This window comes from Manis pentadactyla (assembly GCF_030020395.1).
Source record: "Manis pentadactyla isolate mManPen7 chromosome 15 unlocalized genomic scaffold, mManPen7.hap1 SUPER_15_unloc_1, whole genome shotgun sequence".
Lineage (NCBI taxonomy): Eukaryota > Metazoa > Chordata > Mammalia > Pholidota > Manidae > Manis > Manis pentadactyla.
The window spans coordinates 892,327-964,415 of record NW_026644588.1 but is presented as its reverse complement, the minus strand read 5'-3'; the positions used below and the strand labels follow the sequence as shown (position 1 = coordinate 964,415).

General features: G+C 44.0%; 1 protein-coding gene and 2 long non-coding RNA genes across 4 annotated transcripts; 2 read left to right on the top strand and 1 right to left on the bottom strand.

The window, feature by feature from the left end:
• Nucleotides 1-40,224: 40,224 nt before the first annotated feature.
• On the bottom strand, nt 40,225-50,189 carry LOC130682262 (uncharacterized). Its single transcript, XR_008995496.1, has 3 exons — nt 49,965-50,189; nt 48,744-48,849; nt 40,225-41,173 (listed from the first exon to the last, which is right to left on the bottom strand). It is a non-coding gene; the product is annotated as an uncharacterized LOC130682262 (long non-coding RNA).
• Nucleotides 50,190-50,243: 54 nt separating this feature from the next.
• Nucleotides 50,244-71,379, top strand: LOC118920162 (zinc finger protein 530-like). 2 transcript variants are annotated; one of them, XM_057496492.1, is made up of 3 exons: nt 50,244-50,576; nt 52,595-52,721; nt 70,986-71,379. In XM_057496492.1, exons 1-3 carry the CDS (start codon nt 50,244-50,246, stop codon nt 70,997-70,999), a joined length of 474 nt encoding a protein of 157 aa, XP_057352475.1. In that variant the 3' UTR covers nt 71,000-71,379. The 2 variants fall into 2 exon arrangements, with proteins under 2 accessions (XP_057352475.1, XP_036756494.2); XM_036900599.2 differs by lacking the exon at nt 70,986-71,379 and adding an exon at nt 54,146-56,083.
• LOC130682269 (uncharacterized) lies at nt 64,125-69,986 on the top strand. Its single transcript, XR_008995506.1, has 2 exons — nt 64,125-64,611; nt 68,826-69,986. It is a non-coding gene; the product is annotated as an uncharacterized LOC130682269 (long non-coding RNA).
• Nucleotides 71,380-72,089: the final 710 nt, after the last annotated feature.

The window sequence follows — 72,089 nt, the reverse complement described above, 5'->3', positions numbered from 1 at the left end:
AGAGGGGAGGCTGTAAAGGTCGGCGTATTTAGTGAAAGAAAGTGAGAGAAGTTTTAGAGAGAATACAACCAAAAGGAGAAAGAGATGTGACATAGCTACAAAGCAGGTGGACAAGACTGGCCGAATGCCTCTGCCTCCCTCCTTTCCAAATTGTATGTATTTGTGCTTATTTATCTGTGTACCTGTGCTCTATCTATCAAAACGTTTGCATAAACCAGAGATTCTGACAATCTTGACATTACTGAAGTTATTGATCATTCCAGGCTGTAGAGCTGCAGTGATGCCCAGGCAATAATGCCTGAAGAACAAAAAGGAGCGGGGGGAGGGGGAGGCTCCCACCCTGAGGAAATGAAAAGGATCTTAGATTTAATGTAAGACTTAAAAATATAAGACATTCGATGAAAAAAAAATAGGAGAAGTCTCTTTCTGTATCAGGGTTAGGTAATTATTTTCCAGATAGATAAAATCCCCCACTCTAGAGAAAAATATATACATTAGATTTTATCAAAAATTTAAACTGTTCTCCTCCAAAGACACTCAACACAACAGAAAATTAAGCCACAGCCTGGCAGAAAATATTTTCAAATCTTAATTTTGTTAGTGTTAGGCTGGAGAAAGGAAAAACAAGGACATGCAAACAGAACAGAGAGATGCCGTAGGGGGAGAACAGACCAGACCCCAAAGTCCGTGCCGTATACGGAGAGGGGACAGCTCTCCCTGAATTCCATCCTGATGTGCCAACTGGGACCCGAATGTCAGCCTCCTCCCTCTTGGAAGGAAAAAAGTTTCTAGTTGTCTATTATGTCACCTTTAGTCAATCGTACCTCTCAACACCCCTTAGGATAGTTTGCCCACCCCTCCCCCTCCTAATCCCTTATAAGCGCCCCACCTCCCTAACCGGGCGTGACTTCTCTGGCCTCCGGCAAGAAGGCCATAGAACCTCACCCGAGGGTATTTAAATAAATTACCTGGCCCTTTGTTGCCTCTCTTTGCCTGCTTATTCTGGCTAGAATTTATCTTACAGTTAGTTCAGTTGTATTAAGAATATATGAAGAATGCAAAACATGCACAACGCAATAAATAATGTAGGAGATATAAAGACACTTCATGACAGAACATATTCAAATGGACCATAAGCTCAACATCATTATTCATTATGAAAGTGCATATTAAAGTCACTAGGTGATATTGACATCCCCAGTAGAAGGTATAAAATTAAAAAGAAAACCGACAGTAGCAAAGCTGAGAATGTGGAGAAAGTAGAACAGGCAGACATTGCCGGTGGGAGTGAAAATTGGTATATGCAATTTGCAAAAGTGGTTGGACTTTCTTCTATAGTTAACATGTACCTACCATGTGATTCAGCGATCCCACTGCTAGATAGTGACTGAGATCAAAGGCTAAGCCCTTGAGAGAGGTTTACAGAATCGTTGCTGAGCTATTAAGCCAGGAAAAGGCATGGAGAAACCTTAAGTGTGTATTAATAAGCGAAAGAACAAAACTGTCAACTATACGACAGTCTGAAAATGCATTAACTATGGACAGAGTAAAGCTTCAATGGCTGCTAGGAGTTGGGAGGGAAGGAGGGATGCAGATGCGGGACAAAGGATGTGTAGGGCAGTGAGCCTGTGGTGTCATCATGCCACAATGGGGGACACATGTCATCATATATTTGTCAAACTTACAATATATACAAGACCAAGAGTGAGCCCTAGTGTGAACTACGAATTTTGGTGGTGGATTTTGTTCATCTACTGTAATGAAAGTAGCACTCTGGTGTCAGGCCTCCACTTGCTGGATGGCCGTGTACTGGAAATGTCTGTACCTTCCTCTCAATTTTACATAAACCTAAAACTGCTCTAAAAAAGAGGCCCTAATAAAAAGAACTACACAGCATTCTTTAAATCTTTCATGGATGAGAACATCAAATAAGTGGAAAGGAAGGGGTGACATCAGCAATACAGCAGAATGACCGTATATGCCCCTCAACAACAATCTGGCAACCAGCCATGGACAAAAGTGCCTCTGTGGGTACTGCGGGATCCAGGCAGGAGACTGTGAGATCAGAGCAGCCCGTGAATGAGGACATCTATTCCGGGGAGACGGGCCTGCACCTGGGCAGCTGACCCACTAGCCATGGTCCTGGACACAGACTCACATGCAGCTCGACACCCCTGGAGACTCGACAGCTCCCTGGTTTGGCTCTGATTCTATCACCGGCACCCTATGCCAAGGGAACAAGAGTCTGGGCCACCAGTAACTTGGGGAAGAGGCTTGCAGAACTCAGTCTCACTGTGTCCCCTGAACCGGTCCAGCTCACTCAATTCTGGTCTGGGAGCCCCCTGGAAAATACTGAGGAGTGTCTTTGTGGAAGGCCAGGAGTCCAGTGGACTGCTGGAGAGAAACATCTGAGATTGGACTCAATGGGGACAGTAAGAGGAACAGTTTGACTTTACTTGTGTCACCCCTCCCCAAAGGTGGCACAGTTCAGCACCACGAGGTGGACAGCGAGCGCATGTGCATGAGCACCTGGCTCCCCAGCAGTGCGGGTCTTGGCCTGCACACAGAGGCCCATTTCTCTCAGCCCAACCAGAGCACCAAGCCGTGGGCCGCACAGGCTCAGAGGAGAACATATCCGAGACATGTGGGTCCTACTGCATCTGGACTCCATCATTAGGGCCACTTAGGAGTTGCTGGGGTGATTGCCCATGGAACCCCTCACCTGGCCTGTGGGCACATTCAGCAATCCATGTGCCCCACCCATACACACCCTCATGCGCGGCCAGGCCGTTGTGCACGCTGTGCGCTGTGCTCGCGATCGCTGAAAGAGTGAGCTTCTGCAGGTGCTAGTGGGTGCAGCAGAGAGCTGGCCAGGACTGTGGGCCTGGAGACTGCAAATGAGTGTTTAGCACCACACTTAGGAAAGCAGAGGTGAGGCCACTGGCACCTTGGCCCGGCTGTGAAGGCTGGAAAGAAGGCATCCGAACATAGGAATTCTGCCTCAAGAGAGAGCAAAAGCGTGGAGCAGGCATGTCCACAGGAGGTCTGAGGAAGCCTTAGAACGACTATTAGGGCTGACAGAAGGTATTCCCTCCCAAAGCCAGTCAGTCAGGACCAGAAGAGGTAGCCTCTCCTACAAAGAGACGGAAACAACGCAAGACCCCAAGGAACGTGAAAGATCGAGGAAACATGACACCACAAAGGAACACAGTAATTTTCTAGTAAGTGACCCCAAAGATACAGAGATGTGTGATTTGCCCAGTAAAAAATTACAAATAGCTATTTTAAAGAATCTCAACGAGCTATAAGAATACACAGAAAGACAATTCAATGAAATCAGGAAAAGAATATAGGAACAAAATGAAAATTTTAGCAAAGACATGGAAATTGTGGGGAAAAGAAGCAAACAAGTAGAAAACAGAAACCCCACAGCTGAAGAATACAATGAATGAAACGAAAAATGTAATAGAGGTCGTAACACCAGAAGGTACAAAGCAGAATAAAGAAAAAGAGAACCTTTATGAACTGTTGGCGTGAATGGAAATGGGTGCAGCCACTGTGGGAAACACTCTGCAGGTTCCTCAAAAAATTTGAAATAGAGGTGCCATGCGATCCGGCAATCCCACCTCTGGGCCTACAGGTCCAAGGAAGTGAAATGAGGGTCCTGAAGAGATGTCTGTACTGTCTTGTTCATGGCAGCTTTATTTGCAGGAGCCAAGAACCAAAGTGTCCCTCTGTGGAAGAGCAGATAAGAAGATGTGAGGAAACGTTTCAGCCACGAGAAAGAAGGAAATCCCTCCATTTGCAACACCATGGATGGACCTTGAGGGCATAATGCAAAGTTAAATCCGGCAGATGCAGAAGGGCAAACACTGTATAATAATCTCACTTAAATGTGGAATCTAAAAGAGCTGAACTCATAGAAAGAGAATTCTAATAGCCATGGATTGAGGGATGAGGAATGGGGAGATGATGGCCAAAGGGCACAAATTTCCAGTTTTAAGGTGAAAAGATCTGGGGATCTAATGTACAGCACGGGGACTAGTGAAAAATGTTGTATTATATATGTAAATGTTACTAAGACAGTAGATCTCAATTGTCTTCACCACACACACACACACACACACACACACACACAGGTAATTATGTGGGGAGATGGAGGTGTTGACTAGCCCTACTTTATTCATTTCACAATATATGCATGCATCAAACCATCTATTGTACACCTTAGACTTACACAATGCTGTATGTCAATTACATCTCTATAAAGCTGGAAGAGAATTAAGGGAAGGAAAAGAGGAGGGTAGAGTAGGAGTAGGTGGGTGTAAACCTGGTTAAAGAGCATAGCAACTTTCTCTTTCCATTACTTGCATCTTTTCTGTAAATTTAAAATTGCATTAAAATAAACGATTAGAAATACCAATCCATGTATCTACCTTATCTAAAAGAGAAATAGCACATACAATATTTAACAGGTTTAAACATAATCTAATATAATTTGACCTCATCATGAAGAAAACAGCTAGAAAAAGATTGTCCAAAAATTAGAGTGTCAAGGGCAGATCCAACATGGCGGTGTGAGTAGGACAGTGGGAATCTCCTCCCAAAAACATATATATTTTTGAAAATACAACAAATACAACTAATCCTAAAAGAGAGACCAGAAGACACAGGAAAACAGCCAGACTACATCCACACGTGCGAGAGCCCAGAGCCTGGTGAAAGGAGTAAAATACAATCCCCGGCCCGGCGGGTCCCGAGCACGCCTCCCCCCAGCTCCCAGCAGGAGGGAGAGGGAGCCCAGGACTGCTAAACACCCAGCCCCAGCCACCCGCACCAGAGCGCAGACACAGTGCATGCATGGAGGGCTGGAAATTAGGGAATCAGGGCAGCAAGACCTCTGAGTGGGTTCTGAAGCTGATGCCCCTGTGACAAAGAAAAGCGAGTGCTTTTTGAAAGTCTTAAAGGGACAGGGACGTAACAGCTAGATGTAAACAACACAGGTCACAGCCTAGTGGCTGGAAACTACAGGGAAAACCAGGAGCACTAAACCCCTGGGCAACAGCTCTGAGACCCCTCACGGAGGTAAACAGCCAAACAGCACCTCCGTCCATCACCCCTCTGGGCGCTGCGAAACCAGAGAAGCAGCCAAAGGCAGACAATGCCCTTAGAAAGGGAGATTCCTCCATATCGGCTGGGCAAGACACAAAGACCCAGTCTACACGCAATTACTCAACACAAGCCACTAGGGGTCCCAGTTGTTCCAGTAAAGAAAGTCCAGTGGCAAGTGAAAAGTTTGGCCCTCCCAGCTGACAGTCAATAGCACCTGTCAACACGAAAAGGCAAAAAAATATGATCCAGACAAGACTAACCCAGACAGCTTCGGCATCTCCTACATCTTCCCCTGAGAAGGAACCTGGAGAGATAGATTTAACCAGTCTTCCTGAAAAAGAATTCAAAACAAGTCATAACCATGCTGATGGACTTGCAGAGAAATATGGAAGAACTAAGGAAGGAGAATACAGAAATAAAACAAGCTCTGGAGGACTTCAAAACAGAATGGACGAGATGCAAGAGACCATTAATGGACCAGAAAACAGAGAACAGGAAAGCAGAGAAGCTGATTCAGAGAGAGATAAAAGGATCCCCAGGAATGAAAGAATTCTAAGAGAGTTGAGTGACCAACGAAAAGGAACAATATCCGCATTATAGGGGTACCAGAAGAAGAAGAAGAGAGAAAAAGGGATAGAAAGTGTCTTTGAAGAAATAATTGCCAAAAACGTCCACAAACTAGGGGAAGAAATGGCCTCTCAGACCACAGACGTACACAGAACTCCCATGACAAGGGATCCAAGGAGGGCAACACCAAGACACATAATAATTAAAAAGGCAAAGATCAAAAACAAGGACAAACTATTAAAGGCAGACACAGAGAAAAAAAAGGTTACCTACAAAGAAAACCCATCAGGCTATCAACAGACTTCTCAACCAAAACCCTACAGGCCAGAAGAGAATGGCATGATATACTTAATGCAATGAAACAGAAGGGCCTCGAACCAAGACTACTGTATCCAGCATGAATAACATTCAAATATGAAGGAGGGATTAAACAATTCCCAGACAAGCAAAAGTTGAGGGAATTTGCCTCCCAAAAAACCACCTCTACAGAGCATCCTACAGGGAGTGCTCTAGATGGGAGCACTCCTAAAAAGAGCACAGAACATCCAACATATGAAGAAGGGAGGAGGAGGAATAAGAAGGGAGAGAAATAAAGAATCATCAGACCGCGTTTATAATAGCTCAACAAGCGAGATAAGTTAGACAGTAAGATAGCAAAGAAGCTAACCCTGAACCTTTGGTAACCACAAACTTAAAGCCTGCAATGGGAATAAGTACATACCTTTCAATAATCACACTAAATGTAAATGGACAGAATGCACCAATCAAAAGACACAGAGTAATAGAATGGATAAAAAAGCAAGATCCATCCATGTGCTGCTTACAAGAGATTCACCTCAAACACAAAGACATGCACAGACTTAAAGTCAAGGGATGGAAAAAGATATTTCATGCAAACAACAGGGACAAAAAATCAGGTGTTGCAATTCTGGTATCAGACAAAACAGACTTCAAAATAAAGAAAGTAACAAAAGACAAAGAAGGACATTACATAATGATAAAGGGCTCAGTCCAACAAGAGGATATAACCATTCTAAATATATATGCAACCAATACAGGAGCACCAACATACCTGAAACAAATACTAACAGAACTAAAGGAGGAAATAGAATGCAATGAATTCACTCTATGAGACTTCAACACACCACTCAGTCCAAAGTACAGATCCACCAGACAGAAAATAAGTAAGTACACAGAGGCACTGAACAGCACACTAGAACAGATGAACTAATAGACATCTACAGAACTCTACACCCAAAAGCAACAGGATACACATTCTTCTCAAGTGCACATGGAACATTCTCCAGAATAGACCACATACTAGGCCACAAAAAGAGCCTCAGTAAATTCCAAAAGATTGAAATCCTACCAACCAACTTTTCACACCAGAAAGGCATTAAACTAGAAATAAACTGTACAAAGAAAGCAAAAAGGCTCACAAACACATGGAGGCTTAACAACACGCTCCTAAATAATCAATGGATCAATGACCAGATCAAAATGGAGATCCAGCAATATATGGAAACAAACGACAACAACACAAAGCCCCAACTACTGTGGAACACAGCAAAAGCAGTCTTAAGAGGAAAGTATATAGCAATCAAGGCATATGTTAAAAAGGACTAACAATCCCAAATGAATGGTCTAATGTCACAATTATCAAAATTGGAAAAAGAAGAACAAATGAGGTCTAAGGTCAGCAGAAGAAGGGACATAATAAAGATCAGAGAAGAAATAAATAAAATTGAGAAGAATAAAACAATAGCAAAAATCAATGAAACCAAGAGTTGTTTCTTCAAGAAAATAAACAAAATAGATAAGCCTCTAGCCAGACTTATTAAGAGGAAAAGAGAGTCAACACAAACCAACAGTATCAGAAACAAGAAAGGAAAAATCACGACGGACACCACAGAAATACAAAAATTATTAGAGAGTACTATGAAAACCTATATGCTAACAAGCTGGGAAATCTAGGAGAAATGGACAACTTCCTAGAAAAATACAGCCTTCCAAAACTGACCCAGAAAGAAACAGAAAATCTAAGACCAATTACCAGCAACGAAATTGAAGCAGTAATCAAAAAACAACCAAAGAACAAAACCCCCGGGCCAGATGGATTCACCTCAGAATTTTATCAGACATACAGGGAAGACATAATACCCATTCTCCTTAAAGTTTTCCAAAAAATAAGAGAGGAGGGGATACTCCCAAACTCATTCTATGAAGCTAACATCACCCTAATACCAAAACCAGGCAAACACCCAACCAAAAAAGAAAACTACAGACCAATATCCCTGATGAACGTAGATGCAAAAATACTCAACAAAATATTAGCAAACCGAATTCAAAACTACATAAAAAGGATCGTACACCATGTCCAAGTGACATTCATCCAAGGGATGCAAGGATGGTACAACATTCGAAAGTCCATCAACATCATCCACCACATCAACAAAAAGACAGACAAAAACCACATGATCATCTCCATAGATGCTGAAAAAGCATTTGACAAAGTTCAACATCCATTCATGATAAAAACTCTTAGGAAAATGGGAATAGAGGGCAAGTACCTCAACATAATAAAGGCCATTTATGATAAACCCACAAGCAACATTATATTGAACAGCGAGAAGCTGAAAGCTTTTCCTCTGAGATCGGGAACTAGACAGGGATGCCCACTCTCCCCACTGTTATTTAACATTGTACTGGAGGTCCTAGCCATGGCAATCAGACAAAACAAAAAAATACAAGGAATCCAGATTGGTAAAGAAGAACTTAAACTGTCACTATTTGCAGATGACATGATACTGTACATAAAAAACCCTAAAGACTCCACCCCAAAACTACTAGAACTGATATCGGAATACAGCAAAGTTGCTGGATACAAAATCAACACACAGAAATCTGTGGCTTTCCTATACACTAACAATGAACCAACAGAAAGAGAAGTCAGGAAAACAACTCCATTCACAATTGCATCAAAAAAAATAAAATACCTAGGAATAAACCTAACCAAAGAAGTGAAAGACTTATACTCTGAAAACTACAAGTCACTCTTAAGAGAAATTAAAGGGGAAAATAACATATGGAAACTCATCCCAAGCTCGTGGCTAGGAAGAATTAATATCATCAAAATGGCCATCCTGCCCAAAGCAATATACAGATTTGATGCAATCTCTATGAAACTACCAGCAACATTCTTCAATGAACTGGAACAAATAATTCAAAAACTCATATGGAAACACCAAAGACCCCGAATAGACAAAGCAATCCTGAGAAAGAAGAATAAAGTAGGGGGGATCTCACTCCCCAACTTCAAGCTCTACTATAAAGCCATAGTAATCAAGACAATTTGGTACTGGCACAAGAACAGAGCCACAGACCAATGGAACAGACTAGAGAATCCAGACATTAACCCAGACATATATGGTCAATTAATATTTGATAAAGGAGCCATGGACATACAATGGCGAAATGACAGTCTCTTCAACAGATGGTGCTGGCAAAACTGGACAGCTACGTGTAGGAGAATGAAACTGGACCATTGTCTAACCCCATATACAAAAGTAAACTCAAAATGGATGAAAGACCTGAATGTAAGTCATGAAACCATTAAACTCTTGGAAGAAAACATAGGCAAAAACCTTTTAGACATAAACATGAGTGACCTCTTCTTCAACATATCTCCCCGGGCAAGGAAAACAACAGCAAAAATGAATAAGTGGGACTATATTAAGCTGAAAAGCTTCTGTACAGCAAAAGACACCATCAATAGAACAAAAAGGAACCCTACAGTATGGGAGAATATATTTGAAAATGACACATCCGATAAAGGCTTGACGTCCAGAATATATAAAGAGCTCACACGCCTCCACAAACAAAAAACAAATAACCAAATTAAAAAATGGGCAGAGGAACTGAACAGACAGTTCTCCAAAAAAGAAATACAGATGGCCAACAGACACATGAAAAGATGCTCCACATCACTAATTATGAGAAATGCAAATTAAAACTACAATGAGGTATCACTTCACACCAGTAAGGATGGCTGCCATCCAAAAGACAAACAACAACAAATGTTGGCAAGGCTGTGGAGAAAGGGGAACCCTCCTACACTGCTGGTGGGAATATAAACTAGTTCAACCATTGTGGAAAGCAGTATGGAGGTTCATCAAAATGCTCAAAACAGACTTACCATTTGACCCAGGAATTCCACTCCTAGGAATTTACCCTAAGAACGCAGCAATCAAGTTTGAGAAAGACAGATGCACCCCTATGTTTATTGCAGCACTATTTACAATAGCCAAGAATTGGAAGCAACCTAAATGTCCATCGATAGATGAATGGATAAAGAAGATGTGGTACATATACAGAATGGAATACTACTCAGCCATAAGAAAAGGGAAAATCCTACCATTTGCAGCAACATGGATGGAGCTGGAGGGTATTATGCTCAGTGAAATAAGCCAAGCAGAGAAAGAGAAATACCAAATGATTTCACTCATCTGTGGAGTATAAGAACAAAGGAAGAACTGAAGGAACAAAACAGCAGCAGAATCACAGAACTCAAGAATGGACTAACAGGTACCAAAGGGAATGGGACTGGGGAGGATGTGTAGGTAGGGAGGGATAAGGGGGGGAAGAAGAAGGGGTGTATTAAGATTAGCATGCATGCGGGGTGGGAGAAAGGGGAGGACTGTACAACAAAGAGAATACAAGTAGTGATTCTACATTTTGCTATGCTGATGTACAGAGACGGTAAACGGGTTTATAGGGGGGACCTGGCATAGGGGAGAGCCTAGTAAACATAATATTCATCATATAAGTGTAGATTAATGATAACAAAAAAAAATAAAAGCAGTTCCTGTGTGGTGACCTCCAATGAGATCTACACAATGGTAAAAAGGGCATATAAAAGTGTAGGCAAATGGTCTGTTTGTGTTTATACAGAGGATTAAGGCCTAATTTGGCTACCCAGAAAATGAACTAAGATACGATATGAAAAAGAACTTCCAACATCAACACTCTATGGAAGACTCATACCAGAAGATGATCATCAAAAAACCCCAACAAAGATCCATGCACTGCTACAGCTGTAGATGCACTCATCCCACCGGTTCCTGGACTTGCCAAGGGAATGAAGAAGGAGATATCTAAACTGGCCTGTGCATACAGTAAAACAACAAATTTGACTGGATCTATACTGTTGGAACTCAACCAAGAATTAGGAGAAGTGCAAATTGTAGCGCTCCAAAATCTTACAACTAGACTATTTACTGTTAAAAGAACATTTGGGATGTAAACAGTCCCCAGGAATGGGCTGTTTTAATTTGTCTGATTTCTCTCAGACAGTTCAAGTTCAGTTGGACAATATCCACCATATCATAGATAAGTTTTCACAAATGCCTAAGGTGCCTAACTGGTTTTCTTGGTTTCACTGGAGATGGCCGGTAATTATAGGTCTGCTTTGGTTATGTAACTGTACTCCTATTATGTTAATGTGTGTGCGCAATTTAATTAGTAGTTTAAAACCTATACATGCTGAAGTTACTCTACAAGAAGATATGTCAAAGAAATAATCAATCTTCCCATGTTTTCTTCCGTCTGCTACTTCTATAGCTTTTCTTCTTCCTTCCTAATTACAACCCTTAAATAGAATTCGTGCCTCATATCAATTTTACCGAGTATCATAATTCTTCCAAGTGGTAAAGATACCTCAAGACAAATGCTGGGCATAGAAGCCACAGGGCATAAATATGCAAAGAAGTAAAAAGCTAACCTTTTCAAACAATAAGGCTTCTCTCTCACTTACCAACTTCACATTTCCCTGTATGGCCCCGGAAGATGACTGGTTAGCCAGAGACGGGTAAGATTCCTCAAGGGAGGAACAACCTAAGACAGGCACAGTCGCAGGGGGGCCATCAGGTGAGAAATTGGGGATCAACAGAGGTGAGGCTTAGAACCTCACCACCACCCCTGTTCTGAGAGAAATCTTCTGCATCCTTGAATGTTTTATTGCCCTTTTCTAGCTTGGATTAACAGATAGTCTACAGGCACACACCTGATCATCTACATTTGCTCTCTTACAACACTAAACTATGTTTTCTACCTTTATCTTGCATCTACCTACCACTTCAGCATTTTATTAAAAATAATAATAATAAAGAGAGAAATGTGGTATCCACATATAAATCAAGTATGAAAATCAAACGAATATTCATATTTGAACTGATGGTTTATAGTTCATAATACATGAGCAAAACCAAAAGTTTCTGTGATGACTGCCCTTGTACTGTTCACCATGTAACTTATTCACTATGTAAGAATTTGTTCTCCATGTAAGAACTTGTTCACTATGCTTTAGAAGATTGGAGACTGATGAAAATTAGGCTTGGGGTGGATTAATGATTGTGCATTGAGCATTGACTCCCCTATACAGAATTTTATTGTCGTTAACACCCATTTGATCAATAAATATGACAGATGCCCTGTCAAAAAAAAAAAAAAGTACAGACTTCCAATTGTAAAATACATAAGTAACCGGGATGTAATGTATAGCATAAGGAATATAGTCAAAATATTGTAACAACTTTGTATGGAGATAGCTGGTAGCTAGAATTATCATGTATATAAATGTTGAAACACTGTGTTGTACACCTGAAACTAATGTAATACTGTGTGTCAACTACCCTTCAATAAAAATAATAATAAATTAAAAAATAAAAGTAGAGTGTCTACAAAAACCTATACCACTGTCACACCCACTGCTCCAATATTGAAATATTTTCCTTTTGTGGAGCAACAACAGACAGGTTCTCAGCCTCCCACTGACTCCTCATTAGTATCCTCTAGTGTCGGTCCGATCTATCACACAGACGCAATAAGGCAGGAGAAAACAGGACCATTTAGAGATTTCATAGGGAGAATTGAACCTGCCCCTACTGCTTTAAAATATTTTTAAGTATCACCTTCCCTCTGAGTCTAACACAGAATAACCTATTTAATGTCCCAACCCTTCCTTGCCCACTAAACTTTTCATCATCTAGGTTCTGCTTTCTTCTCCATTTTCCGTAGAACATAACACACACAAATAAACTAAACAATTACATAACTTCGTTTTATTTAATGCTCCATTTTTCTCTCCAGCACATGCTAGTGCCATGTTTTGCACAATAATGATCCAGTAGAGCACATGATAGCCTGCACCATTATCAGCCTCACTCACCAGATGGCACACTTTTTACAAGGAGGAACCTGCCTTGATCCATCACAGTAACCCAAGTCCACAGTCAGGGTTCTCTCTTCATGCTGCCAACCCTGCGGGTGGACAGACAGGTAATGGGTCATGTGCATCAGTCACTGTGATGTTATGCAGCATATAGCATATTCATTTTCCCTGCCCCAGAGCTTCTCTTTGCTGTGCCTATTCGTTCCCTCCCCAGACTCCACAGTCCTTGCAGTCACCGATCTTATTATTGTCTCCACAGTTTTGCCTTTTCCTGAATGCCATGTGGTTGGACTCGGGCAGCATGCAGTCTTTGCTGATTGGCTTCTTTCACTCGGGAACTTGCATTTAAGTTTCCTCCGTGTCTTTGTTCGTGGCTTGACAGCTCAGTTCAGTTTAGCCCTGGATCACATGCCATCGCCTGGATGTACCTCAGTTTATCACGTTTCCTTTTGTTTGCTGAGCTGCCCTACCTCTGGCTCCAACGTTTAGAACCGGCGTGACGGCTCCTGCCAAGTGGGAAACGGGGCTTATCTTCCTCACTCAGCTGGGGGTGGGCATCCTTGGGAACTCCTTCCTCCTTTGCCTTTATAAACACGCACTTCTTGCTGGATGCAAGCTGAGGCCCCAGACAGGATTCTCAGCCAACTGGTCTTAGCCAGCTGCTTGGTGCTTCTCTCCAGAGGGATTCCTGAGACCACGGCAGCCGTCACATCAAGACACTTCAGGATTGAGGCCCCACGTAAACCCCTCTTGTCCTCCCCAGGCACCAGCTCCATCCTCGGTGTCCCCCAGTCCGTGGAGCTCCGCCCCGGTGCCTCCCGGTGGACGGAGCGCAGAGTCGGTCCCCAAAGAGCATCGGTTTCCGCTGTTTCCTTGGCTGGGTCCTGCAGCTCGTGGCAAGTTTCTTTGTTCCCGGCAAAACGGTCAGTCCACTGAACAGCGAGAACTTGAGCGTGAGGACGAATCACGGCTGCTGCCCCTCACCCGGCCCGGACGGACTTACCAGGCCTGTGGTCGGCGGCGGCGTCCCAGCTGATGTCCGTGTTCGGGCCTCACGGCCGTCCCGGCGACGCCGCAGTCCTCTTCCCGCACAGGCCCAGCGGCGAGTCCGGCAGTCGCCGCGCCCGCCGACCCCATGCGCCAGAGCCACAGGCGCCACCGCGGCCCTGCGAGCACCCCCCCCTCCTCCCCCTCACTGTCCTTGTCGTCCGAGCGGATGGCCCGCTCTGCTGCTCCAGGCCGGGGGCTGGCGCGCACCTCGAAGCCTTTGCCTTCGTGCTTCCCAGCGTTCAGCCCCTTTGTGCTCATTTGCAGGGATGCTCGTGTCTCTCGCCTTTGTTTACTTGCCAGACGAGGAAAATATTTTTCCTAACTTGATTGTGACCATAAGACTGTTCTCCCCAGGAAGTTTAATCATTTCTCTCATCTGTTAATATTTAACAGACTAATAATTTTCAGTCTTGATATAAGTTTATTACTCTATGTAAAATTGAGTAGTTAGGTCCTGGAAATCACAATCCTAGTAGGAATGTGTTAAATATGTACGTGTTTATGGAAAGAATACATTGTTTTAGCTACATCAGTGGAAAAGTTCACGACATTTTGAAATAGCTTTGAGTTTCGGAATCTGGGGAAAACTGTCAGTTTGGGTATTTTTGGTGTGACTCTGTGTGTATATATATATGTATATGAGTAAAATTTTATGTAATATTGTATTTGTCATTTTTATAATTTTCAATTGTTCAATTCAGTAGCATTAGGTAAATCTGCAATGTTGCACATCTACCCCCACTATCTATTTGCAAAACTAATTAGGAACGCAAACATAAACTGTGTAATCATTAGTCAGTAACTCCCCATGTGCCCCTCACTCCAGCCCCTAGCAGCTTCTGACCTACTGCCTGTCTTTATGCGTTTGCTGATTCTAGCTATTTCTTACAAGTGGGACCCTACCGCATCTATTCTTCTGGGTCCGGCTTGCACCTCTTAGCACAGTGTTTCAAGGTCCGTCCATCTGTGATACACGTGAGAGCTTATTGCTTCTTATGGCTGAATAACAGTCCGGTGGTTCGGCATGCCACATACTGCTTTCCTATTTATCTGTTGACAGACACTTGGCTATTTCCACTTTTTGGCCGTTCTGGTTAATGCTGCTTTGAACATGTACAAGCGTGCATTTGAGTCCGATTTCAATTTTAGGGGGTTTACGCCCAGGAATGGAGTTGCTTCTTCAGATGACATATCCGTGGTAAATGTTTTCAGGATCTGCTATACCGTTCCATGCTGCTCCACTGCCTTTCACACTGGGGCGTTTGACATTCACAAAAAAAACATACGAGGGTTCCACCTTCTCCAAATCCTCAGCAATACTTGTCGTTTTCCCCTTTGAAAACGTCATCCTGGTAGATGTGGGTTGGTATCTCACTGTGGTTTTGAGTTGAATTTCACTGATGACTAGTGATGCTGACATCTCGAGTCACTCCCGGCTGCTGTTTCCCATGACCCCCTTGCTGTCTTCCCTGACCTTGCATCAGCGGACAAACAGGGACGGGCACCTGCTACACCGAAGGGAGCTCTCTGCGTCCACCACCTCTGTGAAGCTCCCTGGGTCTCCGGAAGCTCCCTGGCCCCTCTTCCCCACTGCACATCCCACTCAGGCTTGCAGCCCACATCTTCCCGCCTCGCTCTCTTCCACCCCCCAGATGAGGTCAGGGAACCCGGCTTTCTTCCAGTGACTGACTGCACATAGCAAAATTGATCTCCAGCAGGAAGCAGACACGTGCTATTTGAAACAGAGGGACCGGGTAGTATGACCAGAGTCTATCATTTGGGGGTCTCCCTCCCCTCTTATTCACCTGACACGATAATTTCCCGAACTCAAGAAATTCTCCTCCTGGAAGGGTCTCCCCGGCTTTAAACGCTTTTCTTTCTACCTTAAATCAGGTTAGAGGGTTCAGCTGTACTCTGCACTTCCACTTACCCAGAGCCCGGGGCTGAACCTGAGGCTGGAATCCCTGCGTGGGCCCCAAAGGTCGTGGGATATGGGCACGGAAGCAGCCTCCGAAGTCTGCACGGGGACACCAGGGTGTCGGCTGAGAGCAGCTGTGCGAGGGCGGGGCGGGGCGCGCCCAGGGACGAGAGCGCACGTGTGGGGCGCCTGGAACGGGCTCCAGGTCGTGCAGGGGGCACAGCGCGGCGGTACCAGAACCCGAGCGGCCAGGGGGGCGCCCCTCCCCGAAGAGCCGGGTCGGGCCGTGGACGCCCCAGCGAGGCCTCACCGAGCGGTAGCAGGGCGCCCTCGGGTTGCTCTTCCATCGGACCGTCAAGCCCCGTACATGACGAAAGCGCCGGGTCCCACTGCTCCCCTTTTCCCAAGGGGCCCTGGATCGTTCCTGTCCTCCGCGAGCCGACTGGCTTTGGGGCAGCAGAACCTCTGAGATCCGGGGCCGCGGGTGATGGGGGACAGCGCGGGCTGGGCGCCGCGGGGAGGGAGGCGGCCGCGCTGGGCACGGAGGCCCCTGGAATCCGGGGACCACGGCACCTCGACCGGGCCTCCATGTCCGCGCCGCGGGGCTGAATCCCCAGCCACGGGCCCCGAGCCCGCGGTGCCCTCCCCCGGCGAGGCGCCGAGCCACGCCTCTCCCCCCGGGCACCAGGTGCGCTCCCGCCGGGACCCAGGCCGCCCCGAGGTCCCCATCCCGTGCGGTGCAGCGATCCAGAGAGCTCCGGGGGCCAGCTGCGCGCCCACCACACACGGTCGCGGCCACCCCAGGGCTCGGTGCCGCCGGAGGGTCCCCGCGTACGGATGAAGCTGCAGGCGTGAGCCCCGGGCCTGGAAGGACCCGGTGCCAGCCCTTTGCCGCACACCTGCCGGAATAGCCTCGGGGCATCACAGGACAGCAGGAAGCAGCCTGGACGATATAAACAGCACGGAGGCGTCCTGGACCCCTTGGGGCAGTGTGGCTACCCGCTGCATTGTCTCCCGAGACCCGGGCTTACCTTCATCCTGGGGCTCTAGGAGGCGTCCTAGCTTCTTTTCCGTCTTACCTACTATAGTCTACGTTGAATTTAGCACTTCTTTCCTATTTACTGTTTTCCTTACTCTAAAACTTGTACGTTTGTCTTTCTTATATCCTGACTTGTCTTATGCACTTACAATAGTGCGTGAAACTCACCGCTCATTTCATATTTATTTAAAAATTGAATGAACAATCCACATCTATCTTATTTTTTACCGTTACATCTACCTTTAAAAGTCCTTTTTAACTACACCTACGAACATTAATCAGTTTTCATAAATTTAAAAAATCAAATTTATAGGATACAATTCTGAGTCGCCAAAGTTTCTACATAGCGACTGCTTACATAATCCTGTTCCTAGACTCCAGCATGTCCTGTTCAATTTTCCGAGATTTTTAACTTATTTTTTTTACCCTTATGTTTTCCCAGAGCTCTCCAGCCACTATCTTTGAATTACTATTGTAAGATTAATAATAGCCGAACTAAGCGGAAGCGAGAGGCAATAAAGGGCCAGGCAGTTTATTTGAGCGCAACTCCTGGGGGAATATTCCCCTGTCTGGCTATCACAGGCGGGAAGTCACTCAGCTGGGCAGGCAGCGAGTTTTTAAAGATAGGGGGAGGCAGAGGTTAGATTTACAGCTGTGTGAGGATTGGCTAGCCTGAGGCACATTTTCCAGGTTGTGAGGGACAGCAGCCGGGGACTTCGGCACGTCATCAGTGTATGACGTGCTTGCCCCTCCCCCCAGTGCCTTCAACCTTACATTCCAGCCTTTTGGTTGTAATGGGCTAAGACTTGATCTGGCTACTTCTGGCTGACAAGGGGCGTTGTGGGGGGAGGGTTTTGTAGCATGTAGCTACATTGCTTTGACTGCAAATATTCCGCCTTGCTCACTCTAGAGGCTCTCACCTTATTCTGTCTAAGCTTATCATCCCTGTCTCATTTTCCCCTCTACAGATGAAGACTCTAGCTGCTACCAGGGAATAGGGGCAATGACTGCTCCAGCTGCTTCATGTTGAGAAGGGGCACAGAAAAGGGTGCAGCTAGTTTTCTATTACGGGTCAGGTGAGTGGGCCTCGGAAGGTTGGCGCTTCTATTCTGGAAGGAGAAACTTGATGAGATTAAGAATGCATGGCTGAATAGGAGTACTAGAAATATGAAGACTCTAATTGAGAATCATAGCCAGGTATCATGGGGTAACTAAAATTCTGGATCAAGTTTACATTTCAATGACTAGTATTAGGATTTAGTATAGATAAGACTGCATTATTGAAACAATACTTTTCTCTAAAATCACCATTACTTTTATTAGAAGTAGCCATATTAAGAAAATAATTAACAGTTGGTTTGATTATTTGCATCAGTGCAGCAAGAAGAGCAATTGATTACATAGGCTCTTTTCAATGTGCTTTGTTGGAACTTTTTGTAAGGAACTTCAGATTGAACTTTTAAAGGCCTCTTGAGGCCAGAAAGCCAAGCCAGACTTGCCATCAGGTTGTTCCTGTAGTATCTGTACTTTTGGGTGAATTCTTCTCTTCTTGAGGTTCCCAAGACATCTTGAGGTTCCTGCACCTGCCAGGAAGTGACCTTCTTTACTCACCTGGTAAGGCTGCTGGGAACCCTGTAAGCAAGGTACCAGGCCAGTTCTTCCAAGGGGCTTTGTTGGCTTTTTAAAGTCAATCTTAGTTTCTAAAAAGTTGGCTATTCATATCTGAGTTTACACACGTGTCTCTCAGGTATGACGTTCCAGTCAAAGCTTTGGTAATATAACTAGTGTTTTTAATTGGTCTTCTTACAAGTAAAGCAGATTATTATTGAACTTGTGCAAATAAACCTACTGCCATGAAATATAAAAATAGTCACTGAGTTTTTAAATTCTGGAGGAATCAGGTAGAAAGATGAAGTTTCAATTCTGCTTATAAAGGCAGTCATTTACTAAGCTGTTGTCAGCTTAAGATAAAAAGCTTAAAACACTTTATCAGCAACATTTGAAACAAAAATTCTACAAAATCATCTTCTTTAGTTTGTTTAGTCCTATGTAACCAATACCTATTCTGCTGAAATCTAGTTCTTTACTAGCTTAGGAGTAATAAAACAGTGGCTATAAATGACAAAAGACTTACAAATGACAATGGTTAAAGATCTGATGAGAGCTTACTATAAGACAGTTGATATAAGGAAATTCAAATATTTCTGTAACACAAAACATTCAGTAACAAAGTTTAGCAACATTGTCTTTGACAGTCCCTTCCAGGTAATTAAGCAGGTAAATATATATCAGATAAATAAGCCAATTACCCAAATACTTTCTCCACTGTGGAGAAAAAATTCTACTGACACGTTCCAGGGGCCCTCTGGAAAATAGAGTGAACTAGAGGTAAAACTACCTTTCTGAATTTGATTTTTGGGAAGTTGTCAGAAGAAAGTTTCTTTGGCACTTTCTTAAATAGGATTATAGCTTGCTATGAAGCAATACTTATCTATTTTAACTAGAATGACAATAAAAGACTTTAAAGGCAAATACAGAAGATTACAGTTGTAGCAAAGTTTAGCTTTTAGTCCTTTTAATATTGAGATCTCATTTTCTTAAATACTCCAACAACTCACTGAGACTTTAAGCATGAGAAACTGCTTTGATAAAACAATTAGAGAACTCTTTGCAATCTTTCAATATTAAAAGCAGACTAACAGTTAAGAAATCTGTCTTTTTAACTGAAAACAAAATTCTAATTTTGCTGTGTACTTGATACCGAGACTCATTTGCTTTAATTTTATATAGCATGACTATATTAAGTTCTTCTACAAACTTTCTACAACCTTCTTTTTCATTTAGATTTCTCCCTCTAAATAAACAGCTGTGCTTTAGAACAATTACTTTCTTTTATCAAGACATTCTTTAGCATGCAGAAATGTTCTCCTTATTAATTTAAGTAGTTTTAATTAGAACTTAAAACCATTACGTACCTTAATTTTAGTGAACACTGAGAAGTAGGCTATTATAAACTGTTATACTAGCATTCTTTGGATTGACAAATTTAGGAACATTTTATAATTTCTGTTAACCATGAGCTTTACAACACAATCTCTCACCAAGCACAAAGTGTATCTTCTTAACTTAGCAAAACTTTAAGGTTTTAGGTTACCACAAAGATTCTCAAGCCGTAAGTAGGTATACACACTGTAACACACAATTATTAAGGTGTTCACTTGCCACACTTATTTAGTTTACTCATTCATAACAACTATGCTAGATTACTTACAAGACCTTTACTAAATATTAGACAAAGCTAAGCCTTTAAACATTTCATTCTTAAAAGGTTTAGCAGATAACATCAACTTAAATGACCTTAGGTAAAAGTAGGCAGCTGATAACCACAAGGACATGCCCGCCTCAGCCAAACTCAAATTAGCATTAATGCTTAACATTTTTTATCAGATTTTCTGGAAGTTTCAGAATGCTCAATTTTCACAAGTACTTGTTTTTAAATCAATTTTTATTAATACCATGCAGAGGTAGGAAAATATTTTTCATCTACACACCTAGACACACAAACATACAAACTGAGACACAATGACTACAGTCAGCAACACTCCCCACACAAAAAAATATACACAGACAAACCGATATAAAGATTTGAGTCACTGATACCTAATTGCTTTCTCTCTCCTCAGCTTCTTGTCTGTGGCTTCCGGAACCAGAGGGTGAGGTGTGTGTTTCAGTGGGGGAAGAGGGCAGTGAAGGTGGAAAGAGAGGGGAGGGGGTAGTGCAGCCACCAGAAGAGGAGAGCAGGACAATGGCATGGTTGAGAATGTAGGACTTTAAGATGGCAGTGACACGTGTGAAGACAAAGGACTTAAAGATGGTGGTGGAGAGAGGGGGAAGGGGATCACAAACTGAGGGAGTTGGATACCAAGTTCCTCCAGCAGGGCTGATAATCTTTAACTGGAGATTGGGCTAGGAGAACCTGAGTCATTGAACACTTAACATAAAGATCTGGGCGGGACTGCAAAGTCCAAAAAGCCTGGACATATGGGATTTTACCTTACTCTGCTCCAGTGGCAATAATTAGTTAAGTCTGTGAGGAGGCTAAAATTCAAAGTTCCCTCAGGGGGCCACTGAGATTGGTCGTCCAAGGGATACTGAGGGCTGGCCTCAGAGCAAAGAACGACTAGCTTCCATTCGCAAACTTCCCGGGACAAATATAGAGTAGCCAGATTAGAAATGAGACAGTGCAACGGGGTCTGAGCCTCTGCTTTTGAGGGCTGGTTCCACATGTCTGTGCCACTTCCCAACTAATCCCAGTGAAAGGAGCACCCAGCGTTCCAAGCTCGCCAAGTCAGGGCAGATGTCCTGGGAGCCTGGGTGAGGGACGTCTCCCACACTGCAGGGCCAGGGGCAGGCCAGATGCCCACAGACGGTAGGCTGGATGCCCAAGGGGCCAGATGCCCCACCTCGACGTACAAATGATTTCTAACAGACCAGGTGAAACGAAGTTAGGAAGGTAAGCAGACTGGGGGAAACTGAGGGACTCACCAGAAAATAGTCCAAGCAGCAGAGAGCAGGCTGAGGTTGCGGGTTGGGGAAGGAGGGGGTGGGGCCACCGGTGGCCGGTCAGGGACCCGCGCTCATGCTCCTTCCCAGGATTTCAGCAACAAATGTAAAATACATTCTAGCCGAAATAAGCAGGCAAAGAGAGGCAACAAAGGGCCAGGCATTTTGAGCGCAATTTTCGGGTGATATTCTCCCATCTGGCTATCACAGACCAGGGAAGTCACACTCAGCAGGGCAGGCAGCAAGTTTTTAAAGAAGGTAGGGGGAGGCAGAGGTTAGATTTACAGCGGTGCGAGGATTGGCTAGCCTAAGGCACATTTTTCAGGTTGGGAAGGGGCAACAGCCAGGGACTTTGGCACGTCATCAGGCTCTGACGTGCTTGCCCCTCCCCCCAGTGCCTTCAACCTCACAACTATGTAATCATTATTAACAGCTGTCATTTTCATTTCATACGTTTTCTGAGATACAAACTCCCTGATACAGACATGATCTATCCCTGCAATTCAGTTGCCATGATTATCACTTCCCATCAAATGGTTGAGATCTTTTTCTTCCAAACCTTTATGTCAGGGTTCCAGTGTCCTCTTTGCACAGGTGAACACTATAGACACTGTCCTATTCCAAAATGACATTTGGTTACTGGCTCTTTTCTTTTTTCTTTTTAAAATTTTTATTAAGGTATGATTGACATACACTCTTATGAAGGTTTCACATGAGAAAAAATGTGGTTACTACATTTACCCATATTATCAAGTCCCCACCCATACCCCAATGCAGTTACTGTCCATCAGTGCAGCAAGTTGCCAGAGATCCACTATGTCCCTTCTGTGTGCTACACTGTTCTCCCCGTGATCCCCCACACCATGTGCACTAAACATAAAACCCCTCAGTCCCCTTCTCCCTCCTTTCCCACCCGCCCTCCCACACCCCTCCCCTTTGGTAACCACATTCTTGGAGTCTCTGAGTTTACTGCCATTTTGTTCCTTCAGTTTTGCCTCATTGTTATACTCCACAAATCAAGAACATCATTTGACATTTGTCTTTCTCCACCTGGCTTATTTCACTGAGAATAATGCCCTCCAGCTTCATCCAAGTTGTTGCAAATGGTAGGATTTCTTTCTTATGGCTGTATAGTATTCCATGGTGTATATGTACCACTTCTTTATCCATTCATCTACTGATGGACACTTAGGTTGCTTCCATATCTGGGCTATTGTAAAAAGTACTGCGATGAACGAAGGGGTTCATATGTCTTTTTGAATCTGAGAAGTTGTATTCTTTGGGTATATTCCAAGGAGTGGGATTCCTGGGTCAAATGGTGTTTCTATTTTTAGTTTTTTTGAGAAACCTCCATTTTCCTTTCCACAAAGGTTGAAATAGCTTACATTCCCACCAGCAGTGTAGAAGGGCTCCCCTTTCTCCACATCCTTGACAACGTTTGTTGTTTTTAGTCTTTTCAATGATGGCCATCCTTACTGGTGTGAAGTGATATCTCATTGTGGACTTAATTTGCATTTCCCTGATGATTAGTGATATGGAGCATCTTTTCATGTCTCTGTTGGCCATCTGAATTTCTTCTTTGGAGAACTGTCTCTTCATATCCTCTGCCCATTTGTTAATCGGGTTTTTGCTTCTTGGGTGCTGAGGTGTGTAAGTTCTTTATATATTTTGGACATTAACCCCTTGTCAGATATGTCATTTACAAATATATTCTCCCATACTGTAGGATGCATGTTTTGTTGATGATGTCCTTTGCCATACAAAATCGTTTCGTGTAGTCCCATGAGTTCATTTTTGCTTTAGTTTCCCTTTCTCAAGGAGATGGGCTCAGGAAAAAGTTGCTCATGCTTATATTCAGATGTTTGCCTATATTGTCTTCTAAGAGTTTTATGGTTTCATGACTTACATTCAAGTCTTTAATCCATTTCTAGTTTACTTTTGTGTATGGGGTTAAACAATAATGCAGTTTTATTCTCTTGTGCATACCTGTCCAGCTTTACCAACACCATCTATTGAAGAGGCTGTCATTTTCCCATTGCATGTCCATGGCTCTGTTATCATATATTAATTTACCATATATGGTTGGGTTTATATCAGGGCTTTCCAGTCTTTTCCACTGGTCTATGGGTCTGTTCTTGTCCCAGTAATAAATTGTCTTGATTACTGTGGCTTTGTAGTAGAACTTGAAGTTGGGGAGCGTAATTCCCCTAGCTCTATTCTTCCTTCTCACGATTGCTTTGGCTATTCGAGGTCTTTTGTGGTTCCATATGAATTTTAGGATGATTTGCTTTAGTTCGTTGAAGCATGCTGTTGATATTTTAATAGGAACTGCATTGAATCTGTAGATTGCTTTAGGCAGGATGGCCGTTTTGACAGTATTAATTCTTCCTATCCATGAGCACGGGATGTGTTTCCATTTATTGGTATACTCTTTAATTTCTCTCACGAGCGTCTTGTGGTTTTCAGAGTATAGGTCTTTCACCTCCTTGGTTAGGTTTATTCTTAGGTGTTTTTTTTTTTATGGAATTGCTTTCCTGATTTCTCTCTCTGCTAGTTCATTGTTAGTGTGTAGGAATGCCACAGATTTCTGTGTATTAATGTTTTATCCTGCAACTTTGCTGAATTCAGATATTAGATCTAGTAGTTTTGGAGTGGATTCTTTAGGGTTTTTATGTACAATATCATGTCATCTTCAAACAGGGACAGTTTAACTTCCTCCCTGAATGGCTCTTCTTTTAAAGAGTTGTCAGATTCCTCAAAGGAATAGAATGTACCTAAGGATATGGAGTAAGAAACACTATAGAGATAAACTGTTGTTCCTCACTCAGTTGGACAGTCAGTGGCTATACAGGCAGGAACCAGGAATAGAGCTCTGCTTTTATCTTCCTGCTTCAAATTAGTCTACCATCCCTTTTCTATTGTCTCTGCCCTGTCACAGTGTGGCGTCTTTTTCTTTTGTTGTTTACCCAACATACTGAAATTCACAAAGCTGACTCTAACGCCTCTCGGGCTACACTGGAAAAGAAGAGGAAAATGTTTATTAGGTACCTGCTAAGAGTGGTCACATTTTATATTTGAATGAATCCATGGAATGACATATGCTTTTGGCTCTATAATCATTGGCAGCAACTGAAATAATGTTTAGACACCAAAATCTTACTAAACATCAAAGTCTGAAATCATGTCTCTAAAACTTTGGGTTGTTATGCCCAGAATTTGTGATCCCCAAAGACTGCTAGGGAGCTGAGTCCAATGCAAAAGCAAAGAGCCTTTATTTGAGCTAGCTTGAACTCAATCTCGTATCTGCACCGACACAACGGTGAGATGCCAGAGAGAGAGTGCGTGTTTCAAAAGCACAAAGGTTTTATAGGGGTCTAGGGGCAATTGGTGGGGTGATGGCCGTGGCTCTAGCTGATTGGCTGGGGTGGCTGTAGGTCTTGACAGATTCGTCAGGGAGGTTGGCGTGGTTACTTTTTTGGGAGCGAGAACTATCCCGGAAAGGCATCATTTTGGGGACATAGTTACTCATGATGGAGGGCACAGAACAAAATGGAGTCAGTCCCGGTTTGCTCTTTCATTCCTCCCTTGTCATGTTGCTTACAGGCCCAATCATGGGACTGGCTGCACTGCTATTTGGCTTTCTTCCGTTACTAGGGGCTTGTGTTGAGCATGGAGGACTATCAGTTAGAGAGCCCTTAGGCGGTCTCTGATAAACTGGACTAGCCTGTTGACGATACAAGGCCCGAGGGTAAGTAACAGGAGTAGGATGGCGAGAGGTCACAGATCATCTGCATATTGAAGGAGGGTGGAGCTTGAGTGTAAGTGATTTGAGGTCTTATCCTGCCTTGGCTTTTCTCTGGGATATTGGCGCTTTGGTCTGGGAGCATATTAAAAGTCTGCCTGCTCAGCTCTTAAGGTGGGCTGAGGTATTATATTGTCTATTTGCTAAAGAATCCTGCCTTTTACTATGCCATCTACAGCTGGGTTTCCATGCTAAATTAGTTGTTTGCAAAATTACCTAGTCAGACCTGAAGGAGGAAAGACAGCACATAGGCTTGGTCCTTTTAGTATCCTAAAGTGAATCTTATACACGATTACAAATAATTAGCATAATAAAACATGTGCTACTCTTCTTTATCTGGGGAATATTAACTGCGCTCACTGAAGAATGATTCTAGAGCTTAATGTTCAACATAGATTTAGTGGTGGGCATTTCCTAGCATGTAGTTACATTGCTGACTGCAAATATCCTGCCTTGCTTTTTCTGGAGGCCCTCACCCTGTTCTGTCTTCACTCACGGTCCCTGTCTCTTTCTCCCCTCTACAGATGGAGACCCTAGCTGCTGCTAGAAAAAGGGGACGATGGCCGCTCTGGCTGCTTCATGCTGAGACGGGACACAGTAAGGTCTCCATCAGTGGTCATTCGAGAGGGCCTCAGAAGATGGGCACTTCTATTCCAGGTTCCATATCTATGACTATTTGCAGTTTTTTTTTATTCTAGGTGAGATAGAAGAAATCATGTTATCAGGTTAAGTAGCAACATCTGGAGTTCGATTTTCTATTCTGGAAGGACAAACGATGAGATTAGGAATGCATGGTTGAAGATGAGAAATAGAGATAGTAAAACTTTAATTGAAATGATAGGAGAAAACTAAAACTTCTGGGAAATCATAGCCAGATATTTTGAAGAAGCTAGAATTCTGGATCTAGTTTATGTCCCAATGACTAGTACAGGATTTAGTATGGATAAGGCTGCATTATTGAAACAATACTTTTCTCTAAAATCACCCTCATTTTTATTACAAGTAACCAAGGTAAGAAAATGAGTAACACTTGGCTTAATTATTTGCCTAAGTGCAGCAAAAAGAGCAATTGATTACATAGGCCCTTTTAAGTGTGCTTTGCTGGAACTTTTTGTAAAGAATTTCAGATTGAACTTTTAAAGGCCTCTTGAGGCCAGAAAGCCAAGCCAAACTTGCCATCAGGTTTTGCCTGCAGTACCTGTACATCTTGGTGAATTCTTCTCTTCTTGAGGTCTTCAAGACATCCTGAGGTTCCTGCACCTGCCAGGAAGTGACCTTTACTCACCTGGTAAGGCTGCTGTGAATCTTGTAAGCAAGGCACCAGGCCAGTTCTTCCAAGGGGCTTTGTTGGCTTTATAAAGTTAACCTCAGTTTCTTAAAGCTGTTCATATCTGAGTTTATGCACATGTCTCTCAGGTTTAACATTCCAGTCAAAGCCTTGATAGTATAACCTGTGTTTTTAATTGGTCCTCTTACAAGGAAAGCAGATTCTTATTTAACTTATGTTAGTAAACATACTGCCATGAAATATAAAAATAGTCACTGAGGGTTTTTAAATTCTGGAGGGATCAGGTAGAGAGGAAGATAGTTTCAATTGTGCTTATAAAGATAGTCATTTAATAAACTGTTGTCAGCTTAAGAGAAAAAGTTAAAGCACTTTATCAGCAACATTTGAAACAAAAAGCCACAAAATCATCTTCCTTAGTTTACTTAATCCTATGTAACCAACACCCATTCTGCTGAAATCTAGTTTCTTACTAGTTTATGAGTAATAAAACAGTGACTATAAATGACAAAAGACTTACAAATGACAATGGTTAAAGACCTGATGAGTGCTTACTATAAGACAGTTGACATAAGAAAGTTTGGAAATTTCTGTAACATAAAACATTCAGTAATAAAGTTTAGCATCATTAGCTTTGACAGTGCTTTCCAGGTAAATATATATCAGATGAATAAGCCAAATTAGCCAAATACTTTCTCCAATGAGAAAAAATTCTTCTGACATGTTCCAGGGGTCCTCTGGAAAATATCAGAGTTAACTAGAGGTAAAGTACATTTTGCATTTGATTTTTCTTTTTTTATGGCAATTGCTTAAATAGGATTATAGGTTGCCATGAAGCAATACTTATTTAACTAGAACGACAACATAATATTTCAAACATAAATAAAGAAAAGTTAGCAAAGTATAGCTCTTAGACTTTTTAATATTAAGATCTCATTATCTTAAATACTCAGACAACTCATTGAGATTTAAGCATGAGAAACTATTTTGATAAAACAATTCGAAAACACTTTGTAATCTTTCAACATTAATGGCTGACTAATAAATCTTTGTTCTTTTAACAAAGAATTCTACTTTTGCTGTGTACTTGATATTGAGACTTATTTGCTTTAATTTCACATAGCATGACTATATATCAATTTTCCACAAACTTTCTAAAACCTTCTTTTTACATTTAGAGTTCTCTGTCTAAATAAACAGCTGTAGTTTAGAACAATTCCCTTCTTTTATCCTCAACAAAACAAATTTACATTCCTTATACTTGCTCTTATTAATACACACATCTTGAGGAGGGGGCAGAAGATGGCGGCGTGAGTAGAGCAGCGGAAATCTCCTCCCCAAACCACATATATCTATGAAAATATAACAAAGACAACCCTTCCTAGAATAAAGACCAGAGGACACAGGACAATATCCAGACCACATACGCACCTGAGAAAACCCAGAGACTCGCGAAGGGGGTAAGATACAAGCCCCAGCCCGGCGGGAGCCGAGAGCCCATCCCCCAAACTCCCAGCGGGAGAAGAATAGGCAGAGCGGGAGGGAGACGGAGCCCAGGACTGCCGAACACCCAGCCCCCGCCATCCGGGCCAGAGTGCAGGGCCCTGGATACTAGGAAAACAGGGCAGCAAGAACAGTGAGTGGGCACCGGAGGCCGGGCGCCGGAGGACATAAGAAAAGCGAGCGACCAATTTGTTTTGTTTTGTTTTGTTTTGGCGAGCGCTTTCTGGAAGTCTTAAAGGGATAGGGACCCCAATACTAGGGAAAGAGGGAAGCAAGAACAGTGAGCGGGCACCGGAGGTCTGGCGCCGGAGGACACCAGAAAAGCGAGGGACCACTTTTTTTTTTCTGTTTTGATTTGGCAAGTGATTTTTGGAAGTCTTAAAGGGATAGGGACCCCAATACTAGGGAAACAGGGCAGCAAGACCGGTGAGGAGATGCCTGAGGGTGGCGCCGGAGAATAAAGTAAAACGAGCGGCCAGTTTTTCTTGTTTTTTTTTAATTAAAAAAAATTTTGTGTGTGTGTGTGTGTGGTCGTTGTTTTGTTTTGGCGGGTGCTTTTTGAAAGTCTTAAAGGGGCAGGGCGGGTCACTTAATCCAGAGGTAGGGAATCCGGGGATCTCTGGGCACCCTAACCCCTGGGCTACAGGGAGCAGGGAGGCCCCTTATGGAGATAAATAGCATCCAGGCCGCTCCCCCTCCAACGCGACTCCACCACTTTGGAGCAGAGGCCCGAACCAGGCCACACCCACAGCAACAGCGGAGATAAACTCAATACCAGCCGGGCAGGAAGCAGAAACCCTGTCTGCGTGCAGCTCCACAGCACAAGCCACTAGAGGTGCAGTTCTCCCAGGTGTGGAGGGCCACAAACCAACAAGAAGGGAAGTTCTTCCAGCCGTCACTCGTCCCAGCTCTGCAAACTATTCCTATCACCATGAAAAGGCAAAGCTAACAGGCAAAGATCACAGAGACCACACCAGAGAAGGAGACAGACCTATCCAGTCTTCCTGAAAAAGAATTCAAAATAAGAATCATAAACATGCTGACAGAGATGCAGAGAAATATGCAAGAGAAATGGGATGAAGTCCGGAGGGAGATCACAGATGCCAGAAAGGAGATTGCAGAAATGAAAAAAACTCTGGAAGGGTTTATAAGCAGAATGGATAAGATGCAAGAGGCCATTGATGGAATAGAAAACAGAGAACAGGAACGCATAGAAGCTGACATAGAGAGAGATAAAAGGATCTCCAGGAATGAAACAATATTAAGAGAACTGTGTGACCAATCCAAAAGGAACAATATCCGTATTATAGAGGTACCAGAAGAAGAAGAGGGAGGAAAAGGGATGGAAATTATCTTGGAAGAAATAATTGCTGAAAACTTCCCCAAACTGGGGTAGGAAATAATTGAACAGACCACGGAAATGCACAGAACCCCCAACAGAAAGGATCCAAGGAGGACAACACCAAGACACATAATAATTAAAATGGCAAAGATCAACGACAAGGAAAGAGTTTTAAAGGCAACTAGAGAGAAAAACGTCACCTATAAAGGAAAACCCATCAGGCTAACATCAGACTTCTCGACAGAAACCCTACAGGCCAGAAGAGAATGGCATGAGATATTTAATGCAATGAAACAGAAGGGCCTTGAACCAAGGATACTGTATCCAGCACGACTATCATTCAAATATGACGGTGGGATTAAACAATTCCCAGACAAACAAAAGCTGAGGGAATTTGCTTCCCACAAAACACCTCTACAGAATATCTTACAGGGACTGCTCTAGATGGGAGCATTCCTAGAAAGAGCACACCACAAAACACACAACATATGAAGAATCGAGGAGGAGGAATAAGAAGGGAGAGAAGAAAAGAATCTCCAGACAGTGCATATAACAGCTCAATAAGCAAGCTAAGTTAGGCAGTAAAATACTAAAGAGGCTAACCTTGAACCTTTGGTAACCACGAATTTAAAGCCTGCAATGGCAATAAGTACATATCTTTCAATAGTCACCCTAAATGTTAATGGGCTGAATGCACCAATGAAAATATATAGAGTAATAGAATGGATAAAAAAGCAAGACCCATCTTCATGCTGCTTACAAGAAACTCACCTCAAACCCAAAGACATGTACAGACTAAAAGTCAAGGGATGGAAAAACATATTTCAGGCAAACAATAGTGAGAAGAAAGCAGGGGTTGCAGTACTAATATCAGACAAAATAGACTTCAAAACAAAGAAGTAACAAGAGATAAAGAAGGACACTACATAATGATAAAGCGCTCAGTCCAACAAGAGGCTATAACCATTCTAAATATATATGCACCCAACACAGGAGCACCAGTATATGTGAAACAAATACTAACAGAACTAAAGGGGGAAATAGACTGCAATGCACTCATTCTAGGAGACTTCAACACACCACTCACCCCAAAGGATAGATCCACTGGGCAGAAAATAAGTAAGGACATGGAAGCACTGAACAACACAGTAGAGCAGATGGACCTAATAGACATCTAAAGAACTCTACATCCAAAAGCAACAGGATACACATTCTTCTCAAGTGCACATGGAACATTCTCCAGAATAGACCACATACTAGGCCACAAAAAGAGCCTCAGAAAATTCCAAAAGATTGAAATCCTACCAACCAACTTTTCAGACCACAAAGGCCTAAAAGTAGAAATAAACTGTACAAAGAAAGCAAAAAGACTCACAAACACATGGAGGCTTAACAACACGCTCCTAAATAATCAATGGATCAATGACCAAATCAAAATGGAGATCCAGCAATATATGGAAGCAAATGACAACAAAACTAAGCCCTAACTTCTGTGGGACACAGCAAAAGCAGTCTTAAGAGGAAAGTATATAGCAATCCAAGCATATTTTAAAAAGGAAGAACAATCCCAAATGAATGGTCTAATGTCACAATTATCGAAATTGGAAAAGGAAGAACAAATGAGGCCAAAGGTCAGCAGAAGGAGGAACATAATAAAGATCAGAGAAGAAATAAATAAAATTGAGAAGAATAAAACAATAGCAAAAATCAATGAAACCAACAGCTGGTTCTTCGAGAAAATAAACAAAATAGATAAGCCTCTAGCCAGACTTATTAAGAGGAAAAGAGAGTCAACACAAATCAACAGTATCAGAAACAAGAAAGGAAAAATCACGACGGACACCACAGAAATACAAAGAATTATTAGAGAATACTATGAAAACCTATATGCTAACAAGCTGGGAAACCTAGGAGAAATGGACAACTTCCTAGAAAAATACAACCTTCCAAGATTGAACCAGAAAGAAACAGAAAATCTAAACAGACCAATTACCAGCAATGAAATTGAAGCAGTAATCAAAAAACTACCAAAGAACACAACCTCCAGGCCAGATGGATTTACCTCGGAATATTATCAGACATACAGAGAAGACATAATACCCATTCTCCTTAAAGTTTTCCAAAAAATAGAGGAGGAGGGGATACTCCCAAACTCATTCTATGAAGCTAACATCACCCTAATATCAAAACCAGGCAAACCCCCACCAAAAAAGAAAACTACAGACCAATATACCTAATGAACATAGATGCAAAAATACTCAACAAAATATTAGCAAACCGAATTCAAAACTACATAAAAAGGATCGTACACCATGTCCAAGTGACATTCATCCAAGGGATGCAAGGATGGTACAACATTCGAAAGTCCATCAACATCATCCACTGCATCAACAAAAAGACAGACAAAAACCACATGATCATCTCCATAGATGCTGAAAAAGCATTTGACAAAGTTCAACATCCATTCATGATAAAAACTCTCAGCAAAATGGGAATAGAGGGCAAGTACCTCAACATAATAAAGGCCATCGATGATAAACCCACAGCCAACATTATATTGAACAGCGAGAAGCTGAAAGCAATTCCTCTGAGATTGGGAACTAGACAGGGATGCCCACTCTCTCCACTGTTATTTAACATAGTACTGGAGGTCCTAGCCATGGCAATCAGACAAAACAAAAAAATACAAGGAATCCAGATTGGTAAAGAAGAACTTAAACTGTCACTATTTGCAGATGACATGATACTGTACATAAAAAACCCTAAAGACTCCACCCCAAAACTACTAGAACTGATATCGGAATACAGCAAAGTTGCAGGATACAAAATCAACACACAGAAATCTGTGGCTTTCCTATACACTAACAATGAACCAACAGAAAGAGAAATCAGGAAAACAACTCCATTCACAATTACATCAAAAAAAATAAAATACTTAGGAACAAACCTAACCAAAGTAGTGAAAGACTTATACTCTGAAAACTACAGGTCACTCTTAAAAGAAATTAAAGGGGACACTAACAGATGGAAACTCATCCCATGCTCGTGGCTAGGAAGAATTAATATCGTCAAAATGGCCATCCTGCCCCAAGCAATATACAGATTTGATGCAATCCCTATGAAACTACCAGCAACATTCTTCAATGAACTGGAACAAATAATTCAAATATTCATATGGAAACACTAAAGACCCCGAATAGCCAAAGCAATCCTGAGAAAGAAGAATAAAGTAGGGGGGATCTCACTCCCCAACTTCAAGCTCTACTATAAAGCCATAGTAATCAAGACAATTGGGTACTGGCACAAGAACAGAGCCACAGACCAATGGAACAGACTAGAGAATCCAGACATTAACCCAGACATATATGGTCAATTAATATTTGATAAAGGAACCATGGACATACAATGGCGAAATGACAGTCTCTTCAACAGATGGTGCTGGCAAAACTGGACAGCTACATGTAGGAGAATGAAACTGGACCATTGTCTAACCCCATATACAAAAGTAAACTCAAAATGGATCAAAGACCTGAATGTAAGTCATGAAACCATTAAACTCTTGGAAGAAAACATAGGCAAAAACCTCTTAGACATAAACATGAATGACCTCTTCTTGAACATATCTCCCCGGGCAAGGAAAACAACAGCAAAAATGAACAAGTGGAACTATATTAAGCTGAAAAGCTTCTGTACAGCAAAAGACACCATCAATAGAACAAGAAGGAACACTACAGTATGGGAGAATATATTTGAAAATGACACATCCGATAAAGGCTTGACGTCCAGAATATATAAAGAGCTCACATGCCTCAACAAACAAAAAACAAATAACCCAATTAAAAAATGGGCAGAGGAACTGAACAGACGGTTCTCCAAAAAAGAAATACAGATGGCCAACAGACACATGAAAAGATGCTCCACATCGGTAATTATCAGAGAAATGCAAATTAAAACTACAATGAGGTATCACCTCACACTAGTAAGGATGGCTGCCATCCAAAAGACAAACAACAACAAATGTTGGCGAGGCTACGGAGAAAGGGGAACCCTCCTACACTGCTGGTGGGAATGTAAACTTGTTCAACCATTGTAGAAAGCAGTATGGAGGTACATCAAAATGCTCAAAACAGACTTACCATTTGACCCAGGAATTGCTCTCCTAGGAATTTACCCTAAGAATGCAGCAATCAAGTATTAGAATGACCAATGTACCCCTATGTTTATTGCAGCACTATTTACAATAGCCAAGAATTGGAAGCAACCTAAATGTCCATCAACAGATGAATGGATAAAGAAGATGTGGTACACATACAGAATGGAATACTACTCAGCCATAAGAAAAGGGCAAATCCAACCATTTGCAGCAACATGGATGGAGCTGGAGGGTATTATGCTCAGTGAAACAAGCCAAGCAAAGAGAACTACCAAATGATTTCACTTATCTGTGGAATATAAGAACAAAGGAAAAACTGAAGGAACAAAACAGCAGCAGAATCACAGAACTCAAGAATGGACTAACAGGTACCAAAGGGAAAGGGACTGGGGAAGATGCGTGGGTAGGGAGAGATAAGGGAGGGGAGAAGTAGGGGGGTATTAAGATTAGCATGCATGGGGGGTTGGGAGAAACAGGAGGGCTGTACAACACAGAGAAGACAAGTAGTGATTCTACAGCATTTTTCTACGCTGATGGACAGTGACTGTAAAGGGGTTTATAGGGGGGACCTGGTATAGGGGAGAGCCTAGTGAACATAATATTCGTCATGTAAGTGTAGATAAGTGATACCAAAAAAAAAGAAAAAAAAAGGGCAGTTACTGTTTGGTAACCTCCAATGAGTTCTACACAAGGGTATAAAGGGCATATAAAAGTGTAGGCAAAGGGTCTGTTTGTGTTTATACAGAGGATCAAAGCCTAATTGGGCTACCCCGAAAATGAACTAAGATACAATATGAAAAAGAAGTTCCAACATCAGCACTCTCTGGAAGACTCATGCCAGAAGATAATAATCAAAAAACCCCATAAAGATCCATGCACTGCTACAGCTGTAGATGCACTCATCCCACCAGTTCCTGGACTTGCCATGGGAATGAGGAAGGAGATATCTAAGCTGGCCTGTGCATACAGTAAAACAACAAATTTGAATGGATCTATACTGTTGGAACTCAGTCAAGAATTAGAAGTGCAAATTGTAGAGCTCCAAAATCTTACAACTACAGACTATCTACTGTTAAAAGAACATAAGGGATGTGAACATTCCCCAGGAATGGGTTGTTTTAATTTGTCTGATTTCTCTCAGTCTGTTCAAGTTCAGTTGGACAATATCCACCATATCATAGATAAGTTTTCACAAATGCCTAAGGTGCCTAACTGGTTTTCTTGGTTCCACTGGAGATGGCTGGTAATTACAGGTATGCTTTGGTTATGTAACTATACTCCTATTATGTTAATGTGTGTGCGCAATTTAAGTAGTAGCTTAAAACCTATACATGCTGAAGTTACTCTACAAGAATATATGTCAAAGAAATAATCAATCTTCCCATGTTTTCTGCCACCTACTACGTCTATAGCTTTTCTTCTTCCTTCCTAATTACAACCCTTAAATAGAATTCGTGCCTCATATCAAATTTACCGAGTATCATAACTCCTCCAAGTGGTAAAGATACCTCAAGACAAATGCTGGGCATAGAAGCCACAGGGCATAAATATGCAAAGAAATAAAAAGCTAACCATTTCAAACAATAAGGCTTCTCTCTCACTTACCAACTTTACATTTCCCTGTATGACCCTAGAAGATGACTGGTTAGCCAGAGACGGGGAAGATTCCTCAAGGGAGGAACTACCTAAGACAGGCACAGTCACAGGGGAGTCATCAGGTGAGAAATTGGGGATCAACAGAGGTGAGGCTTAGAACCTCACCCCCCTCCCTGCTCTGAGAGAAATCTTCTGCATACGTGGATGTTTTATTGCCCTTGTCTAGCTTGGATTAACAGATAGTCTACAGGCACACACCTGATCATCTACATTTGCTCTCTTACAACACTAAACTATGTTTTCTACCTTTATCTTGTATCTACCTACCACTTCAGCATTTTATTAAAAATAATAATTATAAAGAGAGAAATGTGGTATCCACATATAAATCAAGTATAAAAACCAAATGAGTATTCATATTGGAACTGACTGTTTATAGTTCACAATGCATGAGCAAAACCGAAGGTTTCTGTGATGGCTGCCCTTGTACTGTTCACCATGTAAGAACTTATTCACTATGTAAGAATTTGTTCTCCATATAAGAACTTGTTACGCCTCAGAAGATTGGAGACTGACGAAAATTAGGCGTGGGGTGGATTAATGATTGCGCATTGAGCATTGACTCCCCTATACAGAATTTTATTGTTGTTAACAACCATTTGATCAATAAATATGGGAGATGCCCTCACAAACAAAAACAAACAAACAAAAATAAAGTACACACTTCCAATGGTAAAATAAATAAGTAACCGGGATGTAATGAATATAGTCAAGATATTTTAACAGCTTGGTATGGTGATAGCTGGTACCTAGAATTGTCATGTATATAAATGTTGAATCACTATGTTGTACACCTGAAACTAATGTAATGTAATACTGTGTGTCAACTACCCTTCAATAAAAAATAATTATCTACAAAAACAAAAAACAATAAAAAACATATTTTTCAGCAAGTAGAGATGTTTTCTTCTTTAAGTCGCTTTAATTAGACCTTAAAACCATTGGGAAGTTTAATTTTTAGTGAACACTGAGTAGGCTATTTTAAACGTTAAACTAACATTCTTTAGATTGACAAATTTATGAACACATTTTATAATTTCTGTAAACATGAGCTTTACATCACAATCTCTCACTAAGCACAAAGTCTATCTCCTTAACTTAGCAAAACTTTAAGGTTTTAGTTTACCACAAAGATTTTCATGCTGCAGGTAGGTATACACACTGTAACACACAATTATTATTAAGATATTCACTTGCTACACTTAGTTTATTCATTCTTAACTATGCTAGATTGCGTACAAAACCTTTACTGAATATTAGACAAAGTCAAGCATTTTATTCTTCAAAGATTTAGCAGATAACATCAACTTAAATGACTTCAGGTAAACTTAGCCAGCTGATAACCATAAGGACGTGTGTTTCAGTTCAACTTAAATTAGTATTAATGGTTAATATTTTTTAAAAGTATTTTCTGGAAGTTTTAGAATGCCCAATTTTTACAGGCACTTGCCTTTAAATCAACTTTTATTATTACCATCAGGAGGTAGAAAAATATTTTCATTTACACACTTAAGACACACAAACATACAGATTGAGACCTAATGATAAGGTTCCCTCTGGCGGCCATCCGACATTGAAAGATGGCTACTCGCTAGAACAAAAAGTCTGCCACCGACCCTTCCAGACCTCTACACTGAAGTTACTAGTTCTTCTCTTGACTTTTTAAAGACAATCAATCATAATACTTAGGGGAGTAGTCTGAACCTGTCCCATAATGTCTGTCCAGTATGTCCACAAAACAAAACAGAAAAACACACAGACAGAGGGCCCTTGGAAGCAGTCTTCCAAGTCCGTGGAAGCAAAACCAAAACCTAGACGACAGTCTCAGGCTGACCGGCGGGAGTGACCCGCCTCGTCTCAGACCTTGGAGGTGTGAGAAACACACTCACTGGTCCAAATTCAGTAAGTGGACATGGAGACAAGGAGAACAGCAGAGCGAGGCTTTAATGACAGTCTTGCAAGTTCGGGTGTCTGGTGGGCAGGCACACCTGGGGAGTTTGGCGCCAATAATTTACCTCCTAGTGCGTGAGTCCCTCCCCTGGTTCCTCATTGGCTGAGTACTACAGGGTTCACAATCTTTCCCAAATGTCACCTAAGCCGGTTATATCTTTCCTTTACATTTGTCTTAATCTTATTGGTAGGTTTAAAAAACTCAAACAGGTAGCGCCAGGCCCTTATCAGTTCCCACCCCCACCCTCAGCCCGGGCAGCTTCCACCGCGTGGCCCTTTGTTAATACCTTACTGTTAAAATGTTTAAACACCCTAGTGGGAGTATATCACATTTAGGTTTTATACTCTTTCCTAACAGTTGCCTGTCCCATAATGTCTGTCCAGTATGTCCACAAAACAAAACAAAAACACACAAACAGACAAACAGAGGGCCCTTGGAAGCAGTCTTCCAACTCCGTGGAAGGAAAACCGAAACCTAGACGACGGCCTCACGCCGACCGGCGGGAGCGACCCGCCTCGTCTCAGACCTTGGAGGGTGAAAGGGTATCTCGCCCGCGACCCTCCTTACCAAGAATGACTCAGGAGACATGGGCACACGCAAGAGATTTTATTATCTGAAAGAGAAAGTGGCTGCCCCAACAGGGTGGGGAGAGAGAGAGAGAGAGAGAGAGGGAGCAGCAGAGAGAGCAGCGGGACAGAGAGAGCAGAGAGCAGAGAGAGCAGGGGGACAGAGAGAGCAGCGAGACAGAGACAGAAAGAGAGCGACAGAGACAGAGAGAGAGAGAACAGCAGAGAGACAGAGAGAGAGAGAGAGAGGGCAGCAGCGTGGTGCCATTTATTGTGGCGGACCCGCTCGGCCTGTTGCCTTGGGGGAGGGTTGGAATGTTTAGAGATAAGGTGTGGTAAGCCCAGCAAGCCCCAGGCAAGCCCAGGCATAATTCTCACCGGCTTATGTGCTTGGGACCATGGGGTAAATGGAGGACAAATTACTATATTCTTACATTCCTCCCCTTTCTGTATTATAAGTGGTAAAGGATTTGGGAAGGGGTGAAGGTTAGTCTTCAGTAACTGCTTCCTGCTGATTAGGGGCGATGAAGGTCATTTTTGTATTGATGGGGGGCAGTCCTCAGGTGAGCCCTTGGTCTGCAGTAGTGATGGCGTGTTCCAGGTTCAATAAGGATCATGGTCTTTGGAGAGGGGTTGGTAATCCTGTAATATAAGCTGGTTAAAGGTTTGGTTATAAATTTTTTGCATTTGGGCTGATTGCTATGTTCACATAGGGTGGCTGAATTAATAGCATTTTGGGGGACATATGTGTAGGCAGCAAAGCTACCTGTAGGGCAAAGGGAATCCTTGATGGTGCAATCTGTTGGACAGTCTGAAAGAGAAGGGCTGGTGTTGGGAAGATGGGTCTGGTGAGAAAGTAAGTGTTGAGTCTGTTGGATTCTCCCAGAGGAGGACGCCGCCCCAAATCACTCACGGAAGGCGTCTCTTGATGCAACAAGCAAGAGGAATTTATTCAGAGGCCAGCTAGCTGGGGTCCATGCGTTAGCCTGACGCAGCGGGTCTCAACAAGGACCCCGAACACACAAAGCCAGAAGTTTTTATAGCATTTTCAAAGGGGCAGTATTTTCTACAGTCACAATACAGTGTGTTTTTTTTTTCATAGACACATAAATTTTCGGCTGATGCCTCATCCTGGGGGTCTGGTTAGATAAAATCACTTTCGGAATGTTTAGGGTGGTTCTAGCAAGATAAGCTTAACTGATTGAGGTTGGCTAACTAAAGGTCACTACAATTAACACTGGCTGACTAACTTGTTTTTCAAAGTTCTAGTACTTTTTCTCCTTCTAGGTTAGAAAATGGTGTTTGAGCCTTTAAGATGGCTGTGCTTATGCTAACTTTTGATTCTTCAGGTTCTACAAGACCAGGGTTAAAAATCCTGAGGCATGACGCATGGCGGTTGCAAGGGAGGTCTTAGGACTCCGTGCAGGCAGAAACTTCTTCAGTGATGAGTGGAAGCAGAGATGAGCAGCACGAAATGCGGAGAGTAAGAGGCCCCGTCACGGTGGAGGAGTAGGAACCTGTGGGAGATTCGGTGGGAGGGGAATAAGGGGAGACTAACGGCTTAAGGTGGGATCTGTGTATCCAATGGGGAAGACCCTGGAGTTTAACTGCAGTTGGCGTGGAAAGGATTACTGTGTATGGTCTTTGCCATTTGGGAGTTAGGGATGGTGTTGCTTGGTGTTTGGAACGGGCATGGTTTGGAGAAGTTTTTTCCTGTCCATGGTAATGTAATGGCCTTGTAGCGCGGGGAGAGCTGAACTCCCAGGTATGTGACCTGAGCAGAAGACAGCTGAACTTTGGAGGGTGAGACCCGATAGTCGTGTTCTGAGAGACAGTTTAAAAGGAGAATAGTATCCTGTTGAGAGGTTTGTAGGGAGGGACTGCAGGGGAGGAGATCATCTACATATTGAAGGAGGGTGGAGCTCGAGAGAGTAAGGGATTTGGGGTATTGTGCTAGAGCCTGTCCAGAAAGGTGGGGACTATCTCTAAAGCCTTGGGGAAGGACTTAAGTGTTCTCTTGAATATTAAAAGTTAACTTAACATAAGGAATTTCCTGCCTTGATTTTTCTCTGGGATACCGGCGTCTTGGTCTGGGAGCATATCAAAAGGCTGCCTGTTCAGCTCCCAAGGTGGGCTGAGGTATTGTCTATTTGCTAAAGAATCCTGCCTTTTACTATGCCATCTACAGCTGGGTCTGCATGCTAAGTTAGTTAGTTGCTCAGTTTGCAAAATTACCTCAGTCAGATCTGAAGGAGGAAAGACAGCACATAGACCTGGGCCTTTTATTATGCTAAAGTAATCTTATACATGGTTACGAATGATTAGCATAATAAAACATGTGCTACTCTTCTTTATCTGAACATTAACTGATCTCACTGAAGAATGATTCTAGAGCTAAATGTTCAACATAGTTTTAGTAGGGGGGGTTCCTAGTGATGCCGGGGTTCTTGTTTGCGGAGCTGAAGAATGAGCTTCACAAACAGTCAAGGTAGGAGACCAAGATACATGCTTTTATTTAGAGATACAGTGAAGGAATAGAGCTCCCGGCTCACACCAGGAGGGGACAAGAGAGTCCGTGGTGGCGCGTTGTCTAGGGAGTTTTGTAGGCAGCTGAGGATTTTTCGAGAATATGAAAAATTTAGGGGTGTGAACTTGTTAAGTGGTCTCTGAATATTTAGAATTAACTTAACACAAGAAACTTCCTCTGATGATTTCTCCCTGAGATACCAGCATCTTGGTCTTGGGGCATATGAAACAAGGTCACCTGCTCAGCCCCCAAGGTGGGCCGAGGTATTGTTTGCTAAAGGATAAGTTAAGAATTTCTTAACATCTTAACTTCTTGGGTATTAAAATGCAATCTTATCTTTAAGGTGGAATCTTTCCTGCCTTTTACTGTGTTGTTTATGCCTGGGCTTACTTGCTAAATTAGTTGCCCAGTTTGCAAAATCACTTCATCAGATCTGAAGGAGAAAGACAGCACTTAGACCTGGGCCTTTTAGCATGCTAAAGAGAACCTTACACATGATTATAAATGGTTAGCATAATAAAACATGTGCTACTCTTCTTTATCTGGGGAACATTAACTGATTTTACTGAAGAATGATTCTAGAGCTCAATGTTTAACATAGAGTTTTAGCAGGGGGGTTTCCTTGCATGTGGTTACATTGCTCTGACTGCAAATATCTCACCCTACCCCCATCCAGGGGCCCTCACCCTACTCTGACTACATCCATAGTCCCTGTCCCATTTCCCCCTCTACATATAGAGACCCTAGCTGCTGCTAGGGAAAGGGGGCGATGACCACTCTGGCTGCTTCATGCTGAGAGGGGTGGTGCAGTAAGGGGTGCAGTTAGGTCTCCATCAGTGGTCAGTTGAGAGGGCCTTGGAAGATGGGCACTTTTATTCCAGGTTCTATCTCCATTTGCAGTTTCGTGGCTTCTAGGCAAGATAGAACAAATTGTGTTATTAGGTTAAGTAGCAATATCTGGAGTTGGATTTTCCATTCTGGAGGGACAACCTGATGAGATTAAGAATGCATGGTTGAATATGAGAACTAGAAATAGTAAAACTTTAATTGAAATGATAGGAGAAAACTAAAACATCTGGACAATCATAGCCAGATATTTTGAAGAAGCTAAAATTCTGGATCTAGTTTATGTACCAATGACTAGTATTAGGATTTAGTATGGGTAAGGCTGCATTATTGAAACAATACTTTTCTCTAAAATCACCCTCATTTTTATTAGAAGTAACCAGGTTAAGAAAATAATTAACACTTGGCTTTATTTTCGTAAGTGCAGCAAGAAGAGCAATTGATTACATAGGCCCTTTTAAATGGGCTTTGCTGGAACTTTTTGTAAGGAATTTCATATTGAACTTTTAAAGGCCTCTTGAGGCCAGACAGCCAAGCCAGACTTGCCATCAGGTTTTGCCTGCAGTACCTGTAGATTTGGGTGAATTCCTCTCTTCTCGAGGTCCCCAAGACATCCTGAGGTTCCTGTACCTGCCAGGAGTGACCTTCCTTACAAACCCGTAAGGCTGCTGGGAACCCTGTAAGCAAGGTACCAGGCCAGTTCTTCTAAGGGGCTTTGTTGGCTTTATAAAGTTAACCTTAGTTCCTTAAAGCTGTTCATATCTTAGTTTATGCACATGTCTCTCAGGTATGACCTTCCAGTCAAAAGCCTTGGTAGTAAAACCTGTGTTTTTAATTGGTCCTCTTACAAGGAAAGCAGGTTCTTATTGAAGTTATGCAAATAAAACATACTGCCATGAAATATAAAAATACTGAAAGCTTTTAAATTCTGGAGGGATCAGGTAGAGAGGAAGAGAAGTTTCAATTCTGCTTATAAAGATAGTCATTTACTAAACTGTTGTCAGCTTAAGAGAAAAAGCTTAAAACACTTTATGAGCAACATTTGAAACAAAAAGCCACAAAATCATCTTCCTTAGTTTACTTAATCCTGTGTAACCAATACCTATTCTGCTGAAATCTAGTTCTTTACTAGTTTAGGAGTAATAAAACAGTGACTATGAATGACAAAAGACTTACAAATGACAATGATTAAAGATCTGATGAGAGCTTACTGTAAGACAGTTGACATAAGGAAATTCTGGTATTTCTGTAACACAAAACATTCAGTTGCAAAGTTTAGCATCATTCCCTTTGACAGTGCTTTCCAGATAATTAAGCAGGTAATTACATATCAGATAAATAAGCTGAATTAGCCAAATACTTTCTCCAGTGAGAAAAAATTTCTCTGACATGTTCCAGGGGCCCTCTGGAAAATATCACAGTTAACTATTAGAACTTAAAACTATTAGGTACCTTAATGTTTAGTAAACACTGAGAAGCAGGCTATTGTAAACTGTTACACTAGCATTCTTTAGGAGTTGCATTGACAAATTTATGAAAATTTTATAATTTCTGTAACCATGAGCTTTACAGCACAATCTCTCACTAAATACAAAGTATATCTTCTTAACTTAGCAAAACTTTAAGGTTTTAGGTTACCACAAAGATTCTCAGGCTGTAGGTAGGTATACACAGTGTAACACACAATTATTATTAAGTTCACTTGCTACATTTAGTTTACTCATTCTTAACAACTATGCTAGACTACTTACAAAACCTTTACTGAATATTAGACAAAGTCAAGCCTCTAAGCATTTTATTTTGAAAGATTTAGCAGGTAACATCAACTTAAATGACTAGGTAAACTTAGGCAGCTGATAACTATAAGGACATGTCCGTTTCAGTTCAACTTAAATTAGCATTAATGCTTAATATCTTCTATCAGAATTTTTTGGAAGTTTTAGAATGCCCAATTTTTACAAGCGCTTGTCTTTAAATTAATTTCATTAATACCATCCGGAGGTAGAAAAGTCTTTCATCTACATGCTTAGACACACAAACATACAGACTGAGATATAATGACTACAGTTAGCAACACTCTTCATAAAAAGAACATATACACAGACAAACTGACACAGAGACTTGAGTTACTGATATCCAATTGCCTTTCCTTTTAGCTTATTTGACTAAAAGTATCTCAGTTTTCAAGAATACACTCTACAGGTGAGCAGTTTGTATAACTGGGTTAAGGTTTAGATGGCCCCAGATTAGCAGGGCCAAAGAAGGCTCTGAACTGATAGGGAATGTATGTCTCTAGGTGGCTGGAAATGAAATGCAAGTACAATTCCAGCTCCAGTCATTTAAAGCCAGGCTGTATTGCAGAAGATAGATTTCTTCTGTTTCAGAGAGTCTAGTTTAAAAAGCTCTCAATTTTTGAAGATAATGAACCCAATAAGTAGAATAGATTTCCACCAAAATAATTTTTAAAACTAGTTCCACATTATAGTCTATGGGACTGTTGACTATTTTCCTTCCTTGCGTTAAAATAAATTTAGCTGCATAACTTTATTATGTATTTCTCTCAGGGGCCAAGCCTCTCCAATCAGAGATTGTGTATGGAAGCCAGGCTTGTGTGCAGAAGATAAAGCACTTTTTTCTTTTTCAGGGTCTGGGAATCAAAATTGCTCCCAGTTCTTTAGAATGCATGCCAGAGGTGTGTCTGGCTTTAAACTTGAAGAGGAAACTCCCATCTGAAAGAGAGAAAGACTGGTGTCCAGCACCTGGTCAGCCTCTCTGTGAGGGCATCCCCTTGCCTTGGAGCTTAGATGACAGTGGTCAATCACCCCCCCTGCCAGGCCTATTGGATTTAACCACTCCTTACCAGCGTGGCCTGCACCTTGCCTTGATTCCCCTCTTGCCTTCCCACTAAGCAAGAGTCGCCTTGGAGCTCTGGATTTAGTGGGACCTTACCAGTGTGCTCCTACTTACGCCTTTTGGGAGTTTCCCTAGTTTTCTCTGCACGAGCTTTCCTTGAGCGCCCCCTGCCTGTCTGATAAGTGCAGGGACTGTGTGACTTCTTGCTGCCAGAGCCCCGATCTAAGTCACAAGTCTGTTTTGCTCTCCTGGGGCTGCAGAAAAGCAAATGCCTAGCCCCAGGACATCTGCCCCTAAGGAAAGGAGATCAACAGAATAGAGCCATTTACGCGTTGGTCTCAGGTTTCAGCTTGACTGCTTTACAGACATCATTTACATTACACAGGAGAAAGTGGCCCAGGTCTAAGATGACTGCTTTGAGTGGAGAGCAAGGGAACTTTTTGCTAAGGCCAGAAATAAAATTCAGGGGCTGCCACGGACATTTATGGGGGGGTCTATACTCTCAAACACCAGTTTCTGCCACTGCCTGGATATTATCTCACCAATCACCCACTGTAACAAATCTGATCAATGAGACAAGAGGTCGGGGGTCATCTGCAACTCTCGCATAGGCAGCAGCCTAGCCAGAGGTTCACTCAGCGCCATCGGATCAATCAGCCAGAGCCGAGATCCAAGGACCACTGTCTACTAGTCCGGTCTGCCCTCGGAGTCCACAGATTAGGAGAGGAAAGTAGGAAATTGGCTCAGCCACTCCCCGACATTCCTGTCCATCTGGAGGTGGGGGGTCAAGGAGCAGCAGACACTGGGAAACCTTTCACCCGAGACTTAAGACTGGTAGCCAATGATAATCATCTTTTAAGTGGCTAACGGGTGCCCAGACACATTTTTATGAGATAAAAAGTACAGCATTTAGTTAGGAATAAGAGCGGAGCGTGGATCACCTACCTTGCAGTGGTGAGCATCAGGTTCCATGAAATTGATGAAGTTAGAAGGGAGTTAGGAATGCCCCCTGCCTCACTGAGGCCTGGGTGGCCTGAAGGAGCAGGTTGTAAGTCAGAGGCAGAGACAGAGGCGCTCCTCACTGATACCCAATTGGGCTGTCAGGGTCTGATTCCAGACACACGGGCCTTTGAGAAGCCGCTGAAGTGTAGCCTCAGCCTAGACTCTCGCAGTTGCCCACGGCTTTCCTCAGTCCCTCACATACGAGGAGATGCCTCTGAAGGGGAATCCTGGCCTCCACTCAGCTGACATTCCCGGCTCCCAAGGGAGACGGGGGATCCACTGAGGGAGACGCAGGGGAACCTGTCACTTGAGACTGAGAGTGGCAGCCGGGCTAGTCCCATTTAAGTGGCTGACGAGCACCCGATGTTGTGTGCCACAGACGGCTTCCTTCTATAAGGACAGTGAGAGAAAAGGCAGGCTTGGATCCCAATACTCACCTCCGAAGTTATCCTGGATGAGCCCCCAAAGATGATGCTGGGGTTCTTGTTTGCGGGGCCGAAGAATGAGCTTCACAAACAGTCAAGGTAGGAGACCAAGGTACACGCTTTTATTTAGAGATACAGTGAAGGGACAGAGCTCCCGGCTCACACCAGGAGGGGACAAGAGAGTCCGTAGTGGTGCATTGTCTAGGGAGTTTTATAGGCAGCTGAGGATTTTGCGAGAATATGAAAAAATTTAGGGGTGTGAACTTGTTAAGTGGTCCCGGTTAGCATAATAAAACATGTGCTACTCTTCTTTATCTGGGGAACATTAACTGATTTTACTGAAGAATGATTCTAGAGCTCAATGTTTAACAGAGTTTTAGCAGGGGGGTTTCCTTGCATGTAGTTACATTGCTCTGACTGCAAATATCTCGCCCTGCCCCATCCAGGGGCCCTCACCCTACTCTGACTACATCCATGGTCCCTATCTCACTAGCATGTAGTTTTATTGCTCTGACTGCAAATATCCTGCCTTGCTTTCTTCAGAGGCTCTCACTGTATTCTAAGCCTATGGTCCCTGTCTCATTCCCCCTTCTACAGATAGAGATTCTAGCTGCTGCTAGGGAAAGGGGGCGATGACTGCTCTGAGTGCTTCATGCTGAGAGGGGGTGCAGTAAAAGGGTGCAGCTAGGTCTCCATCACTGGTCAGTTGAGAGGGCCTTGGAAGGTTGGCACTTCTATTCTGGGTCTCATTTCTATTACTATTTGCAATTTTGTGGCTTCTAGGCAAGATAGAACCAATGGCATTATTAGGTTAAATAGCAACATCTGGAGGTGGACTTTCCATTCTGGAAGGACAAACTTGATGAGATTAAGAATGCATGGCCAAATATGAGAACTAGAAATATGAAGAGTCTAATTGAGAGTCATAGCCAGGTATCATGGGGAAACTAGAATTCTGGATCGTGTTTACATCTCAATCACTAGTATTAGGATTTAGTATAGATAAGACTGCATTATTGAAACAATAGTTTTCTCTAAAATCACCCTCATTTTTATTAAAAGTAGCCAGATTAAGAAAATAATTAACAGTTGGCTTGATTATTTTCATAAGTGCAGGAAGAAAAGCAATTGATTACATAGGCCCTTTTAAATATGCTTTGCTGGAACTTTTTGTAAGGAATTTCAGATTGGACTTTTAAGGGCTTCTTGAGGCCAGAAATCCAAGCCAGACTTGCCATCAGCTTGTGCCTGCAGTACCTGTAGATGTGGGTGAATTCCTCTCTTCTTGAGGTTCCCAAGACATTCCTGAGGTTCCTGCACTTGCCAGGAAGTGACCTTCCTTACTCACCTGGTAAGGCTGCTGGGAACTCTGTAAGCAAGGTACCAGGCCAGTACTTCTAAGGGGCTTTGTTGGCTTTATAAAGTCAACCTTAGTTCCTTAAAGCTGTCTGTTCATATCTGAGTTTACACATGTGTCTCTCAGGTATGATGTTCCAGTCAAAGCCTTGGCAATATAACCAGTGTTTTTAATTGGTACTCTTACAAGGAAAGCAGATTCTTATTGAAATTGTGCAAATAAACATACTGCCATGAAATATAAAAATAGTCACTGAGGGTTTTAAAATTCTGGAGGGATCAGGTAGAGAGAAAGATAAAGTTTTAATTCAGCTTATAAAGGCAGTCATTTACTAAACTGTTGTCAGCTTAAGAGAAAAAGCTTAAAACACTTTATCAACAACATTTGAAACAAAAATCCACAAAATTATCTTCCTTAGTTTACTTAATCCTATATAACTAATACCTGTTCTGCTGAAATCTATTTTACTAGTTTAGGAGTAATAAAACAGTGACTATAGATGACAAAAGACTTACAAATGACAATGGTTAAAGATCTGATGAGAGGTTACTGTAAGACAGTTGTCATAGGGAAATTTGGATATTTTTGTAACACAAAACATCAGTAACAAAGTTTAGCATCATTCTCTGTGATAGTGTCTTCCAGGTAAGTAAGCAGGTAAATAAGCCAAATTAGCCAAATATTTTCTCCAATGAGAAAAAATTCCTCTGACATGTTCCAGGGGCCCTCTGGAGTGAACTAGAGGTAAAAAGCACCTTTTTAAATTTGATTTTGGGAAGCTGTTAAAAGTTTTAAGGCACTTGCTTAAATAGCTACTCACATTAGACAAAGCTACCTTTAACTTTACTCATAGTTAACAACTATGCTGAATATTAGAGAAAGTCAAGCCTCTAAGCATTTTATTCTTGAAAGATTTAACAGATACCATCAACTTAAATGACTTTAGGTAAACTTAGGCAGCTGATAACCATGAGGACATGTCTATTCAGTTCAACTTAAATTAGCATTAATGCTTAATATCTTCTATTAGAATTTTCTGGAAATTTTAGAATGCCCAATTTTTACAAGCGCTTGTCTTTAAATCAATTTTTATTAATACCATCTGGAGGTAGAAAAATATTTTTGTTTACACACTTACACACAAACCTACAGATTGAGACGTAATGATACAGAAAGAGGACAGACAGAGCTCCTGGCATGAGCCAGGAGGGGACAAGAGAGCCCGTGGTGGTGCATTGCCTAGGGGTTTTATAGGCAGTTGAGGATATTTGGGAACATGAAAAGAGCTTAGGGGTGTGGACTTTAAGGCAAGTAGTAGGTGTTTAGGATTGCAGAGGAGACAGAGAGAGAGCTTAGTTCAGAGGTAGGAGAAAGCCTGGATATATGGGATCTCTTTCCATTTGCCCGTGCACTCACAGAAGTTGTATAAGTCGTGGAGAATTTTAGGACCTAAAGAGCCATTTGGGGGCCATTTGACTGATTGTCCAAGGAATACTGTGGCCAGATCTCATTACAGTAGCGAACAGGTTTGAGGTATGGAGTGAGGTGGAGGGGCTTTAGATTATTGAGTAAGCACCCTAGTGGTGAATCTGTGGGAACGGAGGGGCCAGATCCCATGGTGAGAACGAGACCATTCAGAAGTCGCTGAGGCATCCCTGAGCGATTGAGAAGGTCACAGAGAAGACCAGGCACAGTTAGGGGGTCATCACCACCTCTAACTGTGGAGTTGAGGCGAAAATGCCAGGGAGGCTCGGTACCCAGTACCAGGAGTTTACGAGTAGAGTAGATACATAGATAAAGGGAGACCAGGCCTCAGTGGATGAGGATTCTCACCATGGGGAGGCAGAGAAGGGTTGACTATGGGGATCAACCGTGACTCTGAAAGTTGTGGTTGGGGGTGCCCCTGTCCCAGAGGAGCCCTTGGAAGTGCCGGACACTCAATGCTCACTTGCCAGGTTCCAAAGGGACATTTAAATTGACCATGAAGGGGAGACTCACCAAATTGAAGGCCAGTGTTGGGCAAGAAGATGAGCAACTAGGGAAATGGACGGTGAGCCTGTGGAGGAGGATTGGGCAGTGAGGGTTCCCAGAGCAGCTCAGGTTCCTGGAGGAAGAGCAAAGTCAATGGGAGAGCCTCATCCGAAGTCACGGTACCAATGAAAGGGTATCTCGCCATGACCCTCCTTACCCAGAATGACTCAGGAGACACGGGCCCACGCAAGAGATTTTATTATCTGAAGGAGAGAGTGGCTGCCCCAGGGGAGAGAGAGAGAGGGAGAGAGGGAGCAGCAGAGAGAGAGGGAGCAGGGAGAGAGAGAGCAGGGAGAGCAGGGGAGAGAAAGAGAGCCAGCAAGCAGGGAGAGCAGGGGGAGAGAGAGACAGGGAGAGAGAGAGGGCAGCAGCGTGGTGCCTTTTATTGTGGCGGATCCACTCCGCCTGTTGCCTTGGGGGAGGGTCGGGATGTTTAGAGATAAGGCGGGGTAAGCCCAGCAAGCCCCAGGCAAGCCCAGGCATAATTCTCACCGGTTTATGTGCTTGGGACCGTGGGGTAAATGGAGGATAAATTACTATATTCTTACAGAGGGGATTCCACGTCCCTCCAAAAATAAAGACCTTCGAGGGGATTCCACGTTCCTCCAAAAAGACCTTTGAGGGGATTCCACGTCCTCCAGGTAGGATCTGAACGTCTTCCGAATCCTCCAGCGCCCCCAGCCCGTGGTCCACCCGTGCGTCCACTTAGACCGCTTCGAGCAGTACCAGGATTCCAGAAATGAGCTCACGCAAACAGAGACAGGAAGCGGACACACAAAAGAGACAGGAAACGAACAAATACCAACTGTGGCCAGTCAGGCTCTCCAGGACGGGGTCCCTTGGGGTCTTGGGGATCCCGGATGAGTCCCCAAATATGCCCAGAATTCGCGATCCCCAAAGACTGCTAGGGAGTCCGATGCAAAAGCAAAGAGCCTTTATTCGAGCTAGCTCGAGCTCAATCTCCTATCTGCACGGACACAGCGGCGAGATGCCAGAGAGAGAGTGCAAGTTTAGAAAGCACAAAGCTTTTATAGGGGTCTAGGGGCAGTTGGTGGGGTGACGGTCGTAGCTCTAGCTGATTGCTGGGGAGATTGAGGGTCTTCGCTGATTGCTCCGGGAGGTTTGCGTGGGAACTTTCCCGGGCGTGGGAACCTTCCCGGATAGGGGTCATATCGGGGACTGACTTACTCAAGACGGAGGGCACAGCAGAAAATGGAGTCGGTCCCGGTTTGTCCTTTCAGGGTGACCAGCTGCAGACACTTCTCAGAAATTTGAGAACACCCGCCTTAAGGGGGAGCCAAGCCTTTCCCCTGCCCTTGGAGAATAGGAGTACGGCCTCCCAGCACCTCTTCCAGCGCCTTTTCACCCTGCAGGACCGGGTGAAGGGCGCCGTACTTCCAGGCTTGGAGAACGGTGAGAACTACATTACCCAGAGGGGACTGCGCTGGGCGCCGTTGTGGTGAGCCAATGAAAGCTCAGGAGATGGGAAATTCCGGGGGCACGCCTAGCGTCAGGAAAGGGCTTCCGGCGACCTCCACGGGGCGGTCGTTTAGGCTGCGTCTGTGTCGGTTCGCTGGATTACTGGCGCTGTACCTCCCGGTCGGGGTTGAGAAGGTGCGAGAAGAGGCGCCGTCCCCTCCGCAAGGAGGCGAGTGTGAGGCCCGGCGATATTGCTCACGGGCCCCCCGCCAGGGCCGGGATCGCGCGTGCTACGCCCGGGTCGCCTGCTCTGCTCTGCGCCCGGCCCCGCTGCGCCCACGGAGTCCGATGGTGGCGGGCGCGCCAAGAGGCCCGCCTCAGGTACCTGCCCGTCACCGGGCCTCCCGCCCTCGCCCGCCCACCCTCGGGCCCTGAGTTCGGGCCCTGCTCACCGCCCACTGCCCAGGCCCCGGGCCCTGAACGGAAAGGCGCTCGTGGGCGGGGCCCCTGCTATGAGCACAGGTGTCACGGCGCGTAGGGCCGTTACGTGCGGGGGGACTCGGGAAGCCTGGCTTCCTGTGGCTGCAGCATGAACAGCGGACAGCAGATATGAGGAGAATGGCAGGAAGACCAGGGAGGAGGCTACTGCGGCAGTCCAGTGGGTGTGGATGCTGTGGGCCAGTTGAGGGGATTGGAAGTAGGATAAAAGGTTGAATTCTGTATCTTTTTTTTCTCTGTCTTAGTAGATCTTGTATTTTCTCATTAAGAAGGTAAGAGAGACGTCAGAGATGACTAAGGTTTTTGGAAAAGTTCAATGACAGGACGGATGGAAGCTCCTTTAGCTGGGATGTGGAAGCCTGTAGTACGATTAATTTTTGCTCAGGATATTAGTGATGTTTTCAATGTGTTGAGTGTGTGAGGTGTTTTGAAGAACAAATTAGTAGAGTGCGTAGCTGGCCACACAGGTCTGCAAAAATTGGACGATAGTATGCGGACCAGGGTGGAGCGGTGTGTCCAAGCTCAGGCCACCTAAGCAAAATTCCTGGGAAGTCCAAGATCAAAGCACTGGGAGATGTGTTTCCCGGTGAGGGGCTCTCTTCCTGTCTTACAGATGTCTGCCTCCTCACCTTAACCTCACGTAGCCTTTCCTTGGTCCAGCGCAGTGGAATGAGCAGGAGATGTCGTCCTTTGCTCCTAAGGGTCACACCCTTGTGACCTAATCTAAACCTGAGTACCTCCCAGAGGCCCCACCTCCAAATAACATCGTACTAGGAAGTAGGGCTTCAACGTAGGCATTTTAGGGGGATGCATACATTCAATCCACAGCACTGTGGGTCACATTTAGTGGAATAATCCTGATGATGTTCATAGCAGACCAGGAAGTCTGAAGGTTGGGTCTCATGCTTGAGCACCTGGTGGAGGTGATAGACATGACAGACAGAGGAGAGAAGGGGCACTGGGAACAGCGTGGAAGAGAGGGTGATCTGGCAGGTGGCTGAGGCTTCTGAGCATTGCGCGCTGCCGACACAGAGGTAGAGGCTTATATAGGAGTAACTGAGGCAAGATCACAGGTCAGTTATCCTGCTTATTCGTGGCTGGGGAAGGGGGTGGGAGCTCACCAGGATTTTGTTGTGTCAGGAATTTGAGTCAGGCAGGAGGGTTAGTTAAGCAGCACAAATGGGCATCTGGAGAACTGAACCTGGGCTGCAAAGCCTCTGGGACTGGCTTTTGGAATGAGGGTGAGGAAGAGAGGAAGGCTGTGACTGGTGAGAAGTCAAGTGCAGTAAGTGGGAAAAGATCTTGGGTGTATGAGATCCACAAGTGATTCTGGTGGGCTGAGGTCGAGGCGAGTAAGCCACGGCAGGAAGCCTTTAGAGCAGGACTCTGGACTGCCAAAAGTCAGGGGGACCATTGGTGGTCTGGGGTGCTACCAGGTCCTGTTTGACATAGGAGGGACAGGGCAGTGCCTTTGGGGCAGGGCAGGGAAGAGGCAGTAACCATGAGACAGACATTGGTAGAGTGATGTCCAGGCCGGGAGATGTGAACTGGCGGCCTGCGTGGTCTGGCATTGAGGATATAAGGATGAAGTGTGACCCTGCCCCATTGGCTCTGTCTGAGAGGCATGACGTGGGAGACTGTAGGATTGCCTGGCCAGAGGGAGTATGTCCCTGCAGGCCGGGCCCAGAACTTCGGTGCTGCCTGCCTGCCTGCTGTTGCTGTGCTTGGACACGGGGATGAAAGGGCCTAGGAGGAGAGTGCTCATCAGTGGTGCCAGGCGCTGATGCCTCCTCTGAGATGGGGAAATGAGGAGGGTGAGCAGAGGGCAAATGAATGAGTGGGTGAACTTGGGGTCCTAGGAGAAAAGTTGATCATGGAGTGAACTGTCCCCATTATGGCAGGGCTCTGTGACCTTTGAGGACGTGGCCATTTACTTCTCCCAGGAGGAGTGGGGGCTCCTTGATGAGACACAGCGGTTCCTATACCATGACGTGATGCTGGAGATCTTTGCACTTACAGCGTCCCTGGGTAAGGTCTTCATATTCCTCCCAGTGTCCTTAGCTGGTCCCTCCCCGTCTCAGAGGCAGCTCTGTCCTTTCCACAGCCAGACCATGGTCTCTGCTGACTTCCCCCACTCCCTTGGAATATGTGCTACGGGTGCCAGCACAAAGCTGTGTGCACCCCTCAAGCAGCCCTACAACCTGCAAGGTGCACAGCCAAGGATCTGGGAGTCCCAAGTCTGGGAGGCAGCCTAATGGATGTCCCCTAGCTTGTCTTCTCCCTGGGAAGGTGACTGTCCAAATCCCTGGAACCTTGTGCCCCATGTTCTGCCTCCATCCTGTTTTTTTTTTTAAGTTGAGATTTAATTGAGACATATAACATCATATTAGTTTCAGGTGTATAACATAGCGATTCCATATTGCACAATGCTCACCACAGTAAATCATTAACATTCATCACTGTACAGAGTTAAAAAATTTTTTTTATTGCGATGACAACTTTTAGGATTTCCCCGACTGCATGTGTTAGGAATTGCGAACAATGTCGTGGTCTCTGTGGACTTTTCTTGACAGACTGCACTTTGAGATTTTACTGTAATGGGTCTTTCCTTTCTGTGCTCTGCTGATTCCAGAGCTTCTCTGGGTCTGTGCTGGCCACTCACCTGTGTTGTCTTTCCCTGAGGACTTGCTTCATTCAGGTCCCATGTAGTTTCACAGATGGAGGTGCAGGGCGAGCCCTGGTTACTTAACAGAGTGGACATGCCAGGATGGTGTCAGGAGGCCTGGCCCTGGTGCGTGCCAGCTCAGGGAGGGCATGACATCAAAGCTGTGTTCACATCATGCCAAGACCCTGCCATGTGTCCACCAGTGTTTTGGTGCAAGTGCCACTGGCCACATCACTTTCTTGTGCATAATTGACATTTTCGTAATTTGTCCTTTCAACTGTGACTTCCAGTCCCTGCCTGTCCCCACGCCTCTGACCTCCGTGTATCGCTTATCCTCTCTACTGTACAGTCTGCAGTTCTCCCACAGTGATCCACACACAGAGTGTTGTATGCACATATTTTCAAGTTGTCCTTGAACACCATGTACTCAGTTCAGAGTGTATTTCCCTGTGCCTGGACACAGCCATCTTTCTGCATAGCATGGCCATGTCCCTGGCTGACAAGGTCCCTGCTGAAGGCTGCTGTTAGGCAGTGAGTCAGTCATCCTGCCTTTTCTCCCTGTGTGACACCCATATTTGTGTGCCCTGTATCCCAGAAAGTCTCCTTTATTCTGTGATCTTTAGAGGCCCTCTACTGCAAAGCGGCCCTCCCTTCAGATTGCTGCCCATGAAAACATTCCCATGGATTCGTTCTTTGATTTAAATGTATGTGTATGGCACACATTTTTGTTGACTTCTCCCTCCCACTGGTGTTAACCTTTACTGTATTAGCATTTCTCTGCCTTCAGATTGTTGGTGTGGAGCAAAGGATGAGGTAGCTTCTGAGCAGAGTGTTCCTGTAGAAGATGCCAGGACTTCCATGGCAGGTCCATTGACTGAGAAGACCCATCCTTGTGAGAAGTGTGTCCCAGTCTTGAAAGACGTTTTACACCTGACTGAGCTCCAAGCAACATATCCTGGACAGAAACCATACCTGGGTGGGACATCTAGAGGCTTATGGTACAGTGAAAACCTTCGCCAGTACCAAAAGTATGACAGTGGAGAGAAAATCTTCAAAGAAGACATGGACAGGGCCTCACTTGTGACAAGCTGCAGATTCCATGTGTTGGGGAAGCCCTTCACTTGTGGGGAGGGTGAAAAGGACATTTTAGCTCTGTCAGGCCTTCTGCAGCACCAGGCCACTCCCAACAGTGAGAAGCCACATGGCAGCATCAAGCATAGGGAGTCCTTTAACAGTGGGAAAAGTTGTAACAAGTGGGTTGAATACAGGGAAGTATTTAGCAAGCCTCACACACTTCACCACCAGAGAGTCTGCACTGGAGAAGGTCTTGATGAATGTAGCAACTGTGGAAAAGCCTTCAGCTGCAAATACAAACTTACTGAGCACCGGGAAGTTCACACTGGAGCAAGGCCGTATGAGTGTGGTGAATGTGGGAAATTCTTTAGGTACAAAAGCTGCCTCACTCGACACAGGACAGTTCACACTGGAGAAAGGCCTTATGAGTGTGGTGAATGTGGGAAATCTTTCAGTGAGAACTATGTCCTTGTTCAACACCAAAGAATTCATACTGGAGAAAGGCCTTATGAGTGTGGTGAATGTGGGAAATTCTTCCGCCACAAAAAGTCTCTCATTCAACACAGGACAGTTCACACTGGAGAAAGGCCTTATGAGTGTGGTGAATGTGGGAAATTCTTTAGGTACAAAACCTACCTCACTCAACACAGGAGAGTTCACACTGGAGAAAGGCCGTATGAGTGTGGTGAATGTGGGAAATCCTTTACCTGCAAAAAGTCCCTCACTCAACACAGGAGAGTTCACACTGGAGAAAGGCCTTATGAGTGTGGTGAATGTGGGAAATTCTTTACCCGCAAAGGCCACCTCATAAAACACAGGAGAGGTCACACTGGAGAAAGGCCTTATGAGTGTGTTGAATGTGGGAAATCTTTCACTGATAGCTCTATCCTTTTTCAGCACCAAAGAGTTCACACTGGAGAAAGGCCTTATGAGTGTGGTGAATGTGGGAAATTCTTTAGCCGCAAAACCCACCTCACTCAACACAGGAGAGTTCACACTGGAGAAAGGCCTTATGAGTGTGGTAAATGTGGGAAATCTTTCACTGACAACTCTGCCCTTGTTCAACACCAAAGAGTTCACACTGGAGAAAGGCCTTATGAATGTGGTGAATGTGGGAAATTCTTTACCCGCAAAACCTCCCTCACTCAACATAGGAGAGTTCACACTGGAGAAAGGCCTCATGAGTATGGTGAATGTGGGAAATCTTTCACTGAGAACTCTGCCCTTGTTCAACACCAAAGAGTTCACACTGGAGAAAGGTCTTATGAGTGTGGTGAATGTGGGAAAATCTTTACCCGCAAAACCTCCCTCACTCAACACAGGAGAGTTCACACTGGAGAAAGGCCTTATGAGTGTGGTGAATGTGGGAAATTCTTTATGTACAATACCTCCCTCAATCGACACAGGACAGTTCACACAGGAGAAAGGCCTTATCAGTGCAATGAATGTGGTAAATCCTTTAGCCGGAGCTCTGCCTTCCTTCAACACAGGAGAGCTCACTTGCAGTAAATGTTGGAAATCCTTCAGCTGCAAATCTGACCTGTCAACACCAAAAATTCACACTGGAAAAGGCCTTAGACTCTCAAAGAGAATTTGCTCTTTCCATTTTAAGTGTAACTGTTGGGGAAAAACCTCTGTGAGTAGCCACTTGTGGGGGTTCACATATAAAGCACAAAAATCATATGAATACTCATATATGACTTGATTGTTGATAGTTCATGATTCGTGGTCAAAACAGAAACAGTTTCTGTGATATGAGTGCCCTTGCATTGTTTCCTATTTAAGAACTTGTTCGCTATGCTTCACAAGATTGGAGACTGTTGAGAGTTGGACTTGATGATTGTGCATTGAGTTCCCTATACAGAATTTTATCATTGTTAACAACCATTTGATTAATATAAGAGGTGCCCTCTCAGCACCACTCTTATGCTGTTACACCTTGAGTCCCCTGGCTGGTCCTTTCAGGTCTCGATAACTCATGGCATCTCATCACTTATCTGTGGGTCAGAAGCAGGGAGGGACTGACAAGTGGTGCCCAAACAGGGACTGTTGAAACTCAGAGCGGGGACAGTTGAAACTCAGAGCGGGGAAGTTCCACTCCGGGCGACCCTTAAAACGCAGAGTGGGGAAAGCTCCGACGATCGTGGACCCCTTAAGGCTCCCAAGAAAACACGCATAGGGACAGGATTGAGAGGTCAGGGACCCTATAATGGGCCAAAATGAAACTGAAGCAGCTAAACCAGAGGATTATTTAGAATTACTCTGTGCCTGCCTAAAAGCACCAAGAGTGAAAAGTTCTAAAAAGGACTTTGCTCAACTTCATAAATATATTTAAAAATATTGTTACTGGTTGCCACCACAGGGGACCCTTAAACAAGCTGATTGGGATAATGTATTAAGAGGCTTTAAAAAGGCTCACAGGGGGATGTTATCCCTGTGCCTGTCTGGTGTATATGTGATCTGATCACTTGCCTTGCAGCCTTTGCAAACTACCCCCTATCTGAAACCAAGTCAGACACACGAGTGTGAGAGAACTCTTGGATGATGTGGTGAAATCAAGTAAGCGATCTTCATACCCACATCCGTCTGACTTCCTCGTCCTCCCTCTTCAGAGACTGACGTTGAGAGTTCTATTCATTCCTCTTGTAAAAAATCCTTAGCCTCTGTTCCTGCTGCGTCTGCCTTCACGGCAGGAGTACGTAAAGCCCAGTGGGAGGGTGATATAGATGCTTACCTGACACCCTTAGTAGCACCAATTAATTTAACTCCTTTCCGGCCAGGTGAGGATCCCGATTTTCCACAAGGAGGGGTTAAAGCACTTTATACACCTATAACTTACAAGACATTAAAAGAATTTAAACATGCTGTTTCCTCTTACGGTACTAATTCTCCATATGTTGTGGGTCTCTTGGGGTTGGCAGAAGAGGAAAGGATGATTCCTCACGATTGGGATTTATTGGCTCGTACTTGTCTAGACTCTTCTGAATTTTTACAATTTAAAACGTGGTGGTATGAGCACAGGCTTTGAGAAATCAGCATGCCGATCCTCCAGTTCTTGTAACTGCTGAACAACCAGCAGGACAAGGAGACTGGCTGCAGATAGAAAGACAAGCTGGGTACGATGACACGGCAGTAACACAAGTATGTCTGTGTTGTCTAAAAGCCTAGGGAAAAATACAAGCAGCTGGAAAGCCTGCCTTACCATTTAGTAAAATTAAACAGGGCTCTTCAGCCTATACGGGATAAATGGCCCTCAGCTTATATCATTCATTATATGGATGATATTCTCATAGCCCTACCTAAACATTTATCTCTCAACACTATTCTCAGTGAAACAAACTGGATTAAAACAATGGCGATTACAAATAATCCCAGATAGAATACAAATACAATACCCAATGAATTATTTGGAGAATAAAATTCAGGAAAATTCAATAATCCCTCAAAAATTTCAAATAAGGAGAGATCATCTTAAAACTTTAAATGATTTTCAAAAGCTCTTAGGAGATATCAATTTGATCCGACCATTATTAGGAATTCCTACTTATAAATTACAACATCTTTTCAATACCTTAAAAGGACCCCCAGATCTTAATAGTCCTAGAGACTTAAACTCGAAAGCTGAGGAAGAACTCAAGTGGATAGAACAACACACTCAAAAGGCTCAATTAACAAAAACTGACTTATACAAACCATTACTCTTATTAATTTACTTTACTCCCCATTCTCCCACAGGATTGCTCTGTCAAGGTGACGGTTGGTTAAAATAGATATCTTTGCAGTATCAAACTAAACCCCCCTTACAACTTTACATTGACAAAGTCGCCTCCATTATCCTGAAGGGATGACAGAGACTAAGACAGATGACTGGTCAAGAACCTCGTTCCATTATGCTTCCATTATCTAAACAAAACATTATACAAATATTTCAAGAAAATACTCATTGGCAAATTGCACTTTCTGATTTTTTAGGAAATATTGACTGTCATTACCCTAAGAATAAATTATTTTCCTTGTTTCAGCGTCATCAATGGATCCTTCCTCAAAACACTTCTCCTAATCCATTATTAAATACTGTTACCTGTTTTACCGATGGTACAAAATCTTTTAAAGCAGCCTATACAACTTGTTCTGGTTTGTGAAAGACTTTTCAAACGTCCTTCAGTTCTGTACAACAAAGTGAGTTCTTTGCTGTATTGGAAGCTCTGCAAGATTTTCCAGGTCCTCTTAACATTGTCACTGACTCTGCTTCTGCTGCCTTTCTGTTCCTCTATTAGAAACCGTGACATTGGGCACCGTACAATCTCTTATTAACACTTTATTTTCTCAATTACAGGCATGTATCCATCAACATCTACATCCTTTTTCTTCACTCATATATGATTGCATTCTAATTTACCAGGTCCTTTATCATACTGTAATGATAAAGTAGACAAGCTTGTTTCTTTAGTTAATTACTCAGCAGCTCAACGCTATCACGACCTGACTCACGCTCCCTCCTTTAACTTACAGAGACGTTTTTCGCTCTCTGAATCTGAAGCTCAAAATAGCTTGAATTCTTGTCCAACCTGTTCTCAAATTAATTCTCCTCACAAGCTGGAAACGTTCCCAGGGGAACACATCCTAATGCCCTATGGCAAATGGATGTTCCTATTGTTCCTGAATTTGGAACTCTTAAACATGTTCATGTTTCCATTGACACTTATTCTTCTGCTTCCTGGGCCACAGCTTTAACAGGCAAATGATCTCATCATGTTATTACTCATCTTTTACAAGCATTTGCATTACTAGGCGTTCCTGCCACCATAAAAACTGACAATGCTCCAGTTTACCTTTCCTCCGTGCTATAGAAATTTTTTCAGCTATATATATCTGCGTGTCAGAAGCAGGGAGGGACCGACACACCTGCTTGAATCTTATATCTGGATACCACACACTTGAGTATCTCCATAAATTTCAATGATGTAGGGAGCATGTGTAACCTACCCAGGGTCTTTGCCAGGTTTATACTGTTAGTTTCTGTGACAGAAGCTGTTTTATCTCTATTACCTGGCAGGTCCACACACTATGTGTTAGTCACCGTCCTAGTGTGCTCAGCAAAGCTGACCTTTGTGCCCTCCCATTGGTTGGAGGAATTCATGGGAATCCTGAGCTCTTGTGGGGTCTTGTCCTTTCTCTCTGACAAGTTAGGGCAGGGACCTGACCCTGTGTTACCTCTGAGAACACTGTCTGGGTTCTGCTGGCGGCTTGCAGAAAAGCACTGACTCTTAGAGACACAGTTGTCTCAGGTAGTGCTTGTGATGGGGTTTTCCATCTTCCAAGTCAGCAAACCAGAAACTGCCTGTTACACATGGCACTGCTTTGTGCAATAATAATGGTCTTTGAGCACTTTTAATCCTGGAAATTTTCTAAACTGTGTGGGGTAATTTCAAAAATCAATAGGGCTGCCAACCCAAACAATGAACAGCTTTCATGGGGATCCAAATGTTGGGTGCCTCAGAAGGAACAGACTGTGATGGCCAAATATGGAGGGCTCCAGTTTTTACCTAGTTTGTGTTGCTGCCAAGGCCGCCTAGGAAAGACTGCATTGTGGTCCTAATTTTTTGCCTGTGTGCCAGAGGCCTGTGACCTCAGAGGTCACCCTGAAGAAGGGGCAGTTGTGACAACCTCCTGTGCTTCTGGAGAAAATGAGTTTTTTCTTGCTCATGGGAGATCTCACATGATGCCCAACTGCTGAAGGGAAGGTTAACCTTAGGTTCTGCAGAGGAACCATATGTCCTGACACTCAGAATTCAGTGGTTTAGTGTCACTTATAATACAGGGGCAATGGAAGTTAATTGGTACAGGAACAGTTGATTAATAGAGAGTGAAGGAGATTGCAGTAAACTATATGGAATGTGCCTCCTCTAAAGTTGCATCTGCTGTGGTTTCAGTGACAGGGACTGCAGGATGAGTGTACAGAAATCTCAGGACCTCCAGGGATGTTTATCTTGTGTGGCTCTAATCATTGGCAGACAAAAGGGTTTTGTGGATTCCTGTAGCTTCTCTGAGCTGCTTTCCTTGAGAACATCACTCTTACTATAAAGGCGACAAAAGAAGGATGGAAAGACGGGGATCCTGTAATCAGGGATGTCATTTTTTGTGACCCAACCAGCAGTCCTTTTGACTCGGGTGGAAATGGCCTTCATTCGTTTTTTAAAGATATTATTGATATACACTCTTACGAAGGTTTCACATGAAAAACAACGTGGTTACTACATTCACCCATAGTTTTTAGTTCCCCCCGCATACCCCACTGCATTCATGTCCAGCAGTATAGTCAGATGCCACAGAGTCACTATTTGCCTTCGCTGTGCCACATTGTCTTCCCCATGATCCCCCACAGCATGTGGGGTAATCCCCTTCTCCCACCTTCCCCTTCCCCACCCCTTTTGTAACCACTAGTCTCTTCTTGGAGTCTGTGAGTCTGCTGCGGTTTTGTTCCTTCAGTTTTCCTTCATTGTTATACTCCAGAAATAAGGAAAATCATTTGGTACTTGCTGTTCTCCGCCTGGCTTATTTCACTGAGCATAATATCCTCCAGCTCCATCCATATTGCAAATGGCAAATGGTAGGATTTGTTTCTTTCTAATGGTTGAATAGTATTCCATGGTGTATATGTACCATATCTTCTTTATCCATTCATCTACAAACAGACACTTAGGTTGCTTCCATGTCTTGGCTATTGTAAATAGTGCTGCAATAAATATAGGGGTGCATATGCCTTTTTGAATCAAAGAAATTATATTCTTTGGGTCAATTCCTAAGAGTGGAGTTTCCGAGTCAAATGGTATTTCTATTTTTAGTTTTTTGAGGAACCTCCATATTGCTTTCCACAAAGGTTGAACTAATTTACATTCCCACCAGCAGTGTAGGAGGGTTCCTCTTTCTCTACATCCTTGCCAGCATTTGTTCTTCTTACTCTTTTTGATGCTGGCCATCCTAACTGGTGTAACGTGATATCTCATTGTGGTTTTAATTTGCATTTCCCTGATAATTAGCGATGTGGAGCATCTTTTCATGTGCCTGTTGGCCATCTAAATTTCTTCTCTGGAGAGCTGTCTCTTCATATCCTCTGCCCATTTTTTAATCGGGTTATTTGCTTTTTGGTTGTTAAACCATGTGAGTTCTTTATATATTTTGAATGTTAATCCCTTGTCGGATATGTCGTTTACAAATATATTCTCCCATACTGTAAGTTGCCTTTTTGTTCTGCTGATGGTAGACTTTGCTGTAAAGAAGGTTTTTATCTTGACGGAGTCCCATGTGTTCATTTTTGCTTTTGTTTCCCTTGCCCAGGGAGATGCATTCAGGAGAAAGTTGCTCATGTTTATATTCAGGAGATTTTTGCCTCAGTTGTCTTCTAAGAGTTTCACAGTTTCATGTCTTACATTCAGGTCTTTGATCCATTTTGAGTTTACTTTTGTGTATGTGATTAGACAACAATCCAGTTTCATTCTCTTGCATGTAGCTGTCCAGTTTTGCCAACACCAGCTGTTGAAGAGGCTGTCATTTCCCCCATTATATATCCGTGGCTCCTTTATCATATATTGATTGCTCAGGTTTATATCAGCTCTCTAGTCTTTTCCATTGGTCTGTGGTCTAGTCTTGTACCAGTACCAAATTGCCTTGATTACTGTGGCTTTGTAGTAGAGCTTGAAATTGGGGAGCATAATCCCCCCCCACAGCTTTATTTTTCCTTCTCAGGATTGCTTTGGCTATTCAGGGACTTTTGTGGTTCCATATGAATTTTTAAACTATTTCCTATAGTTCGTTGAAGAATGCTGTTGGTATTTTGACAGGGATTGCATTGAATCTGTAGGTTGCCTTAGGCAGGATGGCCATTTTGACAATATTCTTCCTATCCATGAGCACAGGATGTGTTTACATTTATTCATATCTTCTTTAATTTCTCTCATGAGTTTCTTGTAGTTTTCAGGGTATAGGTCTTTCACTTCTTTGGTTAGGTTTATTCCTATGTATTTTTTTATTTTTGATGCAATTGTGAATAGAATTGTTTTCCTAATTTCTCTTTCTGCTAGTTCATCATTAGTGTATAGGAATGCAGCAGATTTCTGTGTATTAATTTTGTATCCTACAACTTTGCTGAACTCAGATATTAGTTCTAGTAGTTTTGGAGTGGATTCTATAGGGTTTGTTATGTTCAATAGCATGTCATCTGCAAACAGTGACAGTTTGACTTCTTTCTTACCAATCTGGATGCCCTTTATTTTTTTGTTTTGTCTGATTGCCGTGGTTAGGACCTCCAGAATTATGTTGAATAAAAGTGGGGAGAGTGGGCATCCTTGTCTTGTTCCTGATCTTAGAGGAAAAGCTTTCAGCTTCTCACTGTTAAGTATAATGTTGGCTGTGGGTTTTTCATATATGGCTTTTACTATGTTGAGGTTCTTGCCATCTATGCCCATTTTGTTGAGAGTTTTTAATCTTGACTGGATATTGAATTTTGTCAAATGCTTTTCAGCATCTATGGAGATGATCATGTGGTTTTTGTCCTTTTTGTTGATGTAGTGGGTGATGTGGATGAATTTTCAAATGTTGTACCATCCTTGCATCCCCGGAATAAATCCTACTTGATCATGATGGATGACCAGAAGTTTTGTTCTTGGGTAGTTTTTTTATTACTGATTCAATTTTGTTACTGCTAATTGGTCTGCTTAGACTTTCTGTTTCTTCATTGGTCAGTCTTGGAAGGTTGTATTTTTCTTGAGAGTTGTCCATTTCTTCTAGGTTATCCAGTTAGCATATCGATTTTCATATTATTCTCTAATAATTCTTTGTATTTCTTGGTGTCTGTCATGATTTTCCCTTCTCATTTCTGATTCTGTTTATGTGTGTATATTTTGTTTTACTCTTAATAAGTCTGGCTAGGGGGTTGTTTATTTTGTTTATTTTCTCTAAGAACCAGCTCTTGGTTTCATTTTTTTAACTTGAGCAACATTGTGTCTCATAGAACTGAAAGAGCAAACCGGGACCTCTCACCCATTTGCTCTGTGCCTTCCGTCTTGAGTAACTATATCCCTGACACGGCCCCGTTCCCGCTCAAACCACACCCAGCAACCTGAGCGATGGGGCCCTGACTCTTCCCCAGCCAATTGGCTAAAGCCACAACCATCACCCCGCCAACTACCCCTAGACCCCTATAAAACCTTTGTGCTTTTGAAACGCGCTCTCTCTCTGGCATCTCGCTGCTGCATTGGTGCAAGTAAGAGATTGAACTCGAGTTAGCTCGAATAAAGGCTCTTCACTTTTGCACGGGACTCGGATCCCAGGCAGTCTTTGGGGATCATGAATTCTGGGCATATTTGGAGGCTCATCCAGGATCCCCAAGACCCCGGGGGACCCCGACCCGGAGAGCCTGACTGGCCACAGTTGGTATTTGTTCGTTTCCTGTCTTTTTTGTGTGTCCGCTTCCTTTCTGTTTGCGTGAGCTCTTTTCTGGAATCCCAGTACTGCCCGAAGCGGTCTATGTGGATGCACAGGTGGACCACGGGCTGGAGGATTCAGAAGACTTTCCGATCCTACCTGGAGGGACGTGGAATGTAGGGGCCGGCCTACGGCCGAGGCTGAGTCCCACTATGGCTGAACACCGCCCTTCCACTCTAGTTGACCAATGTCCTAAGATGGCACACGCTTCCTGGGCGCCACCCTGCCTGGTTTGGTGGCATTAGCATAAGGAAGTTGCTCCTATAGGCTTGCATGATCTTGATCACCATAGGCCAGCTTCCTTTATATAAGGCGTAAGCAGGAAAGAGAAGCACTCTCTCACTCTTTCTCTCTCTCACTCACTCTCACTCTCCCACTCTCTCAATCTCTGTCTCCCTCTCTCCCCTCATTCTTCCTCTCATTCACTCCCCCCGGCTGTTGCTTCTTCTCACTCACCTTCTCCCGGCCTTCCGAGCAACAGTAAAGAACTGAAGTGAACCAGGTCTGTGTACGTATTGCTGTCGTCATTGCCACAAGGGGCGAACGCGGTATCTGGTGCCCAAACACAGGAGTTTTTCTCCAACCACCCAGAGGAGAAACTGGCGGACGCGGACGCCATAGAGCTTCTTACCCTGAAGCAGTACCTGTGGACCCCATTCGGAAGGATTGCTCGGGAAGGCGCCTCAGATGAGAAGGGTGAGTGGACCAACGAGCAAAGCAAATGTAGAAGTAGGAAAGGAGATGGCAAGCGGCTGTGGTGGGGATTTCTGTTTTGTCTGTCCGTCATAGTGTTCTTTGTTGTACTGTTTTGTTTTGTCAAAAATGTTATGAAAAGTTAGGGCGCCAGTGAAAGTTCGCGGGATAGCGACGAAGCAAGGAAAGTTCGCGGGATAGCGACGAATGCAGGTTAGCGATAAGAGTACCCTTTACCCATAAACTTAGGAGTAGCCTTTTATCCTTTAATCGCTAACATGGTATCTGAAGAGTCTAGAATTAGAGTAGAAGAGCCTTTGAGAGCACTCCTGAGGGCCAACAGAACCTCATTAAAAACAAAAACCGCAAGGGCTTTCCTCCACACGGTGGAGAAGCATGCTCCGTGGTTCCTAGATGCAGGAAGAATCACTACCCCCGTGTGGGAAAAGTTAGGCGAGGATCTGCGCAACGCAGATCGCAGGGAGCCGCTCCCGGCTGGGACGCTCCCCATATGGGGGCTGGTTAAGAGCTGCCTAAAGGAGAATAAACCTAGTTGTAGAGAAGCCATAAGGGAGGGAGAGGAGATTCTTGAGGAAGTGAAAGAGGAAAGAGCCTCTGTGAGAGCATCTGAAAGTGGATCTACACAGGGGGGTCCTCTGATGAGGAAGAGGACCAAGAATTATCAGGAGAAGAGTTAGAGGCTAGGGCTGCTCAGAGAGGACATCGGCCCACATTGTACCCCTCACTGAGCCGACTGAGAATAAGCAGAGAGGAAGGAGAGACTAGCTCAGCCCCTCTCCCCAATAAGAGCAGTAAGGTAGAAGAGATTGTGCCAACCGCCCCAAATTATCCATTTTGCTCTCCAACCTATAGAGCAGAGCCACCCCTTTACCAGAGTTACTCATATTGTGGTGGCCAGGGGTGCCAAGAACAATTGGGCAAGAATAGATGGAGAGAATGGCTAACCATGGAGGGGAATGCAGCCTTCCCAGTAATAGAAGATCCAAACACCCAGCAAAGATACCATCAAGCCCTAGATTTTAAGCTTGTTAAAAGCCTAAAGGAAGCTGCCACCACCTATGGAGTGCAAGCAGCGTTCACTGTGGCCATAGTGGAGTCATTAGCCACTCAGTATCTAACACCAGATGATTGGGCTAATGTAGCCAGAGCATGCCTTACTGGAGGTCAGTACCTGCTATTCAAAACTGCGTGGGCAGAGCTTTCTCAAGACACTACCCAGCGCAACGCTGCCGCAGGGAACAATCAGTGGAACCTAGAGATGCTAATGGGCACAGGACCTTACCTAGGACAGCATAATCAGATAAATTACCCTCCTGCTGTGTATATGCAAATAGCTACAGCAGCTGTCAAGGCCTGGAAAACACTCCAGGGCATTGGTGATTTACAGGGTCAATTATCTAAAGTACTCCAAGGACCAAATGAGCCTTATGCAGACTTCTTGGCAAGGTTGATGCAAACTGCAGGCCTATATTTGGAGATGTTGACACAGCAATGCCCCTAGTAAAACAGTTGGCCTATGAGAAAGCAAATAAATGGTGCAAGGAGGCTATCAGGCCTTGGAAAAATAAAGATTTAAATGTGTACCTCAAAGTTTGGAGGGACATCAATGACACTGTAGTGCAAGGACAGGTAATGGCTGCAGCCATAACTCAGGGACTGCAAAATGCACGCAGCAGGGCTACCCCTTCCGGGGCATGCTTCTATTGCAAGCAGATGGGTCATTTAAAGCGAGATTGCCTGAAATTATGGCGATCAGAGGAGCCCGTGTGGGTTCCTCAGTGGCCCCTTACCAGAGAGAAAAAAGAAGCAGCCCACACATTAGTGCAAGAGCAAATTGCAGCAGGGCATCTTCAAAGTTCTACTTCCCCATGGAATACACCCATATTTGTCATAAGAAAGAAATCAGGAAAATGGAGATTGCTGCATGATCTAAGAGCTGTAAATAATCAGATGATTCTCATGGGATCAGTGCAATTAGGTTTACCATTGCCTATGGCCCTGCCAAAAGATTGGAAATCAATTGTAATAGATATCAAAGATTGTTTCTTTTCCATCCCTCTTCATTCTGAGGACTGTAAAAAGTTTGCCTTCACTGTACCAGCCATCAACCACGATTGCCCAGATGAGCGGTATGAGTGGAAAGTGTTGCCACAAGGCATGGCAAATAGCCCTACTATGTGCCAGTTGTATGTGCATGAGGCCCTGGCAGAAGTTAGAAAAAAGTTCCCTGATGTAATTATCTATCATTATATGGATGATATTCTCTTATGTCATGAAAAGAATAGTAAAGTAGAAGAAGCCCTCTGCTTCCTGCAAGCACACTTTAAGATATGGGGCCTGGAACCAGCGCCAGAGAAAATACAGGCCACTTGCACCAAACAGTATTTAGGAATTAAATTGGAAGATACTATTGCTAGGCCATTAAAAATAACCATAAGAACAGATCAATTAAAAACCCTTAATGATTTTCAAAAACTACTTGGAGATATAAATTGGGTAAGGCCATTCCTAAAGCTTACAGATGAAGAGCTCAGTCCGTTATATGAGACACTGAAGGGCGATTCTGATTTATCATCTCCGCGCTCTCTCAGTAAGCAAGCCAAGGAAGCCTTGAGCCTAGTCCAGTCCCGCTTGCAGCTTGCCCAGGTGGATAGAATAGACTATGGCAAATTGCTATTCCTTATAGTGATACCCAGTAATAATAGCCCAACAGGGGTACTTCGGCAGGAAGGGCCAATTCTCTGGGTATATCTGGCCCACTCTCCAGGAAAAACATTAGATGGTATCCTCAGAGTATAGCTGATTTGATCATCAAGGGAATCAGGACAACTATAAAAACATTTGGGATTCCCCCAAACATAATAATAACGCCTTATACTGCTGAGCAGATTGAATGTCTTACTGCATGCTGTGATGCATGGGCTGTTGCTTACACCTTCACCAATGCTTCCTTTGACAACCACTACCCAAAACATCCTTGGCTACAGTTCTGCCTCTCTAATCCCGTCATCTTTTCTAAAAACACAAGATGTAATCCCATACCCAAGGCTAAGGTGGTGTTCACTGATGGGTCAAAGAATGGCATCGGGACTGTGGTCACTGGTGACCAATCTTGGACATTCAGTTTTCCAACCGCTTCAGCCCAACAAACAGAGCTGTTGGCTGTAGCACAAGCCTTTACACTTTTCTCACAGGAACCTTTTAACCTTTTAGCAGATAGTCAGTATGTAGTGAATGCTGTGTCCATCTTAGAGAATGTAAGTTATATTAGCCAGCCTTCCCCCGTTGCCAGTATTTTTAGAAAGCTACAACTGATCTGGGATCGATCAACACCTTTCTTTATTGGACATGTAAGAGCCCACACTTCCCTCCCAGGACCCATTGCTGAGGGAAACAGACGTGCCGATGCCCTGACCCGTGAGTTTAACATCTTAGCTCTATTTGACCCTGTAGAACAAGCTGCTCAATTTCACAAACAATTCCATGTCATTGCACATACCCTACGCCTAAAATATAATATTACTAGAGACCAAGCAAGAGCCATAGTAGTCAGTTGCAAATGGTGTGTCACACTCCTACCCTCCATCTCAGAAGGAGTTAATCCAAAGGGGCTACACCCCAATCACATTTGGCAAATGGATGTTACCCATATTCCAGAATTCGGTAAGATGAAATATGTCCATGTGTCTGTAGACACCTGCTCAGGCATCATTTTTGCCTCTTGCCATACAGGAGAAAAATCTAGAGATGTCATATCTCACTGCCTCCAGGCATTTTCGGCCTGGGGAAAGCCCAAACATTTAAAAACTGACAATGGGCCAGCATATACATCCCAATCGCTCCTCAGCTTTTTAAAAACAATGGATATCACCCACATGACGGGCATTCCCTATAACCCTCAAGGGCAAGGTGTGGTAGAGCGTGCCAACCTGACCCTTAAAAATGCTCTCTATAAACAAAAAGGGGGAATAGGGGCAGACTTCAGATCCCCCAGAGACAAACTTAACATCATATTGTTCATTTTAAATTTTTTGACATTGGACAAAGATGGCCACAGTGCAGCAGAGCGGCATAATCGCCGTTCCAGGCCTAAAGACATGCCCTCAGTTATGTGGAAGGATGTATTGGAAGGATCATGGAAAGTCCCGGATCCAGTGTTAATCTGGAACCGAGGCTCTGTTTGTGTTTTCCCACAGGACCGAAACAATCCCATCTGGGTGCCTGAACGCCTGACACGGAGAGTGGCAAGACCAGAACCGGAAGTGCGAGATGCCGACGCCACTACTCATCCTGCTCTGATGCTCATCCTGCTACTGATTTTTCAGCAGGCGATAGCGGAACCCAGAGAACTATGGGGTCTGGTGAAGGCTTGGCCTATTCCACTCCCGGTGACTGAAACTGCACATACCTTTCCTGCCTTTTTCTCTACCTATAGTACACTTAATCTCCCATATCTGCCTTCTGACAGCTCTATGTGTTGCTGGCATTTCTTTTCATAACCTCTCTAAAGCTGCCAATCTGTCCAGGGAATTAGGCAAGATGTTATCCACCAATTGGTCCAGTGAGTTTGACGTGCTCACCACTCAGCTATGGCTAGAAATATTGAATGTTAGTTCCCAAAAGTTAGAGGCGCTGTCTGTAGCTCAGTTTGCTGAAGCCGTGCTAAATGCCACCAAAGCCTGGTCAGGCATGGGTGTTCTGTTCCATGCAACGGCAACATCGGAAAGTGCGGATGGCTCTGGTGCAGGCCATGGCAGCTATAGAAGAAGGCATCTCCCCTAGGGTGTAGCACAATATGTTGGACCAGTAGTCAAAGACGGGTAAGATCAGGAGGTACGCATACCAACCTAAGACAGGGCGCAGACCTTAGCTGTCTGTTGCCCTATGACGGGTAAGGATGCTGCGCCTCCCTGACAACCTAAGACAGGCATGGTCCCCGAGCCTCATTGTGTTAAAAAACAAAAAAGGGGGAGATGTAGGGGCTGGCCTATGGCCGAGGCTGAGTCCCACTATGGCTGAACACCGCCCTTCCACTCTAGTTGACCAATGCCCTAAGATGGCGCACGCTTCCTGGGCGCCACCCTGCCTGGTTTGGTGGCATTAGCATAAGGAAGTTGCTCCTATAGGCTTGCATGATCTTGATCACCATAGGCCAGCTTCCTTTATATAAGGCGTAAGCAGGAAAGAGAAGCACTCTCTCACTCTTTCTCTCTCTCACTCACTCTCACTCTCCCACTCTCTCAATCTCTGTCTCCCTCTCTCCCCTCATTCTTCCTCTCATTCACTCCCCCCGGCTGTTGCTTCTTCTCACTCACCTTCTCCCGGCCTTCCGAGCAACAATAAAGAACTGAAGTGAACCAGGTCTGTGTACGTATCGCTGTCGTCACCGCCACAAGGGGGGAACGCGGTATCGGAATCCCCTCCAAGGTCTGAGACGAGGCGGGTCGCTCCCTCCGGTCAGCGTGAGACCGTCGTCTAGGTTTTGGTTTTGCTTCCACGGAGTTGGAAGATTGTTTTCAGGGGCCCTCTGTTTGTCTATTTCTGTGTTTCTCTGTTTTATTTTGTGGACTTACTGGACGGACATTATGGGACAGGCTCAGACTATACTCCTCTAAGTATTATGATTGATCATTTTAAAGATGTCAGGGGAAGTGCTAACAACCTCAGTGTGGCGGTCCCGAAGGGTCGGTGGCCGACTTTTTGTTCTAGCGAGTGGCCAGCTTTCAATGTCGGATGGCCACCAGAGGGAACCTTCGACCCCCTACCATCCACCGAGTCAGGGATATTGTCTCTCGGTCTAAGACGAGTCATCCTGATCAGCTCCCTTATATTATCACTTGGCAGGACCTTGTTGAAGACCCACCCTCCTGGCTTAAGCCCTTCCTGGCCCCACGCCCTCCGGAGCCGAAACCCATTCTTGCTTTGCAGAGGACAGAGAAGAAGAACAAGAAAAGTCCTACCCGGCCTTCAGCACCCCTCTACCCTGTCCTACAAGGGGGTGCTGACAAAGAACTAATTTTTCCTCCCCCATATCGGCCCTCTAGGATGCTGGAAGGAAACCCCCCACCCCAGGGGAAGCAGATGCCGCTCCAAGAGCAGGGGGTGGAGGCACTCCAGTGGGAAGCCCACCCTTTACCAGACAAAGGGCCCAGAGGGAGCAGTCTGCCTCCACCGCTGACTCCACCATTCTATCCCTATGAGCTACCGGCCCCCCGGACGAGCAGGGAAATCAGCCCCACCACTACTGGCCCTTCGCCACTAGTGACCTCCACAATTGGAAAGCTCAGAACCCTAAGTTTTCCGAGAAACCAGCGGGGCTTATTAATTTATTAGACTTTGTTCTCTTTACCCATCAGCCCACATGAGATGACTGCCAGCAGCTTTTGCAGGTCCTGTTCACGACTGAGGAGAGGGAGAGAATCTTCAATGTGACCCAAAAACTAGTTCCAGGTGTAGACGGGAATCCCACCACCAGTCAGGCTCAGATAGACACCTTCTTCCCCTTAACTCAGCCTGAGTGGGATTTCAACATGGCAGAAGGTAAAGAGAGGCTCCAGGTCTACCGCCAGACTCTAATGGGGTGGCTCCGAATAGCTGCTAGAAAGCCACCCAATTTGGCCAGGGCAGGAAATGTACAGCAAGAAAAAGATGAATCTCTGGCTGCCTTTTGAGAACGGATCACGGAGGCATTCTGTACCTACACCCCCATGGATCCAGAGGCTCCCGGAAGCAAGGCAGCTCTTATCATGGCCTTTGTAAACCAGTTGGCCACAGACATTAGAAGAAAATTACAGAAAATAGACTAGGAGAAAGAAGTCTGTGGAACTTACTGGTAGTAGCCGAAAAGGTATACAACAACCGGGAGCCTCCTGAAGATAAGCAGACTCACGCCATGGCGGATGCCAGCAGTAAGCAAACTCGAGACCTGGCCAGAATACTACTAGCTACCACTGCTGGCTCCCCCGAGGAATGAGACCGCCGTCTCCGGCAGCTGGCGGACGACCCAAAAGAAAGTAGAAGAACCACCAAGGGGGGCAGGCAGAGGCTGCAGAAAGATCAGTGTGCATACTATGAAGAGATAGGGCACTGGGCCCAAGAGTGCCCAAAAAAGGCCGACAGGAAGGGAAGCAAGACTGATCGAGTAAAAGTCTTAGAGCTGGATGAACTGAGTGACTAGGGGAGTTGGAATTCGGACTCCCTCCCCGGGCCCAGGGTAACTCTTAGAATGGAGGGGACCCCTGTTGACTTCCTTGTCGACACCAGAACACAACATTCAGTCCTCCACACCCCAAAAGGAAAACTAGTGAGCAAGAAGTCCTGGATACAAGGGCCAACTGGTATGAGCCAGTATTCATGGACTACCCAAAGAATAGTAGATTTGGGGCCGGGCCGGGTATCCCACTCCTTTATGGTGATACCAGAATGCCCCTACCCACTGTTCGGATGGGACTTACTGACAA

Excerpts from the sequence above, each read along its gene's own strand:
- LOC118920162 (XM_036900599.2), top strand. The coding sequence starts at position 50,244 with ATGAAAGCTCAGGAGATGGGAAATTCCGGGGGCACGCCTAGCGTCAGG. Across the intron at positions 50,577-52,594 it reads CGCCAAGAGGCCCGCCTCAG|GGCTCTGTGACCTTTGAGGA; the intron begins GTACCTGCCCGT and ends CCATTATGGCAG. Across the intron at positions 52,722-54,145 it reads TGCACTTACAGCGTCCCTGG|ATTGTTGGTGTGGAGCAAAG; the intron begins GTAAGGTCTTCA and ends CTCTGCCTTCAG.